This window comes from Triticum urartu, chromosome 5A (genome assembly GCF_056163025.1).
Source record: "Triticum urartu cultivar PI428250 chromosome 5A, HENAU_Tu73, whole genome shotgun sequence".
NCBI lineage: Eukaryota > Viridiplantae > Streptophyta > Magnoliopsida > Poales > Poaceae > Triticum > Triticum urartu.
This window is the reverse complement of record NC_141877.1, coordinates 550,445,379-550,517,467: the sequence shown is the minus strand read 5'-3', so window position 1 is coordinate 550,517,467 and position 72,089 is coordinate 550,445,379. Positions and strand designations below refer to the sequence as shown.

General features: G+C 44.3%; 2 protein-coding genes across 3 annotated transcripts; one reads left to right on the top strand and one right to left on the bottom strand.

Annotated features, from left to right (window-relative positions):
- Positions 1-39,282: 39,282 nt before the first annotated feature.
- On the top strand, positions 39,283-43,731 carry LOC125510467 (paramyosin). The gene is made up of 5 exons (XM_048675654.2): positions 39,283-40,545; positions 40,650-40,726; positions 41,045-41,156; positions 41,264-41,380; positions 43,121-43,731. The coding sequence occupies exons 1-5, from the start codon at positions 39,364-39,366 to the stop codon at positions 43,466-43,468; spliced, it is 1,836 nt and encodes a 611-aa protein (XP_048531611.1). The 5' UTR covers positions 39,283-39,363; the 3' UTR covers positions 43,469-43,731.
- A 57-nt stretch (positions 43,732-43,788) lies between these two features.
- On the bottom strand, positions 43,789-45,979 carry LOC125510468 (E3 ubiquitin-protein ligase RGLG1). 2 transcript variants are annotated; one of them, XM_048675655.2, is made up of 9 exons: positions 45,751-45,979; positions 45,518-45,602; positions 45,255-45,395; positions 45,042-45,155; positions 44,849-44,946; positions 44,651-44,751; positions 44,444-44,546; positions 44,206-44,330; positions 43,789-44,116 (listed from the first exon to the last, which is right to left on the bottom strand). In XM_048675655.2, exons 1-9 carry the CDS (start codon positions 45,880-45,882, stop codon positions 43,966-43,968), a joined length of 1,050 nt encoding a protein of 349 aa, XP_048531612.1. In that variant the 5' UTR covers positions 45,883-45,979; the 3' UTR covers positions 43,789-43,965. The 2 variants fall into 2 exon arrangements, with proteins under 2 accessions (XP_048531612.1, XP_048531613.1); XM_048675656.2 differs by having other exon boundaries at positions 43,789-44,105; positions 45,751-45,975.
- Positions 45,980-72,089: the final 26,110 nt, after the last annotated feature.

Here is a 72,089-nt window from a genome sequence, read left to right as displayed (position 1 = left end):
ATTCTTTTTAAGCCGGAAATTTTCTGACGGCCTTTAAATATTCGCCAATAAGGCAGTAGCCTCCAGGGCCGAGTTATTTTTCCCTCCAATGATCCGGAGTTCTTGAATCAGATTTAAATTGGCAATCATTTATTGAGTCATGTCATCGTAGCCCCCGAGTCTCAAGGCGACTCGAGGAGTTGTCTTGAGATTCTCCATATTTGACCGTGATATAAATCGGTACGAGTCATCCATCAGCTTAGTGATAGAACCTGTCCTGCATTGGAGAACTTGCAAGCCAGAGTAATTGCTCTTTTAAAGAAAAGCAATATATAATATAAAAATATACTGTACGGATTTCACCTGATATGTTAAACCAGAATTATCCACTGCGGAGTCGATGATCACCATGGTGAACCTGAAATCAATCACGAGTGAGTCGGCCGCAGGAAACAGACAGATGAGTTGGCCACAGCGTTGTAAGCCGGTGCAGACAAGCAAGTTGTCCTCCTCGTTGTAAGCTGGCATGGACGCGTGAACCGACCGCGAGAGCGGACGGGCGAGTCGGCCATGGGCACGAACAATGAGTCAGTCTGATACGTCTCCGTCGTATCTACTTTTCCAAACACTTTTGCCCTTGGTTTGGACTCTAACTTGTATGATTTGAATGGAACTAACCCGGACTGACGCTGTTTTCAGCAGAATTGCCATGGTGTTGTTTTATGTGCAGAAAAAATATTCTCAAAATGACCTGAAACTCCACGGAACATCTTAGAAAAAACAATAAAAAATCCTCGCCAAAGATGAAGACCAGGGGGCCCACACCCTTCTCACGAGGGTGGGGGGCGCCCCCCCCTAGGGCGTGCCCCCTACCTCGTGGGCCCCCTGGAAACCCTCCGACGCCAACTCCAACTCTATATATTTGCTTTTGGAGAGAAAAAAAATCAGAGAGAAGAAATCATCCCGTTTTACGATACGGAGCCACCGCCAAGCCCCAAAACCTCTCGGGAGGACTGATCTGGAGTCCGTTCGGGGCTCCGGAGAGGGGGATTCGTCGCCGTCGTCATCATCAACCATCCTCCATCACCAATTTCAGGATGCTCACCGTCGTGCGTGAGTAATTCCATCATAGGCTTGCTGGACGGTGATGGGTTGGATGAGATTTATCATGTAATCGAGTTAGTTTGTTTAGGTTTGATCCCTAGTATCCATTATGTTCTGAGATTGATGTTGCTATGACTTTGCTATGCTTAATGCTTATCACTAGGGCCCGAGTGCCATGATTTCAGATCTGAACCTATTATGTTTTCATGAATATATGTGAGTTCTTGATCCTATCTTGCAAGTCTATAGTCACCTACTATGTGTTATGATCCGGCAACCCCGAAGTGACAATAATCGGGACCACTCCCGGTGATGACCATAGTTTGAGGAGTTCATGTATTCACTATGTGCTAATGCTTTGTTCCGGTTCTCTATTAAAAGGAGGCCTTAATATCCCTTAGTTTCCATTAGGACCCTGCTGCCACGGGAGGGTAGGACAAAAGATGTCATGCAAGTTCTTTTCCATAAGCACGTATGACTATATACGGAATACATGCCTACATTACATTGATGAATTGGAGCTAGTTCGGTGTCACCCTGTGTTATGACTGTTACATGATGAACCACATCCGGCATAATTATCCATCACTGATCCGGTGCCTACGAGTTTTCCATATACTGGTTCTCGCTTATTTACTTTGCCGCTGCTACTGTTACAATCACTACAAAATACTAAAAAACATTACTTTTGCTGTCTTTACTTTGCCGCTACCGCCACTATCATATTACTTTGCTACTAAACACTTTGCTGCAGATACTAAGTTTTCACGTGTGGTTGAATTGACAACTTAGCTGCTAATGCTTGAGAATATTCTTTGGCTCCCCTTGTGTCGAATCAATAAATTTGGGTTGAATACCCTACCCTCGAAAGCTGTTGTGACCCCCTATACTTGTGGGTTATCAAGACTAATTTCTGGCGCCGTTGCCGGGGAGCATAGCTCTATTCTTTGAGTCACTTGGGATTTATATCTGCTGGACACTATGAAGAACTTGAGAGATCCAAAAACCAAGATCTATCCCTCAACTACGAGGGGAGGTAAGGAACTGCCATCTAGCTCTGCACTTGATTCACCTTCTATTATGAGTAAGTTTGTGACACCTACACCTGCTTCTGCTATTCGTTTTGATATGCCGCGTGTTATTGATGATGCCACTTCTGCTATGCATGATACTTATGATGAAACTGCTTCTATTTCTGATACTATTGTGCCCCTTAGTGAATTTCTTGATGAACAAATTGCTAGGGCTAGAGAAAAAGAAATTATTGAATCTGAATACGATGATGATAGTGATGATGAAAATATGCCTGTTATTCCTGAGGGTTATCTTTTTGATATAGAATCTTCTGCCGCTATTTTAGCTTGTAAAGATAGATATGAGCTTAAGAGGTTATTAATTAAATGGAACAAAGAATCACTTAGAGATAAAATGAGACCCGACCCTGCTTTTGCTACTTCACCTATATGTGTTCCTGATAAGGATTATGAATTCTCTGTTGATCCTGATATAATTACTTTGGTTGAATCTGATCCGTTTTATGGCTATGAATCTGAAACTGTTGTGGCACATCTTACTAAGTTAAATGATATAGCTGCCCTGTTCACTAATGATGAGAGATCGCGTTACTTTTATATACTCAAAATATTTTCGTTCTCATTAAAGGGTGATGCTAAGATATGGTTTAATTCTCTTGATCCTGGTTGTGTGTGTAGTCCCCAGGATATGATTTATTACTTCTCTGCTAAATATTTCCCTGCTCATAAGAAACAAGCTGCTTTGAGGGAAATATACAACTTCGTGCAAATTAAAGAAGAGAGTCTCCCACAAGCTTGGGGGAGGCTTCTCAAGTTACTTAATGCTTTGCCTGATCATCCTCTTAAGAAACCTGAAATACTTGATATATTTTATAATGGACTAACCGATGCATCCAGAGATTACCTGGATAGTTGTGTTGGTTCTCTTTCCAGGGAAAGAACACCGGATGAAGCTGAAATTCTATTTAATAATATGTTGACAAATGAAAATAATTGGGCACCTCCTGAGCCAGCTCCTGAGCCAGCTCCTGCTCCAATTACTGAGCCTATTCCTAAACCAACTCCGAAGAAGAGAGGTGTTCTATTTCTCAGTCTCGAAGATATGCAAGAGGCAAAGAAATCTATGAAAGAAAAAGGTATGAAAGCTGAAGACGTTAAGAATTTACCTCCTATTGAAGAAATACATGGTCTTAATTCATCGCCTGTTGAGGAAACTTATGATCTTAATTCTTTATTTACTGAAGAACCTCTTGATCCCGATATCCCGACACAGGTAGTAAAGGTAAATTCTCTCTATAGATATGATAAAGCTGAAGTCCCTCCTACTAAAATTGCTAGTCAGTGCTTGGATGAGTTTGATAACTTTATGTTTAAGCAAGACGACTTCAATGCTTATTTTGGTAGACAATTAAAATAAAATGCGTATACGATTAGATGCTTGGGTGATTATATGGCTAATATTAAAGGTGAACTTAAACTTGTTAGCAAACATGCTTCTATGGTTACCACTCAAGTAGAACAAGTACTTAAGGCTCAAAAAGAAGTGCTTGATGAAATGAATAGTAAGAAAAATGATTATGCTGTTAGAGTGGCTACTAGAACTGGTAGAATGACTCAGGAACCTTTGTATCCTGAAGGCCACCCTAAGAGAATCGAGCAGGATTCTCAAAGAAATAATATTGATGTTCCTAGTTCTTCTAAAAAGAAGAAGAAGAAAAATGATAGAACTGTGCAAACTTCTAGTGAACCTATTGCTGAACCACCTGATAATCCAAATGATATATCTATGTCTCATGCTGAAACACAATATGGTAATGAACATGAACCTAGTAAAAATATTAATGATGATGTTCATGATGATGCTCAACCTAGTAATGACAATGATGTAGAAATTGAACCTGTTGTTGATCTTGATAACCCACAATCAAAGAATCAACATTATGATAAAAGAGACTTTGTTGCTAGGAAACATGGTAAAGAAAGGGAACCTTGGGTTCAGAAACCCATGCCTTTTCCTCCGAAACCATCCAAGAAAAAGGATGATGAGGATTTTGAGCAATTTGCTAAAATGATTAGGCCTATGTTTTTGCGTATGAGATTAACTGATGTGCTCAAAACAAATCCTTATGCTAAATATATGAAGGATATCATTACTAATAAAAGAAAGATACCGGAAGCTGAAATTTCCACCATGCTTGCTAATTATACTTTTAAGGGTGGAATACCAAAGAAACTTGGAGACCCGGAGTACCTACTATACCTTGCTCCATTAAAAGAAATTATATTAAAAACTACTTTATGTGATCTTGGAGCCGGTGTTAGTGTTATGCCTCTCTCTTTATATCGTAGACTTGACTTGAATAAGCTGACACCTACTGAAATATCTTTGCAAATGGCTGATAAATCAACTGCTATACCTGTCGGTATTTGTGAGGATGTGCCTGTTGTGGTTGCAAACGTTACTATTTTAACAGACTTTGTTATTCTTGATATTCCCGAGGATGATAGTATGTCTATTATTCTTGGAAGACCTTTTCTTAATACTGCAGGGGCTGTTATTGATTGCAACAAAGGCAATGTCACTTTTCATGTTAATGGTAATGAGCATACGGTACACTTTCTGAGGAAACAACCTCAAGTTCATAGTATCAACTCTATTGGAAAAATTCCATCGATTATATTTGGAGATTTTGAATTTCCTCTTCCTACTATCAAGAAGAAATATGATATTCTTATTATTGGGGATGTGCATATCCCCGTTGAGGTAACTTAGTGTTATTCGAAATTTCTCTGGTTTCATGATTATCGGAATGAGTTTGTTAACAAGACTTGATCAACCTTATTAGTGGATTCTTTTTGATGAGCATGAGATGGATGAAACTAGAAGCACCACCTTCTGTACCCCACTTTTACTTTCTGTTAATTAGTAGAAATAAAGTAAAAATAGTATTTTTCTGTCTGTTTCCTGACTTATCCGTGCAATATAAAAATATCCCGAAAATAAAAGTCCTCAGAATGACATGCCAATTTAATATGATTTTTTCGGGAATATTTGAGGATTTACTGTGCAAAAATTACCGCGGGAGGAGCTGCCACCTGGCCACGAGGGTGGTGGGCGCCCCCCCTAGGGCGCGCCTCCTGCCTTGTGGGCCCACGGTGGCCCTCCTCCACTTATCCCAGCACCCATCTTCTTCCTCTGTCTCACACAAACCCGAAAAACCAACTCAAGCACGAGTTCCAGCCACTTTTGTTGTGATTTTCGATCTCCTTGCTCAAAGCACCTCTCGCAAAACTGCTTGGGGAGATTGTTCCTTGGTATGTGACTCCTCCATGGGTCCAATTAGTTTTTGTTCTAGTGCTTTATTCTTTGAAAATTTGTGCTGCATAGGTGACCATGTTCTTGAGCTTGCATGTCAAATTTATATGGTTCTAAGTAGTTCTAATGCTTGATATAGGCTCTAGGCACTTGTAGGAGTAGTTGCTATCAGTTTTATTGAAGTTGGTTTACTTTTGTTTTGAAGTTACTAAGAATTTCAGATTATTTTAGAAAAATAATGAGGAGATTTTTGAGGGGCTCATCAAGCCAAAGCTCGAAGGAAAAGGCACTGAAGCCTAAGTATAATTTGCCGCGCACCGCGGAGATTCGGGCGTGTGAATGGCCTTCTGAAGATTTCTTGAGAGCAGCCGGTATCTATGAAGGTTTTCATGAATTGGCTCACAATGCAGGCCTCACCGCTTTCCTCCACGACCAATGCGATCAGTATCTCTTACTCACAAATACTTTTATGCAAAACTTTCATTTTCATTCTAGGAACTCACCACCTACGGTGGAGTTTCATTTATATGATGAGCATAAGGAGATGTCACTTTATGATTTCTGTCGGATTTGTTTAATCCCTTTTGAGGGCAAGACAGAAGAACCACATCATGATGATGTGGCTGGGTTTATTGATACTACCACTGTAGGAGAAACTAGAAAGGTTTCCGATGCACGAATCACTAGCATACATTTTCCTGTTTTACGCTACTTTGCATTATTTTCTAGTCATCGTTTAGTTGGACACGGAAACAGTGGAAACCTTAGTATCCCTGATATAATTATTCTGCACCATGGTTTATACAGTGATAACACTTTTAGTATGGGCGGTATTATTGCTAGACGGTTGAGTATGAACCGTACTAAGGGTCCCATCTTTGGAGGCGTCTATGCCACACGCCTAGCTGCACATTTTAACATACCTATTAGGCATGCTGAGAAGGAAGAAAAGGTGCTGCCCCGTGTTTATCTAGATCATAAAAGTATGGTGGCACATGATTTTATTGTTAAGAATAGGGCAGGAGAGCTTAAATATCAATTGTTCTTTAACAAACATCATCCTGAAACTATTACGTTGCCTGCTCCTTCTTTGTTTAATTTCATAGTACCCTACCTCATTACGTGGGTTGCTGTCCAAGCTTACAAGAATCCTGCACCAGCCCTGGAACAGGAGCCACAAGATGAGCCTCCACGACAATCTGTTTATTCTTGGGATCCAGAGATGACTGTCAGCCAGTGGCAGTCAAAGTCTTCTTCTTCATCACAGTATGATCCCAACTATTCCTCCTCATCACAGTACGACCCCAACAAGTATTATTATGGATATCCGTCAGGCCAGCCATGGACATAGACCAACTTAGGCCAAAAGCCTAAGCTTGGGGGAGTACGTATTTCTCACCGACATTACATTTATGTTCACACACACTCATTGCTAAATGTCGGTGCTCATACTTTTTCACTGTAATATCCATGCTAGTTTAGTTTCATTTTCCTGCTTTCTTCTTGTGTGTTTGTTAAACCTTAAGAAAAACCAAAAAAATTAGTAGTAGTTTATTTTTCTGCTGTAGTAGTAATAATTAAAAAGAAAACCCAAAAATATTTCCCGTTCTTCTTTTGCTTGTTGGGAGCTTTCCCGTGTAAATAGTTTTATTTCTTTTCTTTTCTTTGGGGGTCGGTAGGAGAAGACCATAATTAAATTGTTGAAGTGGCTCTTATATGCATTATTGTTGATTTAACCCAGAGCCCATATTGCCTTGTCTTCTCCTGTTTATTGAATGCTCGCAGATTCCAGCTTAGTCCAATGCACGTGCACTCTTATTATTATTCACACCGTTCGGTCGTGCAAGTGAAAGGCAATTATGATGATATATGATGGACTGACTGAGATGAGAAAAGCTGGTATGAACTCGACCTCTTTTGTTTTTGTAAATATGATGGGTCCCTCGTTCTTGATTCAGCTTATTATGAATAAACATGTTTGCAATGACAATTAGAGATCATAGTTGCTTGTGCCATGCTTGATTAGCTATGAGTTATAATGATTTACCTTGTGTGCTAACATGCTATTGAGATGATTATGATGTGGTATGATGGGGTGGTATCCTCCTTTGAATGATTTAAGTGACTTGACTTGGCACATATTCACGCATGTAGTTGAAACAAAATCAACATAGCCTTCACGATATTTATGTTCATGGTGGATTATATCCTACTCATGCTTGCATCCAATGTTTATTAATTTTAATTCATGTACATGGTTGTTGTCGCTCTCTAGTTGGTCGCTTCCCAGTCTTTTGCTAGCCTTCACTTGTACTAAGCGGGAATACTGCTTGTGCATCCAATCCATTAAACCCCAAAGTTATTTCAAATGAGTCCACCATACCTTCCTATATGCGGTATCTATCTGCTGTTCCAAGTAAATTTGTATGTGCCAAACTCTAAACCTTCAAATAAACATTCTGTTTTGTATGCTCGAATAGCTCATGCATCAACAAAGGTTGTCCTTATCTTCCGTGTTAGGCGGGTTATTCTCAAGAGGAGTGGACTCCGCTCCTCACTCATGAGAAAATGGCTGGTCACCGGGATGCCCAGTCCCATGCTTTATGCAAACTAAATCAAAATTAATTGCAAATAAAACTCCCCCTGGGACCTGATGTATGTTGGAGGCACTCGTTGTTTCGAGCAAGCCATGGATTGATGCTTGTTGGTGGAGGGGGAGTATAAACTTTACCATTCTGTTTGGGAACCGCCTATAATGTGTTTAGCATGGAAGATATCGCCATCTGTTAGTTGTTACGTTGACAATGAAAGTATACCGCTCAAAATACAATTTATCTCTATTTCAAGACCGAGCTCTAGCACCTCTACAAATCCTTGCTTCCCTCTGCGAAGGGCCTATCCATTTACTTTTATGTTGAGTCATCACCCTCTTATTAAAAAGCACTAGCTGGAGAGCACAGCCGTCATTTGCATTCATCATTGTTAATTTATATTGGGTATGACTATGATTGGATCTCTTTTACCATGAATTACAATGTCTAGTCAGTCCTTGATCTTTAAAGGTGCTCTACATTTATGTTTTGCGGTCTCAGAAAGGGCTAGCGAGATATCATCTTGTTATATCATATTATGATTATTTTGAGAAAGTGTTGTCATCCGAGATTTATTATTATGACTTGCTAGTTGATTATGCTATTGATATGAGTAATTGTGAGACTTGAGAATTATTGCAAATGTGGTTAGTTATGATCTATGCTGAAAACTTGAATGCTGGCTTGACATAGTTACAACAAGAAGAGGAAACAGAGTTTGTAAAAGTTTTTCTTTCTTTCAGTTTGTCAACTGAATTGCTTGAGGACAAGTAAGGGTTTAAGCTTGGGGGAGTTGATACGTCTCCGCCATATCTACTTTTCCAAACACGTTTGCCCTTGTTTTGGACTCTAACTTGTATGATTTGAATGGAACTAACCTGCCATGGTGTTGTTTTATGTGCAGAAAACAAATATTCTCGGAATGACCTGAAACTCCACGGAACATCTTAGAAAAAACAATAAAAAATCCTCGCCAAAGATGAAGACCAGGGGGCCCACACCCTTCTCACGAGGGTGGGGGGCGCCCCCCCCTAGGGCGTGCCCCCTACCTCGTGGGCCCCCTGGAAACCCTCCGACGCCAACTCCAACTCTATATATTTGCTTTTGGAGAGAAAAAAAATCAGAGAGAAGAAATCATCCCGTTTTACGATACGGAGCCACCGCCAAGCCCCAAAACCTCTCGGGAGGACTGATCTGGAGTCCGTTCGGGGCTCCGGAGAGGGGGATTCGTCGCCGTCGTCATCATCAACCATCCTCCATCACCAATTTCAGGATGCTCACCGTCGTGCGTGAGTAATTTCATCATAGGCTTGCTGGACGGTGATGGGTTGGATGAGATTTATCATGTAATCGAGTTAGTTTTGTTAGGTTTGATCCCTAGTATCCATTATGTTCTGAGATTGATGTTGCTATGACTTTGCTATGCTTAATGCTTATCACTAGGGCCCGAGTGCCATGATTTCAGATCTGAACCTATTATGTTTTCATGAATATATGTGAGTTCTTGATCCTATCTTGCAAGTCTATAGTCACCTACTATGTGTTATGATCCGGCAACTCTGAAGTGACAATAATCGGGACCTCTCCCGGTGATGACCATAGTTTGAGGAGTTCATGTATTCACTATGTGCTAATGCTTTGTTCCGGTTCTCTATTAAAAGGAGGCCTTAATATCCCTTAGTTTCCATTAGGACCCCGCTGCCACGGGAGGGCAGGACAAAAGATGTCATGCAAGTTCTTTTCCATAAGCACGTATGACTATATACGGAATACATGCCTAGATTACATTGATGAATTGGAGTTAGTTCTGTGTCACCCTGTGTTATGACTGTTACATGATGAACCGCATCCGGCATAATTATCCATCACTGATCCAGTGCCTACGAGTTTTCCATATACTGGTTCTCGCTTATTTACTTTCCCGCTGCTACTGTTACAATCACTATAAAATACTAAAAAATATTACTTTTACTGTCTTTACTTTTGTTGCCGCTACCGCCACTATCATATTACTTTGCTACTAAACACTTTGCTGCAGATACTAAGTTTTCACGTGTGGTTGAATTGACAATTCAGCTGCTAATACTTGAGAATATTCTTTGACTCCCCTTGTGTCGAATCAATAAATTTGGGTTGAATACTCTACCCTCGAAAGTTATTGCGACCCCCTATACTTATGGGTTATCACAGTCGCGTGTGTTGATGTAGCAGGGGTGACAATTTGCACAGGACGAGCGCTAGTGCAAAAATAATGTTTTCTCATGCCTCTTTTGCGACACCTTTTTGTAAGGGATAATGATCCTGCGAAAAAATATCATAGACCAAGTAATTGTTCTTTGATGAAAATCATATGTGTTAATAAAATAAATTTAGATAGATTTCACCTGATTTGTTCGGATGACAGATAATCTGTTCAACGCGACAAAAACGACTCAGGCAGACCGGCGACTCAATATAATTTCGGCGGCTTAACACGGCAGAGGCGGCTCAACACAGCAGAAGCGGCTCTACGCAGGTAGCAGCAAAGGTGAACCGGACGGCTGTGCACATATACGCGCATGCAGGGTAGGAGCAGAGGCGAATCCGGCTCAAGGCGAACTGCGGCGGCTCAGTAAGCGCGGACGGTGGGTTATGGCAATATGGAGTGGCGAGGCCGTAAGTCATAACCGTAACGACGGCAGAAAATGCAGCGGCGGCCTGAGCATGCAGCGGCGACTTGAGGCTGCCGAAGCGGCTTGGAATGAGGGCGGCGGCTTGCACGTCTCCGTTGTACAGGGTCACTTGGCACGGATGTAAACATGGCCTGCAACGCGCAAGGACCGGATCATATTTCGGCCCTGAGTTAATCAACCTGCGTACATAATAGCACACCTCCAATAAATCATTTTAATGATATACAATTATACCAAACAAGAGCTAGAAAAATAGCATGTGATTGTTTTTTGCTCGGCGAGTCTACAGAGCTTTTCTTTGCCTCTGTTCCGGTTGCAAATGCTTTGACGTGCAGTGTTTATATGCATATTTGCCCGTTCATCAATTGGTACTAGCTTCTGCTAGCACCTTGCACTCACTTGGATCTTCACGCTTGGAAAAAATTGACTCATCCTCGAAGCCGCTTGTCCTTTATTTTTGAAAAACCTGGCAGATCACCGGGTAGAAAGTAGTGGAAACATGTTGATCAAGTGATCAGGTGGGTGAATTTAGAAAAGTACAGCTATCTCCCCTCTCTTGAGGCTAATTTTTACTAATTGTGTCCCCGAAGGAAGGCTCTATGCATTTGGCTCCGGCCAATCTCCTGTAGACTCAGTGTCCTTTATAGAAATATACGAAAAATACTGCCCTGAGCCGTCCATACTCCAGTGTCGTTTTGAGGCCGGGTCGCGGGGCGGCCGGGGACGAGCTGAGGCGACTTGAGGGCGGAGACGATGCTGCGGAGCCGGGGCGACTTGAGCATGGAGGTGGCTCGACGCGAGGGCGGCGCCAAGCAGCTTCTTGGCAACGCAGGGCCGGTTTGAAAGACGATGTGAGGGCGGCTCGGAGGCCGGTGAAAACAGCGGTTTAGAAAACGGAGCAATGAGCAAAGGTGGCTCGGCTACGGAAGCGTGCTGGTGGAGGCTGGCGACTCAACGCGAGGCCCGAGTGAGGGCGGCTCGGAACGAGGCCACAACAGCTGTCTCTGAATCCAACCCATATCCATGTTCCGGTTGTAACCGGTTTGACCCTCCGTCCGACCATGTAAAATCCATCTGTTGGTCCCGCTTGATCTGATCTTAGTAGAATTTGTAGCCGTATTGATGGCGTTACCTATGTCATTTTTCCGGTGGCTGTCGGCCCATATATGAACTCCCACTGTAGACTTTGGGCGTTTGAGATTTTGACCGTATTGATCTTGTAGCAATGATCTATACTGCCCGTGAATCGTTCCAATATGGATTTTGTAGTCTCATTTGTTTATTCCAGCTTTTTCATGGAAGCTGACTTGATTTCGGTAGTTAATGTACAAGTCCGTCTCGGGACTTGATTTTGCTAGCTGCAATTTGATGGTAGTGGCTCGCAGTTCGACAGCAACCACCTCGACAAACAAACGACTGCTGCCTTGGCAATCTTCACGTGATGGAGAATCCAGTCGGTCCGTACTTCTAGCAGCGCCCCTGAAATCGATCTGGTTTCGGATTAGACTGCCTGCCGGTCTTGTCAACTCGGCGAATTCGCTAGTTTCCTCATTGGGACTTGGTCCTCCCTGGTCCCGGCGTCGTCTCTGCAACTCGATAAATCGGCGGCTCGACAGATCATGGAACAGCTGCTGTAGACGCACATAAATATCACAACTCAAGCTCTTCTTGAATTCCAACTTCATACTGCTAGCTCACGGACGAAGATGCAATTTCCGCTCTGCCAAAGGTTGTCATACGACGGGTTATCCATTGTGCCGGCTTTTTTCAACCAAAACGCGATCTTCTCGATCTATGAAGAATTCTCTTTAAAAACTTAATACCACCGTGCGCAGGGCTCACGGTATATTCTCGACAGGCACCGAGTTCAAGAACTACACTTTGGATGAGTTTCTTATTGATGAGGGGATCAAGCATCAATATTCCGCACCTTACACCCCTCAACAAAATGGTGTAGCGGAGAGGAAGAACCGGACATTGATGGACGCGGCAAGGACCATGATGGCGGAGTTCAAGTCACCGTACAACTTTTGGGCCGAAGCCTGCTACCTCTTGAGCATGTGTTGGTTTCCCCTTAAAGAGTAAAGGGTGATGTAGCAAAGCAGTGTAAGTATTTCCCTCAGTTTTTGAGAACCAAGGTATCAATCCAGTAGGAGACCACACGCGAGTCACCTCGTACCTACACAAACAAATAAGAATCTCGCAACCAACGCGATAAAGGGGTTGTCAATCCCTTCACGGCCACTTGCAAGAGTGAGATCTGATAGAGATAATAATAATAAGATAAATATTTTTGGTATTTTTATGATATAAATTGAAAGTAAAGATTGCAAAATAAAATAGATTGAAAACTTGTATGATGGAAAATAGATCCGGGGGCCATAGGTTTCACTAGTGGCTTCTCTCAAGATAGCATAAGTATTACGGTGGGTGAACAAATTACTGTCGAGCAATTGATAGAATTGAGTATAGTTATGAGAATATCTAGATATGATCATGTATATAGGCATCACGTCCGTGACAATTAGACCGACTCCTACATGCATCTACTACTATTACTCCACACATCGACCGCTATCCAGCATGCATCTAGAGTATTAAGTTCATAAGAACGGAGTAACGTTTTAAGCAAGATGACATGATGTAGAGGGATAAACTCATACAATATGATATAAACTCCATTTTTTATCCTCGATGGCAACAATACAATACGTGTTGTTTCCCCTACTGTCACTGGGATCGAGCACCGCAAGATTGAACGCAAAGCTAAGCACTTCTCCCATTGCAAGAAAGATCAATCTAGTAGGCCAAACCAAACTGATAATTCGAAGAGACTTGTAAAGATAACCAATCATACATAAAAGAATCAAGAGAAGATTCAAATATTGTTCATAGATAATCTTGATCACAAACCCACAATTCATTGGATCTCGACAAACACACCGCAAAAAGAGTTACATCGAATAGATCTCCAAGAAGATCGAGAAGAACTTTGAGATACAAAGAGAGAGAAGAAGCCATCTAGCTAATAACTATGGACCCGGAGGTCTGAGGTAAACTACTCACACATCATCGAAGAGGCTATGGTGTTGATGTAGAAGCCCTCCGTGATCAATGCCCCCTCCGACGGAGCACCGGAAAAGGCCCCAAGATGGGATCTCACGGGTACAGAAGGTTGTGGCAGTGGAATTAGGTTTTCGTGGTGCCCTCTGATGGTTTGGGGGTACGTAGGTATATATAGAAAGAAGAAGTAGGTCGGTGGAGCCACGAGGGGCCCAAGAGGGTGGAGGGCGCACCCAGGGGGTAGGCGTGCCCCCTGCCTCGTGGCTTTCTCGTTGGTTGCTTGACATCCACTTCAAGTCCTCTGAATCACGTTTGTTCCAAAAATCACGCTCCCGAAGGTTTCATTCCGTTTGGACTCCGTTTGATATTCTTTTTGTGTGAAACACTGAAATAGGCAAAAAAACAGCAATTTGGGCTGGGCCTCCGGTTAATAGGTTAATCCCACAAATAATATAAAAGTGTATAAATAAGCTCATTAAACATCCAAAACAGAATATATAATAACATGGAACAATCAAAATTATAGATACGTCGGAGACGTATCAAAGCCATCAACACCGCTTGTCATGCATCCAATCGGCTCTATCTCCGCAAAGGCTTGAACAAGACTCCATATGAGATACTTACCGGCAACAAGCCCAACCTGAAGTACTTTCGGGTGTTCGGTTGTAAGTGTTTAATTCTCAAGAAAGGTGTTCGTTTGTCTAAATTTGAGGCTAGAGCTCATGAGGGCATATTTGTTGGTTATGCAACAAACTCTCACGCTTACCGTGTCCTCAATAAGTCCACATGACTCATTGAGGAGACGTGTAACATGGATTTTGATGAGAATAACGACTCCCAAGTGGAGCAAAGTGGTACTTGTGATGTAGGTGATGAAATTCCTCCCCAAGCCATAAAAAGAATGGGTGTTAGATATATCCTACCCATTGAGGAACCCCTTGTGGCCGAAGGAGAAGGACAATGTTCCACTCAAGTGGAACCATCACCAACCCAAGACCCACACGCTTCCAAAGAACAAAGTGAAGGCCCTCAAACAAATGAACAAGATCAAGGGCAAGATCAACCTCAAGATGGTGGTGACCCACCAAGTGATGCCCAAGGTCAAGTTCTTGCCACCATGCATGTTCAAGATCAAGAGCAAGCTCAAGATCAAAAACAAGCTCATGACGACGCTCAAGATGATCAAGTTTCTGCTCCTCAACTCTCTTGAGGAGGAATTGGAGCGTCGTGCCGCCAAGATTGCGTCCAAGCTCACTACCAAAGATCATCTCATGAAGAATGTGCTTGGAAGCTTAAGAAAGGGGTAAGCACTCGTAGACAATTAGCAAACTATTATGAACATCATGCGTTTGTCTCTTGTGTTGAACCCCAAAAGGTCTATGAGGCGCTTGAGGATCCGGATTGGCTTAATGCCATGCATGAAGAACTCAACAACTTCGAGCACAAGAAGGTGTGGAGATTGGTGCCAATGCCAAAGGAGAACCATAATGTTATTGGAACCAAATGGATATTCAAGAACAAGCAAGATGCTCACGAGATTATCGTTCGCAACAAGACTCGTTTGGTGGCACAAGGCTACTCCCATGTTGAGGGTATCGACTACGGTGAAACCTTTGCTCCCGTTGCTCGCCTTGAATCTATTCATTTGTTGATTGCTTATGCTTGTCATCATAACTTCAAGTTGCAACAAATGGGTGTGAAGAGTGCTTTTGTTAATGGTCCTATTAATGAGTTGGTGTATGTCAAACAACCCCGGGGTTTGAGGATCCCGAGTTCCCCAATCATGTGTACCAACTCGATAAGGCACTCTACGGCCTTGAACAAGCCCCACGTGCATGGTATGACCACCTTACCGAGTTGTTACAAGATCGTGGGTTTGAAATTGGGAAATCAACCCCACTCTTTTTACTAAGAAGGTCGAAGGGGAGTTCTTTGTATGCAAACTATATGTTGATGATATTATCTTTGGTTCTCCTAACAAAGCTTTTAATGAGGATTTTGCCGCACTCATGACCTTGAAGTTCAAGATGTCCATGATGGGAGAGTTGAAGTTCTTTCTCGGGTTCGAAATCAAACAAAGAAGAGAAGGAACCTTCATCAACCAAGCCAAATACACTGTGACGCCCCCGATTTAATCGTACACTAATAATACACGCAAACGTGTACGATTAAGATCAGGGACTCACAGGAAGATATCACAACACAACTCTACAAATAAAATAAGTCATACAAGCATCATATTACAAGCCAGGGGCCTCGAGGGCTCGAATACAAGAGTTCAATCATAGACGAGTCAGTGGAAGCAACAATATCTGAGTACAGACATAAGTTAAACAAGTATGCCTTAAGAAGGCTAGCACAAACGGGGATACAGATCGAAAGAGGCGCAGGCCTCCTGCCTGGGATCCTCCTAAACTACTCCTGGTCGTCGTCAGCGGGCAGCACGTAGTAGTAGGCACCTCCGGTGTAGTAGGAGTCGTCGTCGAAGGTGGCGTCTGGCTCCTGGGCTCCAACATCTGGTTGCGACAACCAGGTAGAAGGGATAGGGGGAAAAGAGGGAGAAAGCAACCGTGAGTACTCATCCAAAGTACTCGCAAGCAAGGAGCTATACTACATATGTATGCATTGGTATCAATTGGAATAAGGCTATTATACGTGGACTGAACTGCAAAAAGCCGGGATAAGGGGGATAGCTAGTCCTTTCGAAGACTACGCTTCTGGCAGCCTCCGTCTTGCAGCATGTAGAAGAGAGTAGACTGAAGTACTCCAAGTATCATCACATAGCATAATCCTAACCGACGATCCTCCCCTCGTTGCCCTGTGAGAGAGCGATCACCGGTTGTATCTGGCACTTGGGAGGGTGTGTTTTATTAAGTATCCGGTTCTAGTTGTCATAAGGTCAAGGTACAACTCCAAGTCGTCCTGTTACCGAAGATCACGGCTATTCGAATAGATTAACTTCCCTGCAGGGGTGCACCACATAACCCAACACGCTCGATCCCATTTGGCCGGACACACTTTCCTGGGTCATGCCCGGCCTCGGAAGATCAACACGTCGCAGCCCTACCTAGGCACAACAGAGAGGTCAGCACGCCGGTCTAAATCCTATGGCGCAGGGGTCTGGGCCCATCGCCCATTGCACACCTGCATGTTGCGTACGCGGCCGGTGAGCAGACCTAGCAACCTCCATTACAAAGGAAGTTGCGTTATGCGATCCAACCCAGCGCGCGCCGCTCAGTCGCTGACGTCACGAAGGCTTCGGCTGATACCACGACGTCGAGTGCCCATAACTGTCCCCGCGTAGATGGTTGGTGCGTATAGGCCAGTAGCCAGACTTAGATCAAATACCAAGATCTCGTTAAGCATGTTAAGTATCCGCGAATGCCGACCAGGGCCAAGCCCACCTCTCTCCTAAGTGGTCTCAACCTGCCCTGCCGCTCCGCCTCAAAGTAACAGTCGGGGGCTGTCGGGAACTCAGGCCCACCACTACCTGGATGGAGCCACCTGCCCCTTCAGCCCCCATCTCCAAACAGTATCACCGGTAATGTAACAGTGTAAAGTATATAGTATATGCCCATGATCACCTCCCGAGGTGATCACGGCCTAGTAGTATAGCATGGCAGGCAGACAAGAGTGTAGGGCCACTGATGATAATCTAGCATCCTATACTAAGCATTTAGGATTGCGGGTAAGGTATCAATAGTTGTAGCAATAATGACAGGCTATGCATCAGGATAGGATTAACGGAAGGCGGTAACATGCTACACTACTCTAATGCAAGCAGTATAGAGAAGAGTAGGCGATATCTGGTGATCAAAGGGGGGGCTTGCCTGGTTGCTCTGGCAAGAGAGAGGGGTCGTCAACACCGTAGTCGTACTGGGTAGCAGCGACGTCGGTCTCGGTGTCTAGCAAGAGAAGAGGGGGAAGAAACAATAAATATAATGCAAACAAATGCATGACGATGCATGACATGACAAAGCGTGATGCTAGGTGTGCCCTAACGCGGTACGAGGTGGTACCGGTGAAGGAGGAAAACATCCGGGAAAGTATTCCCGGTGTTTTGCGTTTTCGGACAGATGAACCGGAGGGGGAAAGTTGCGTGTTTGCTATGCTAGGGATGCATGGCGGACGAACAGGCTGCGTATCCGGATTCGTCTCGTCGTTCTGAGCAACTTTCATGTTAAAAATAATTTAATCCGAGTTACGGATTAAAAGATATGATTTTCTAAAGATTTTATTAATTTCTGTATTTTAATTAACTATTTAATTTAATTCGAAAATGGATTTATGACCTCAGCATGAGGTCATGCTGACGTCAGCAGTCAACAGGGTTGACTGGTCAACCTGACCAGTGGGTCCCACTAGTCAGTGACACATTTTAATTAAACAAATTAATTAACCTAATTAGTATTAATTAGGGGGGTGGGCCCCACTGTCATACCCTGTTAACTAATTAACAACAGTCAATTAGGTTAATTAGTCATTAGGTTAATTAATCTTAATTAGCTAATTTAACCAGAATTAATTAAGTTAATTAATTAAATTAAATTAAATTAATTAATTAATTATTTTTATTATTTATTATTTTTTGAACCTTTTTTTAACGTTCTGGGGCGTGGGCCCCTGTGTCATTGGCAGGGGGCTGATGCGGGTTAGCGGGCATTGGGCGTTGGGCGTTGCGGGCGCTCGACCCAGGAGAGGGCCGAGCGGGCGCAGAGGGGCGCCGGCGCAGGGGATGGCAGCGGCGAGGCCACGACGAGGCGGTGCCGGGACCGGCCTAGCGCGATCGCGGTCGAGCGGAGCCTGTGCGGCCAGGGCAGGAAGCGGGCGAGGGAATGGGGCGATGCGAGGGCCGACGGGTGCGGCAAGGCGCCGTGGGGGGACCGGTGGCCAGGGACGGTCGGAGCGGCGGGGCTGCAAGGGCGGGGCGAGCGGGGGCGCACAGCAGCAGAAGCCAGGGACGGTGGCGAGCGAGGAGAAGCTGAAGGCGGTGGCACGGGGAGCAGCGAGCAACGCCGGGCACGGCCAGGATGCGGCCGGCAAGCGCAACGCGCGGGGAGGCGAGGCCATGGCCTGAGCGGGACGGCGCGGGGCGCGGCTGTGCTAGCAGGGAGGCGCGGGCGCGCGTCTGGGCGCAACGCGACGTCGACCGCGGTGCGGGCGCGGCGAGCACGGACGCGCGCGTGCGGGCGTCTGGACAGGGAGAGAGGAGAGGGCTCACGTAGGGGACGTAGGGCACGGGTAGCGGGGGGTCGTGGAGGGGGACAGTGACGACGGCGTTGTGGAGGAGGCAGGCCGGTGGGGAGGCGGCACGCGTCGGGGTTGCTCCGGCGACAGGAATCGACGGCGACCGCGTCGTTGGGAGGAGACGAGGTCGAGGTGGCTTTGGGCGACGGCGGAGCAGTGGCGGCCCGGTGACGAGGGGGCGACAGAGAGAAGAAGGGGATGCAGCGGTCTGGTGGGGAGGCAGCGCTGGCGAGGTGGCTTCGGGCTGCGGCGGCGGGGTTCCGCGGCGACGCAGGCCTCCTCCCTCGATCCCGATCCAGTCGGGAGAGAGGGGGAGATATTTTTGGGGAGAGGGGGGAAGTGTCGGTGGCGGGATGATTACGGTAGTGGGGGTGGTTATAGGCGCGGTGGGCCGGCCTGGTTGGCCCGATGGCCAACTGGGCCGAGGCCTAGTGGGGGGTCCTTCTTTTGTTTTCTTCTTTTTTTATATTCTTTTCTGTTTTTATTTTATTTTACTTTTCTGTTTTCTATTATAGTTTTAAATAGTTTTTTAGTTTTGTAAAATTATAGGACTAGTACCTAAATGGAGGTTGTAACTTAGCCCACTTCCATAATATATTTTGGTAATTTTAAAATATTTAGTTCGCATTTTTATAAGTTTCAAAAGTGCATTTATAATAGGTTTAGCTGCTGTTTTATTTATTTTAGTGCATTTGAATAATTTACAGAGGTGTGGTTTCTTCAGAATAGTTACCTACGCATTATTTGGCACAACCCGAACATTTTAGTTTTAATATTTGAAAAGTTTTATTGTTTGCTTGATTTTGAATTTGAATTTGAATCGGTTTCGAACCATCGCGAGATCGACAATAGTAACCGTGGTGACGTGGCATCATTAGCAGGGAATTACTGTAGCTTAATTATCCGGGCGTCACATACACTCAAGACATGCTCAAGAGATTCAAGCTAAGTGATGTCAAGCCGACTTCTACTCCAATGCCTGTCAAATGCCAACTTGGCATTGATCCCAATGGTAAAGCGGTGGATCAAAAGGTATATCGTTCTATGATTGGCTCCTTGCTTTACCTTTGTGCATCTAGATCGGATATCATGTTTAGTGTGGGAATTTGTGCATGGTTTCAAGCCTCACCTAAGGAAAGCCACTATGTGGCGGTGAAGTGAATCTTTCGATATTTGGCTCATACCCCAAACTTTGGCTTATGGTACCCTAGAGGAGAAAACTTCAACTTCGTGGGCTTTTCGGACTCGGATTGGGCGGGAGGCAAAGTGGATAGGAAGTCAACTTCCGGAGGGTTCCAATTTCTTGGTTGCTCTTTGGTGAGTTTGTCTTCTAAGAAGCAAAGTTGTGTGTCTCTCTCCTCCACCGAAGCCGAGTATGTGGCCACCGGTAGTTGTTGTGCTCAACTTCTATGGATGAGGCAAACATTAAAGGATTACGGTGACATTTGTGACAAAGTGCCTCTTTGGCGTGACAATGAAAGTGCCATCAAGATTACTCTCAACCCGGTGCAACACCTCAAGACGAAGCATATTGAGATTCGGTACCACTTCATCCGGGATCACATTAGGCGAGGGGACATTGAGCTCAACTATGTCAACACTCATGATAACCTTACAGATATTTTCATGAAGCCTTTGGATGAAGCAAGATTTCTCGAGTTAAGGCATGAGCTAAATATCATTGATTTGAGAAATGTGGCTTGAACCTTTGCACACCCCACCATACTCATCTTGATGTCTTGTTTAGGTGTAGGCATGGACATAGGGGGTGTTTTTCTCTCAATGAACTCTCCCTCCCCCATTACGCATAAATTGATCAACTCTTTCACATTAGCCATTGTTGATGGTACTTGTGCTTTAAAGACGAGTTTTGGTCATGGGCCCAGGGATAATTCACTACAAAAAAGGACACTTCCGTGATGATACGTGTTTGTCACAGTAGGTCACGTTTTCTGTCATGCATGTACATCCATGACGATTTTATGACAGAATCAAGATAGTCATACATGTGCTGTTGTAGAAGTGTTCCATGGCATTACCAAAATTATCATCATGGAAATGTCCACTTCCATGAAATCGCGCGTCACAGAAGTGCTTTCGTCAAGGGTGACCGACACGTGGCATCCACCGTAACGGGTCGCCGTTAAGCTATCGGGTCCAGTTTTGGATCCGATAACCCGTTAACAACTGATACGTCTCCAACGTATCTATAATTTTTGATTGTTCCATGCTATTATTATCAATCTTGGATGTTTTATATGCATTTATATGCTATTTTATATGATTTTTGGGACTAACCTATTAACCTAGAGCCCAGTGCCAGTTTCTGTTTTTTCTTCCTGTTTTTGAGTATCGCAGAAAAGAAAAATCAAACGGAGTCCAATTGACCTGAAAATTCATGGAGATTATTTTTGGACCAGAAGAAGCCCCAGAGTATCGGAGATGGGCGAGAAGAGTCCCAAGGAAGCCACGAGGGTGGGGGCGCGCCCTACCCCTCTGGGCGCGCCCCCTACCTCGTGGTCGCCTTGGAGACCCCCCTGACTTGTCCCCGACGCCAACACCTCTTATATATACCCGAACTTCCAGAACATAACCTAGATCGGGAGTTCCGCCGCTGCAAGCCTCTGTAGCCACCGAAAACCAATCTAGACCCTGTTCCGGCACCCTGCCGGAGGGGGGATCCCTCATCGATGGCCATCTTCATCATCCCGGCACTCTCCATGACGAGGAGGGAGTAGTTCACTCTTGGGGCTGAGGGTATGTACCAGTAGCTATGTGTTTGATCTCTCTCTCTCTCTCTCTCTTTCGTGTTCTTGATTCGGCACGATCTTGATGTATCGCGAGCTTTGCTATTATAGTTGGATCTTATGATGTTTCTCCCCCTCTACTCTCTTGTAATGGATTGAGTTTTCCCTTTGAAGTTATCTTATCGGATTGAGTCTTTAAGGGTTTGAGAACACTTGATGTATGTCTTGCATGTGCTTATCTGTGGTGACAATGGGATATTCACGTGATCCACTTGATGTATGTTTTGGTGATCAACTTGCGAGTTCCGTGACCTCGTGAACTTATGCATAGGGGTTGGCCCACGTTTTCGTCTTGACTCTCCGTTAGAAACTTTGGGGCACTCTTTGAAGTTCTTTGTGTTGGTTGAATAGATGAATCTGAGATTGTGTGATGCATATCGTATAATCATATCCATGGATACTTGAGGTGACATTGGAGTATCTAGGTGACATTAGGGTTTTGGTTGATTTGTGTCTTAAGGTGTTATTCTAGTACTAACTCTAGGATAGATTGAACGGAAATAATAGCTTCGTGTTATTTTACTACAGACTCTTGAATAGATCGATCAGAAAGGATAACTTTGAGGTGGTCTCGTACCCTACAATAATCTCTTTGTTTGTTCTCCGCTATTAGTGACTTTGGAGTGACTCTTTGTTGCATGTTGAGGGATTGTTATATGATCTAATTATGTTATTATTGTTGAGAGAACTTGCACTAGTGAAAGTATGAACCCTAGGCCTTGTTTCAACGCATTGCAATACCGTTTGTGCTCACTTTTATCATTAGTTACCTTGCTATTTTTATATTTTCAGATTACAAAAACCTATATCTACCATCCATGTTGCACTTGTATTGGGTGTGTTGGGGACACAAGAGACTCTTTGCTATTTTGTTGCAGGGTTGTTTGAGAAAGACCATCTTCATCCTACGCCTCCCACGGATTGATAAACCTTAGGTCATCCACTTGAGGGAAATTTGCTACTGTCCTACAAACCTCTGCACTTGGAGGCCCAACAACGTCTACAAGAAGAAGGTTTTGTAGTAGACATCAAGCTCTTTTCTAGCATCGTTGTCGGGGAGGTTAGTGCTTGAAGGTATATCTTTAGATCTTGTAATCGAATCTTTTTGTTTCTTGTTTTATCACTAGTTTAGTCTATAAAATAAAACTACAAAAAATGGAATTGAAGGTGCCTCATATGCTTCATCTTTTTAATATCTTTCGTGAAAATAAGGATTCCGATAATTGTGCCAAAATGCTAGAAGAAGAATGCATTAAAATGTTTGGCACCAAATCTTTGAATGATGAGCATGATTGCAATGTTGTTAGTACGAACTCTTTGAATATCCATAGTACTAATAATGATTGCACTAGTCATGATGAAAATGTCTCTTATAAGCAAGTCAATTTTTGTGGAGTGCATAGGGTCTGCAAGTACACACCAAATAGGGAAGATAGATTTTACAAGAGGCATAAGTATTTAGAAACTAAATGGTTGCAAGAAAGGCTAGATGTTTGTGCTGAAAATTTAAATTTTCTTAGCCATCCTTGTGAACTTTGCAATGAACGTGGTCATTTAAATATCCAATGAAAATTGTTTCATGATCGAATCGTGTCCAAAAATTGTGATGACTTGATTTCCCTTGCACATCATAATGAACTTAGTTTGCTTCTGGGTTATGAAGAAATGAAACGTATAACTAAGGATATTCCAGAATTTGCCCTTGATAAAGTTCTTGATTTTGATCTAGAGGAAATTTATATGTATTGTGCGGTGAATTGCATTGAAAATCCTTATATTGCCAATTGCAGAAAGTCAAGAAAACAATTAGAAGATGAAGAGAATATTAATGAAAAGGAAGAGATTTCCCAATATCCTCCTATTTTTTCTTATGATGAATCAGGTAACGAGGAGGAGCCTTCTATCCAACCAATCTCATTAATAAGGAGCTCCAAAAGGAGGGTTAAACCCACACATGATGCGAAGAAGAAAAAGAAAAGACATAGAAGCAAAGGTAAAAAGGTATCTCTCCCAAATGACGTTGCTCCTATTACTCATTGTGATGATGATAATTGCTACACTATTGGTGCTATCCATACTATTAATGGTGAGAGTGATTATGCTTATGATATGAAAAGGCTCAAGCTTGGGGATGCTATGTTGGATGAGAATGACATGTTTGAGAATTTATTTGCTACAATTAATGTTTGTCCCAAGCTTGGGGATGCTATGTTTAATGGAGATGATATTTTTAGTCTCCCAAGTTTTGATGAGCAAATTTATTATGATGATAGCATGCCTCCTATTTATGATGACTATTGTGATGACACGTATGCTATAAAAAATAGTGATGATTATATTTATAAAACTTGTCATGATTATGATTACCCTTTTTCTGAACATTACTCTTTTAATGTGGAAACAATTTATAGTATTCGAGTTTCTTATGATACTCCCGCTATTCCGAATGAGAATTTTTTTTGCTTATGTGGAGAGTAATAAAAATTCTATGCTTGTGGTTCATGAAAAGAATGCTTTATGTGATGATTATATTGTGGAATTCATTCATGATGCTACTGAAAATTATTATGAGGGAGGAATATATGCTTGTAGGAATTGCAATAATATCAAGTTTCCTCTCTATGTTCTTAAAATCTTGAAGTTATCCTTGTTTTACTTTCCTATCCAAGTTGATTCTTGTTCCCACAAGTTGTTTGCTCACAAAATCCCTATGCATAGGAAATGGGTTAGTCTTAAATGTGCTAGTTATATTCTTCATGATGGTCTCTTTATGTTTCAATTCCTATCTTTTATGTGAGCATCATTGTCATTATCATGCCTAGCTAGGGGCGTTAAACGATAGCGCTTGTTGGGAGGTAACCCAATTTTATTTTTGTTCCGTACTTTTTGTTCCTGATTAGTAATAAATAATTTATCTAGCCTCTGTTATGATTGTCTTTTTTATGTTTTAGTTAGTGTTTGTTCCAAGTAAAGCCTTTAGGATCTTCTTGGGTGATTGTTGTTTGATCTTGCTGGTAAAAGCAGAAAGTATGCGCTCACGAAAATAATTTTCATTTTTTTACCAGAGAGCGATAAAATACCAATTCCAACTGCGGTAGACAACATAAAAATTTCCTAGGACTTCCTAATTTCTCAGGATTTTTTGAGTTACATAAGTATTCGAAACCTCCATATTACTACAGACTGTTCTGTTTTTGACAGATTCTGTTTTCTATGTGTTGTTTGCTTATTTTGATGAATCTATGAGTAGTATCGGAGGGTATGAACCATAGATAAGTTGGAATACAGTATATATTACACCAATATAAATAAATAATGGGTTCACAACAGTACCAAAAGTGGTGGTTTATTTTCTTATACTAACGGAGCTTATGAGTTTTCTGTTGAGTTTTGTGTTGTGAAGTTTTCAAGTTTTGGGTAAAGATTCGATGGACTATGGAATAAGGAGTGGCAAGAGCCTAAGCTTGGGGATGCCCAAGGCACCCCAAGGTAACATTCAAGGACAACCAAGAGCCTAAGCTTGGGGATGCCCCGGATGGCATCCCCTCTTTCATCTTCGTTCATCGGTAACTTTACTTGGAGCTATATTTTTATTGACCACATGATATGTGTTTTGCTCGGAGCGTCATTTTATTTTATTTTGTTTTGCTTGCTGTTTGAATAAAATACCAAGATCTGAAATTCTTAAATGTTAGAGAGTCTTCACATAGTTGCATAATTATTCGACTACTCATTGATCTTCACTTATATCTTTCAGAGTAGTTTGTCTTTTGCTCTAGTGCTTCATTTATATCTTTTCAGAGCACGGCGCTGGTTTTATTTTGAAGAAATAGATGAACTCTCATGCTTCACTTATATTATTTTGAGAGTCCTAAACAACATGGTAATTTGCTTTGGTTATGAAATTAGTCCTAATATGATAGGCATCCAAGATGGGTATAATAAAAACTTTCATATAAAGTGCATTGAATACTATGAGAAGTTTGATACTTGATGATTGTTTTGAGATATGAAGATGGTGAATTAGAGTCATGCTAGTGAGTAGTTATGAATTGGAGAAGTACTTGTGTTGAAGTTTGTGATTCCCGTAGCATGCACGTATGGTGAACCGTTATGTGATGAAGTCGGAGCATGATTTATTTATTGATTGTCTTCCTTATGAGTGGCGGTTGGGGACGAGCAATGGTCTTTTCCTACCAATCTATCCCCCTAGGAGCATGCGCATAGTACTTTGTTTCGATAACTAATAGATTTTTGCAATAAGTATGTGAGTTCTTTATGACTAATGCCGAGTCCATGGATTATACGCACTCTCACCCTTCCACCATTGCTAGCCTCTCTAGTACCGGGCAGCTTTCGCCGGTACCATAAACCCACCATTTACCTTCCTCAAAACAGCCACCATACCTACCTATTATGGCACTTCCATAGCCATTCCGAGATATATTGCCATGCAAATTTCCACCGTTCCATTTATTATGACACGCTTAATCATTGTCATATTGCTTTGCATGATCATGTAGTTGATATCGTATTTGTGGCAAAGCCACCATTCATAATTTTATACATGTCACTCTTGAATCATTGCACATCCCGGTACACCGCTGGAGGCATTCACATAGAGTCATATTTTGTTCTAAGTATCGAGTTGTAATTTTTGAGTTGTAAGTAGATAAAAGTGTGATGATCATCATTATTAGAGCATTGTCCCGTGTGAGGAAAGGATGATGGAGACTATGATTCCCCCACAAGTCGGGATGAGACTCCGGACGAAAAAAGAAGAAGAAAAAAGAGGCCATAAAAAAGGGAGAAAGGCCCAAATAAAAAATAAAAAAATGAGAGAAAAAGAGAGAAGGGACAATGTTACTATCGTTTTTCCACACTTGTGCTTCAAAGTAGCACCATGATCTTCATGATAGATAGTCTCCTATGTTGTCACTTTCATATACTAGTGGGAATTTTTCATTATAGAACTTGGCTTGTATATTCCAACGATGGGCTTCCTCAAATGCCCTAGTTCTTCATGAGCAAGCAAGTTGGATGCACACCCACTTAGTTTCTTTTTGAGCTTTCATACACTTATAGCTCTAGTGCATCCGTTGCATGGCAATCCCTACTCACTCACATTGATATCTATTGATGGGCATCTCCATAGCCCGTTGATATGCCTAGTTGATGTGAGACTGTCTTCTCCTTTTTTTCTTCTCCACAACCACCATTCTATTCCATCTATAGTGCTATATCCATGGCTCACGCTCATGTATTGCGTGAAGATTGAAAAGGTTTGAGAACATCAAAAGTATGAAACAATTGCTTGGCTTGTCATCGGGGTTGTGCATGATTTAAATATTTTGTGTGATGAAGATAGAGCATAGCCAGACTATATGATTTTGTAGGGATATCTTTCTTTAGCCATGTTATTTTGAGAAGACATGATTACTTTGTTAGTATGCTTGAAGTATTATTATTTTTATGTCAATACTAAACTTGTGCTTTTGATCTCCATCTCCAAAGCATCCTCATGATCTCCATCGTCACTGGCTTGACACCTTGATCTCCATCATAGTGTCGTGGTCGTCTCGCCAACTATTGCTTCTACAACTATCGCTAACGCATAGTGATAAAGTAAAGCAATTACATGGTGTTTGCATTTCATACAATAAAGAGACAACCATAAGGCTCCCGCCGGTTGCCAGTAACTTTTACAAAACATGATCATCTCATACAATAATGTATATCACATCATGTCTTTACCATATCACATCACAACATGCCCTGCAAAAACAAGTTAGACGTCCTCTACTTTGTTGTTGCAAGTTTTACATGGCTGCTACGGGCTTCTAGCAAGAACCTTTCTTACCTACGCATCAAAACCACAACGGTGGTTTATCAAGTTTGCTATTTTAACCATCAACAAGGACCGGCCGCAGTCAAATTAGATTCAACTAAAGTTGGAGAAACAGACACCCGCCAGCCACCTTTATGCAAAACTAGTTGCATGTCTATCGGTGGAACCAGTCTCATGAACGTGGTCATGTAAGGTTGGTCTGAGCCGCTTCATCCAACAATACCGCTGAATCAAAATAAGACTTTGTGGTAAGCAGCATGATGATCATCGCCCACAACTCTTTGTGTTCTACCCGTGCATATCATCTACGCATAAACGTGGCTCGGATGCCACTATTGGGAAACGTAGCATGCAATTTCAAAAAAATCCCTACGCTCACGCAAGATCTATCTAGGAGATTCATAGCAATGAGAGGGGGAGAGTGTGTCCATGTACCCTCGTAGACCGAAAGTGGAAGCATTTGACAACACGGTTGATGTAGTTGAACTTCTTCTCGTTCCGACCGATCAAGCATCGAACGTACAACACCTCCGAGTTCTGCACACGTTCAGCTCGATGATGTCCCTCGAACTCTTGATCCAGCAAAGTGTCGAGGGAGAGTTCCGTCAGCACGATGGCATGGTGACAGTGATGGTGAAGTGATCTGCGCAGGGCTTCGCCTAAGCACTACGTGAATATGACCAGAGGCGTAAACTATGGAGGGGGGCACCGCACACGGCTAGGAATCAATGTTGTGTGTTCTAGCGGTGCCCCCCACATATATATAGGTGGGAGGGGGAGGGGAGCAGCAAGGGGCGCCCCAAGTAGGAGGGATCATACTTGGGCACCTCCTCCAAGTCGGCCTCCCCCCTTCCATATGCATCGGAGGGGGGAGGGAAGGAAAGAGGGAGGCCGAATCCTCCCCTTTCCTTCTCCCTTCCCTTCCTTTCCTTATCCTCCTATTCGGCCTATATGGGGGCGCACTAGCCCTAAGGGGCTGGTCTGTCCCTCTCTTGGCCCATTAGGCCCATATAGTTTGTCGGGGGTGCCTGAAACCCCTTCTGGTGCCCCGATATGTACCCAGTACCCCCAGAGCACTTCCAGTGTCCGAATATCATTGTCCTGTATATGAATCTTTACCTCTAGACCATTTCGAGACTCCTAGTCATGTCCGTGATCTCATCCAGGACTTCGAACAACACTCGGACACCAAATCACATAACTCATATAATACAAAAATTGTCATCGAATGTTAAGCGTGCGGACCCTACGGGTTCGAGAACTATGTAGACATGACCGAGACACCTCTTCGGTAAATAACCAACAGCGGAACCTGGATGCTCATATTGGTTCCCACATATTCTACGAAGATCTTTATCGGCCGTACCGTAATGACAACATCGTCGGTATCTTCATACCTAGTTCAATCTCGTTACCAGCAAGTCTCTTTACTTTTTCTGTAATACATCATCCTGTAACTAACTCATTAGTTACTTTGCTTGCAAGGCTTCTTATGATGTGCATTACCGAGAGGGCCCAGAGATACCTCTCTGATAGTCAGAGTGACAAATCCTAATCTCAATCTATGCCAACCCAACAAACACCTTCGGAGATACCTGTAGAGCATCTTTATAATCACCTAGTTACGTTGTGACGTTTGATAGCACACAAGGTATTCCTCCGGTATCCGGGAGTTGCATAATCTCATAGTTGAAGGAATATGTATTTGACATGAAGAAAGCAATAGCAATAAAACTGAACGATCATTATGCTAAGCTAACGGATGGGTCTTGTGCATCACATCATTCTCCTAATGATCTCCTAATGATGTGATCTCGTTCATCAAATGACGACACATGTCTATGGTTAGGAAACTTAACCATCTTTGATTAACGAGCTAGTCTAGTACAGCCTTACTAGGGACACGGTGTTTTGTCTATGTATCCACACATGTATCAAGTTTCCGGTTAATACAATTCTAGCATGAATAATTAAAATTTATCATGAATAAGGAAATATAAAATAATAACTTTATTATTGCCTCTAGGGCATATTTCCTTCACGTCGCGCATGCACACTCTGCCGTACCCCATCGACAACACCCCGAAGGAGCAGTGAAGGGCGCTCGGAGGAGCGAGATGGAGGAGAAGCGAGGTGGAGAAGGCGACGGCTAGGGTTGAGAACCCTCTATTTTTTCTTCTTTTTTTGAATCTATGTTATGTTATTAAGTTATAAGTGAACTATATGATCGTGCTCTGGGCTTGTTGGCCCTATCTTTGTTATGTTATTAAGTTCTATTATTAAGTTTTCTATCCATCCTATTATTAAGTTCTTGCTAGTTTGTACTTTTTTGAATTATTGATTGTTTTTTGAGAGAGCTCGTTTTGTTCGTAAGAACCTAGTGCATGCATAGCTACACAAGCCAACACCACGTTGAGGAAGCTTCCTCGGTGACGAGGGTTTCGAGTTCCTTAATGGCGATGGTGTGCTTACTGTTGGAAATATGCCCTAGAGGCAATAATAAATTGATTATTATTATATTTCCTTGTTCATGATAATCGTTTATTATCCATGCTAGAATTGTATTGATAGGAAACTCAGATACATGTGTGGATACATAGACAACACCATGTCCCTAGTAAGCCTCTAGTTGACTAGCTCGTTGATCAATAGATGGTTACGGTTTCCTGACCATGGACATTGGATGTCGTTGATAACGGGATCACATCATTAGGAGAATGATGTGATGGACAAGACCCAATCCTAAGCATAGCACTAGATCGTGTAGTTCGTATGCTAAAGCTTTTCTAATGTCAAGTATCATTTCCTTAGACCATGAGATTGTGCAACTCCTGGATACCGTAGGAGTGCTTTGGGTGTGCCAAACGTCACAACGTAACTGGGTGGCTATAAAGGTACACTACGGGTATCTCCGAAAGTGTCTGTTGGGTTGGCACGAATCGAGACTGGGATTTGTCACTCCGTGTAAACGGAGAGGTATCTCTGGGCCCACTCGGTAGGACATCATCATAATGTGCACAATGTGATCAAGGAGTTGATCACGGGATGATGTGTTACGGAACGAGTAAAGAGACTTGCCGGTAACGAGATTGAACAAGGTATCGGGATACCGACGATCGAATCTCGGGCAAGTATTGTACCGATAGACAAAGGGAATTGTATACGGGATTGATTAAGCCCTTGACATCGTGGTTCATCCGATGAGATCATCGTGGAACATGTGGGAGCCAACATGGGTATCCAGATCCCGCTGTTGGTTATTGACCGGAGAGTCATCTCGGTCATGTTTGCATGTCTCCCGAACCCGTAGGGTCTACACACTTAAGGTTCGGTGACTCTAGGGTTATAGAGATATTAGTATGCGGTAACCCGAAAGTTGTTCGGAGTCCCGGATGAGATCCCGGACGTCACGAGGAGTTCCGGAATGGTCCGGAGATAAAGAATTATATATAGGAAGTGCTATTTCGGCCATCGGGACAAGTTTCGGGGTCACCGGTATTGTACCGGGACCACCGGAAGGATCCCGGGGGTCCACCGGGTGGGGCCACCTGCCCCGGGGGGCCACATGGGCTGTAGGGGGTGCGCCTTGGCCTATATGGGCCAAGGGCACCAGCCCCAAGAGGCCCATGCGCCAAGAGAAGAGGGAAAGGAAGAGTCCTAAAGGGGGAAGGCACCTCCGAGGTGCCTTGGGGAGGAGGGACTCCTCCCTTGGCCGCACCCTTCCTTGGAGGAAGGGCCAAGGCTGCCCCCCCTCTCCCTTGGCCCTATATATAGTGGGGGAAAGGGAGGGCAGCAACAACTAAGCCCTGGCGCCTCCCTCTCCCTCCCATGACACATCTCCCTCCTCCCGCAGCGCTTGGCGAAGCCCTGTTGGAATCCCGCTACTTCCACCACCACGCCGTCGTGCTGCTGGATCTCCATCAACCTCTCCTTCCCCCTTGCTGGATCAAGAAGGAGGAGACGTCGCTGCTCCGTACGTGTGTTGAACGCGGAGGTGCCGTCCGTTCGGCGCTAGGATCATCGGTGATTTGGATCACGACGAGTACGACTCCATCAACCCCGTTCTCTTGAACGCTTCCGCGCGCGATCTACAAGGGTATGTAGATCCACTCCTCCCTCGTTGCTAGATGACTCCATAGATAGATCTTGGTGACACGTAGGAAAATTTTGAATTTATGCTACGTTCCCCTTCACTTACTCACCATCTCCACAAGCAAATGAAACATAGTGAGCTTCTTTCCTTTGAGGGAGCACATGAACTTATTTAGTTTAGCAAGCATAGGATCATCTATATCATCATCATCATCATAATTATCCTCCGCATCAAGATACTCATCACAAGGAGTAGAAGGAGTGAAAAGAGGAGGGTTTGACCATGGGGTTACCTTGACCTTGTCAGGAGAGTTTTGGTCCTCTCCATCTTCTACCACGGCCTTTGACTGGCCTCAAAGTGTTTTCAGAATCTTGAGCTATGTAGCCACCTAGTGCGTGCAACCAAAAACAATAAAAAAATATTGTTCAATTTATTTGTCATAGCAAAACGGGTCCAGATGCGAGTGGATCGAAAAAGGATCAAACGATGTTCTAAATCAAGGAAACAAGCATCGACGCATGCATGCAGCGACCGTCGTTGCGTCCGTGGCGGCTGGCGTGCACGAAAGCGGCTCGGTCGGCACGCAACGGCGCATGCATGTAGTCTAGCTGCGTGCATGCATAGCAGGCTAGTTGGATACGTCGTGCATGCATTGCAGGTTTCTGTCGTGGCAGCGCGCGCAAGCGTTTCATGCAATTTCCCAACAGGCTAACGAAACCATGACCCAACAGTCGAACAGCGCCACCATCCAAGGCCGCCCCACTTGTCAGGTCCAACGGGCGACACAATCTAGCGCGGCCCCACTCATTAGAGTTAACAGTAAAAGCACTGACCCGACGGCATCCACCGTTTGTGACCATTTCTGAGGGTTTCAGACAAGAGAGTGGAGAAAAGTGAGCAAAAGTTAAGAGCGTGGGGATGGATGAGTATGACTAAGGAACCAGGGGCACAGATGTAAAATTCCCTTTTTTGAATGTCATAGTAATGGAAATGCCTTGAATTTTTTAACTCTTGTTGTAACTAGTTTGTGGATGTATGGTAGCCACTTGTGCCCAAGTAAATTGGTGAATCTTCAAATGCACTAGGGGGTGGCATTTTCTTAGTTTTTAAGTTGCTATAGGCACTTGATATTTTTACAAAAAAATGTGCATGGCAAATTTGAGATGCCTTGTACTGATGTTTACAACATGGCGATCTACGTACTATTTGTAGCCACTGTGTGCACTCAATCTACTAAGTGTTCAGGGGTGGCATTTTTGTGTGTTCAGTGGATGGCATTTTGTGTGTTCATGGGGTGACATTTTTTATCTAATTATTTTCAACAAATACATGGGAAAATACATGAATGTGAATCTGCGAGGTCATGCCAGCTATTTTTTTTGCACTTGTTGCCATGTTAAAACTAGTTGTCATGGTTTCTCTAAATTTGCAATGGCATTTTAATAGCTAGCTAAATGAAAAGCACATGGCAACTATGAACCATGTTTTCCTAGATGTCTAGTTTCACCAATCCATAAGCATGAAAATATGTGTTGAAAATCTTATGAACTAGATGGTTTCCTCGTGCGTTGCGGCTGACATGGCATGTTTGGTGATGTGGAAAGATGCATGTTGAGAAGCTGACGTGGCACATTTGGTGATGTGGAAGGTTGCATGTTGAGAGAACTAGAGGTAGTGGGGATCAACTATTTAGGTATATAGGATGTGAATCTGCCATGTCATGCTTTCTAGAAAACTAGTTCCATGGCATTTTTTAGAAAAACAACTAACTGGGAACATGTAATCTGCCATGGCAATAATCTACATTTTTTGCCATGACATCTTTTATTACACTTGTGCACATCATTTTACTTTTTTCATCTATAATATTTTTGCAAATTGTGGAAATGCTTTGTAATCGGGTTCATGACAATTTGAAGTATAAAAACACTCCATAACATGGGCATTTTGCTGTTGTAATATGGTTGCATCACATAAGTGTTCGGAAATTTTTAGATTAAATCATGGCAATTTTACAAACCAAACCATTAACTCATGATCCATGGCAAACTTTTTTGAGATGTTTTTTTTGCTTTGGGCTATTGGGCAACTATTGTAAGTTAGTACAACATTTCAATAAGTGCTTCCGATAGATTATTTTTTTGTATTTTGACCATGGAATTTTCACTTATAGTACCATGGTGTCGGGGGGGTGACCCCGGGTAGGCTCAAGGAGACAAGACATCATTTCAAAACTTTACCATGGGAGCAGCCCTTGGCCGGTTGGAGGCTGGAACCTGGCCGGGTGAAGCCGTCCGGATGGAGGCTGGAACCTGGCCATCCGGGTGGAGCCGTCCGGGTGAAGGCCAGAACCTGCTCGTCCGGTGGAACCGTCCGGGTGGAGCCCGTCTGGCTCGAGGCCTTCCGGCTGCAGCTTGGCAAAGTCAAACTCAGACGTCCCATCAGACCTACGCAGATGAGATGGCCATTCTCTACAGTGGAGCATTGTAGATGAGCAGCATACACTGTTCATACCTCATGTGACACCTCAAGTGGTGTAGTTAGGCCATGTGGGCCAGCTCGTGTCCCCTAGGCACGTCTTTATAAGGTGACCCAGGGAGCTCTCTCATGCTCATGCTCACACACGATCACTCACATCTCCTCTCACTCTCACTCCCACACATTCACACACATGAGGCAAGGAAGAGAGCACACATGTCTCTTCTTCCTTCTCTAGACAGCTCAAGGAGCAACCCTGTACCACCATATACACTCCATATTATACATCCAACATGCATGATTAGGGGTCTTACCTCCATGCGAGGGCCCCGAACCTAGGTAAACCACCGCGTGTTGTTGCCCAATCCCATCCCGGATCTCCACCGTAGCCTTGCAGTCCCCCACTTTTAGCCATCTTATGGCATCTGCCATGAGAATACCACGACACATGGTAGTTTTACTGAGAACACAAGGACATTTCTTTCTCAGTGGTTTTGAGTAACAACAGCCTTACATATGTGTTGCATCTAGTGGAATTTAAGGCTTTAAGCATTTGCACCGAGGGTGTTTCTCAAGCTTGACCTGGCAAAGGCCTTTGACACACCATCTCATGGTCCTTCTTGTTTGAGGTGTTGTGCCAATACAGTTTCGGCATCCAGTTCCTGTATTGGTTGGTCGTGTTGCTCTCCACTGCGAGCACGAAGGTCTCGATGAATGGTGAACCTGGACTCCATCTTCTTTAGACTTTTGCATATCACAAAGTTCATCGAAATTATTAAGATGAGTAGCAACATCTTCATTGTAATTTCCAAAAAATTGTTCTGTCATAACAAGATTTAGCAAAGTAGGTTTAATTTCATAAGACTCTGCACTAGTGGTGGAAGGAGCAATATGAGTACTAATAAAATCATTATTAATGGTACTAGTAAAATCACGTAGCTTAGTATTTTCAGCCGTACACATGATTGCAGCTAGAACAGAAGACGACAAGTAAAGATAGTTTTTTTTTAGTATTTTGAGTTTTTAAGCAAGCAAGGAGAACATAAAGTTTAACAAGGCAAGATAGATAACAAGTAGGTAATGAGGTAGTGTGAAGAACCTGTTTGTTTGAAAACAAACTCCCCGACAATGGCGCCATAAATCTTGCTTGCTCTCTTATAAGAGTGGTTGGGTAACCCCCAAATATAAGAGTGAAGTAACCTAGCGGTAAGTATTTCCCTCGGTTAAAGAACCAAGGTTTATCGTATGATAAGGAGTTTTCCTAGCAAACAAAGTGAACGGTGCCTGCACACAAAACACAAAAAGCTTGTCCCAAACACGACAAGAGGGCTGTCAATCCCCTTATCTGGCTAGTTACAAGATTAAACTGCAAGTGATAGAGATAGTAGGTAACAAAGTAAAAGTAAAAGCAACAAGACGACAAAGAAAATATTTGTCAGTAAAGGAGAATAGACTCAGGGGCATAGGTTCACCGGTGTCATCTCTCTTAAGCAAGCAAGTGGTGTGGTGAAAAAATACAGTTGGCCAGCGATCAAATTGTACTCCCTCTGTCCCAAAATAAGTGTCTCAACTTTAGTACAAATTTGTATTAAAGTTAGTAAAATATTGAGACACTTATTTTCAGACGAAGGGAGTAGTATTTATATTTATGACTATGGTCATTAATGGTATAATCTCATATAGGAATTGTGTCAGTGATATGTAGATCATTGCAACTGCATATATAAATAATACTCCACTCTGAGACTACTATCCAGTATGCATCTCAAAGTATTATGTTTACAAGAAACATAGCATTGTAATAAGTATGATGACATAATGTAGATAGTAAAACATCAAGCGACATGAATAGAAACCGTCGTTTTATTCTTAATGGCTACAATACAATATAATACAATACGTCACTTGTCCTTTTTGACACTGAGATATAGATCATCGCAAGATTGAACCCACTATAGTGCACAACTCCCTCTAAAGAAATACCCATCAAACTTGGCCAAAGTAGACAAATAGATCGAAGAGAATACCAAGCTATTCAATTATACAACAAATAAACCTCAAAAGATTCAATTGAATTCAATGAACAATCTGATCATAAAGTGACAATTCATCATATCATGACAAACACACCATCGATTACATCGACTGAGCATGGTCATGTGAGGCAGCTCAGGGGAACTTGGTATTGAAGATCAAAGAGAGAGAGAGAGAGAGAGAGAGATCTAGCTACTGCTATGGACCCTAAGGCCCTAAGGAAACTACTCCCACATGATCATGGCGGCAGCAAGGTTGATGCAGAAGCCTCTCATGGTGAATTTCCCCTCCAGCAGAGTACCAGAACAAGCCTCTAGACTGGATCTCCGTGGAACAGGAACTTGCGGCGGTGGAAAAAAAATTAATACTAAGGGTTTCAGAAATTATGGAATTTATAGGCAGAGGAATGGCGGTAAGGCGGTGCCTATGGGCCCCATGCAGCCATGGGGCATGCCCTAGGGCCTGGGCGCGCCACCAGGGTGCGTGAGACCCTATGGGTCTCCTTGCCTCCCCTCAGTGCTTTCCGGAACCTTCCTTGACAGAAAAAAAATTCGTATTAAATCCTCAGTGTTTTTACCACGATAGATATCATTTTTTTGAAAAAACAAAAATATGCAGAAAACAACAATTGGCACTGGGCACAGAATGAATAGGTTAGACCATAAAAATAATATAAAACGCTATAAAAAGTATTCCAAAGTGATAATATAATATCATAAAATAATAAAAAAAAGTATAGATACGTTTAAGACGTATCACACATGCACCTAAAATCGCCCGAAATACAAGAAATAAATCATGGAAATCATTAAGCAACCTATGTGTCCTGAGCCAAAATGAAACACCGGAGAAGAAATCATCAACAAGGAGCACGTGACACAATCAGTAATCGCCATGGAAATCAAAGAAGACATCACACATCCCTGCTATCTCCCTGTAGCTCTGTGTGTGAATCTTTCTAACCTTGGGCTCTGTGTGCGGGTTGGAAATGGGTTAACGGGAGGAGAAAATAAAATAAAACCATCAGAACGAGCAATCTGTCTGAAGAAAGTATAAGACGAGGGAGTTGCGGCATGAATCTCAACGCATAATGGGACAAAACAGAAATTTGAATGAAGACGAATTGTTTTCAGTCGACTATAAAATAGCAAAACTATTTTTTTATACTAAACTATTTTACCTATTTTATAGATTATTGCATCACCAAGTAGTTTTCCATGATACAATCGTTATCATACATTTACCGAGTAATATTAACCACATATAATAGTAAGACTCTGGCTTGGCTATTATACAATTCATGTGTGCGTCATTATCAATGCAAAAGTGCTAATAGAACTATATTCGTCATAAAAAATAGTTAGGAACATTTAATGGTGGTAACTTCACCTAATATAAATAATGTATAAAAGTATGAACAAATCACACTAATCTAAAATATTGTTTGACACTTAGATATACTATTGTGTGTTTATAACCTTTTGCGAGGAAATATCATGTTCATATCTGTTTGTTTGCATTAGTTGGTTATAACTAACATAAACTTGTAGTGTTCGTAAGGGTCAACAAGGAGCCCATCATTGAATTGCACGGCATCCAAGGGGCGGAGCTGGAGCTAAAATCACCCTGATGCACCTCTTTAACAAATTTGTCTCCAAGGGGCGGAGCTGGAGCTAAAATCACCCCGATGCACCTCTTTAACAAATTTACGAGCACCCATGTACTAAATATTACTGATAAAAGTGTGTTTCATAACCTCTAGTTAGATTGTCGAACATATTAAAGTTAATGTACATATATGTATGAGCAAGCAGTGATAAAAACACATTTGATAAATAGAAACACACCCTTATAGAAAATACACATAGGAAAATATAAAGAATATTAAAAAATTAGGAAGGCTAGAAGAATAATTTTCGCACAAATCATAGAATTGAGATTTAGGGTATCCAAATTCATAGGTATCTACGCACCATAGTTGGATGATAATGACTGATCAAGTAGACAGTGAAGGTTGATCGAGAGGCTAGGGCACAACGTTCTCGTGTAGGACCTAGGTTGTCCGTCCTAATTGGCTGTTGACGGTCAAATCATGTTGTTTGTACGCCACCTACCTTAGCGATAGAATGCAACTTTTTTCTAGCTCACCTGGCCCTTTCACATTTCCTCGCTCGCACAACAATTAACATATACACCCTACTGCCCAAAAGACCTACATGCTATGGTCTGTCTGCCGAACAACTGTCGAACCAAAGCTATCGCTGGAACGTTGGCTCGCTGCGGCAAATATCCGCACCTTGGTGCGGAACAGTTAGCGTAACTCGATGCACAAGCACATTATAAATTCTAATCGTTACTGAAAAACTCGACCCCGATGCCAGTGCAGCTCTGCCCTTGCCTCACCCTCTCTAGTCTGCATTGCTTGTTTCTTTTATAAAAATCATGTTTAGATCTATTTATAACCGTCAGTGTGTACAGGGTACTTCGTCTATAGTTGTTTCAGGTTTCACTCGATGATATTCTTTATATGCATAAGAACGTGTCTCTGAATAACTTCAACAAAGATCAAAACATATTTATAGTTTTCATTGATTCTAGATGCGAGCATAAGCTTAGAGGTTGTACTTCTGTGATTCAATGGCAAGAAAATATCAAGGGAATCTTGCACGGCAAACAACCATGCCTCCTTTTCATCGCGGTCTCTCTAATTCGTATGATTCAAAAACTATGAATATATATGACAACGTGTCACTCGAGAATGCATGTACAGAGATTGAATAACATGCCTATTTGAAATTCATGCTCATATTTTTCCTCAACTATTTTTCTAGGAATCAAAATCAAGTGTTGATAAAAAAGAATCGAAATCAAGTGACCCATCTTTTATCTTTTAAAAACGAAAAGAGAGTTTTCGAGGAAAAAAAAAACTCAAGAGCGTCCAGACTCCAGAATTCTGAACTCCTACCGAACAGTCACGAGTCCTCCCTAATCACGTCACCCACCCCCACCCCACCCTACCGGCCTACCCCCCTCCTCCCGACCCGGCCGGCCACGCCACGCCACGCCAATTCTCCCAATCCTCGCAACCCCCGCCATGGCCGACGACGAGGACGCCGGCGCCCTCTCCGACGTCGACGAGGACCCCCTCCCCCCGCCTCTCCCCTCCACCTCCTCCGCCTCAATCAAACCCCCGCCCGCATCACAGCCCCACCACGCCGATGCGGCGGCGGCGGCCGCCCAGCAGCAGCGCCTGCTCGACCTCGCCGCGGAGCTGGAGGAGGAGCGCCGCCTGCGCCGCGCGGCGGAGGAGTCCCTCGCGAGCTCCGAGACCCGCCTCGGCCGCCTCAAGGCGTTCGCGCAGGACGCGCTGCGGAAGCGCGACGACCTCAAGGCCGAGTCCGCCGCGTCGTCCCGGGCGCTGCAGGCGCTCCAGGCCGAGGCGGCCACCGCCTCCTCCATGCTCTCCTCCGGCCTCGAGCGGATCTCCGCCAAGGCGTCCCCGTCCACCCCGCCCGCCCCGCTCCCCACCTCCGGCAAGTACTCCGCCGGCCTCCCCGCCCTCGCCTACGGGGTCCTCAAGCGCGCCAACGACATCGTCGACGACCTGCTCGCGCAGATCGACGCCGCGGGCCGCGACCGCGACCGCGCGCGCCAGGACATGGACCAGCGCAACTACCAGATCGCCATCGAGGTGTCCGAGCTCGAGGCGGCCGTGGCCTCCCGCGCCGCCGAGTCCGAGTCCCTCTCCAGGTCCCTATCGGATCGGGAGGCGGAGATCTCCGCGCTCCAGGATAAGGTCCGATCCCTCGAGGCGAAGATGGACGCGCAGAGGCCCGTCCTCGCCGAGCAGATCGGCTGCGCCTCCAGGCTCTACGATGAGCTTCGCGAGGTAGTTATGCTGGTGGACGACGCCGCTGCCACAGCGCTGCCCGACTCCGTCTTCGTCTGGAAGGAGACAGACGTGGAGGAGAGCCTCAAGGTTTCGCTGGAAGGGACCAGGATGGCCTACGACATCGCCGCAATGGCGCTGCAGAAGGTCGGGGTGTGGCGGGATAAGGGGAAGAGCAAGGTGACGGAGCTTGAGGAGAGGGTGGAGGAGCTGACCCGGGAGAAGGAGCACATTGGGGTGCTGCTCCGGAGCGCGCTGCAGGCTAACACGACCGAGGTTTTGAAGGTGGCTGAGGATGGGCTGAGGGAGGCCGGAATCGAGATAGGACTCAACGGCCACAGGGATCACAGGCCAGGGAGCACGGAGAAGGATGAAGTCTATACATTGGTAGGTGCACTGTGAATGATGTCATGCTGTTGCAAGTTCATCGACTTCCCATGTATCTAGCCATACTGAATTGTTTCTTCTGTAACAATCTACCAATATTGCAGGCAGGGGCATTGGAGAACAGCATGAAGGAGTCCCAGATTAAGATCATTGAGCTGCAACATCTTGTTGAAGCACAAAGGTAGCTAACTTGATTCATTTTTGTTTACGTGTCATTTTATTTTTTTGCCGCACTGCCAGTTGAACTTGAGCAACATTAATAAAATTACTATCCATTGGATTTAATGTGGAATGGCCATGTGGTTTAAAGCAAACGACAATAAGCTATTCAAAATTATAACTATCCTTCAGTCTGCCACTCTTGGTATCTTGATATAAACAAAAGCTGCAATTCATTACTAAAGCCAAAGTCAGTAGGAGTACTACTACAAAAAGATTCAGACCTCGGGCTGGAAATTGCCATTTCCTACTTCCCATCTTCTGAAATTGTGGATTTCAGGGCAGAGTCTAGTCTACTAAGGACGAGGATGGAAGGGCAAGAAAAGGAGATTGGTCAGCTACGGAAGCAGATAAAACATCTTGAAGAGAAGGAAAAGATGGCCAATGAAAGCGTAATATTTTCTCCTCATGTCTAATCGGATGTTTTGAGTATATGCATATCACTCTTATGGTCAGAGTCAGTGAGACAACACATAACCGTGTTTGTTGCATTCTTCAGGTTGAGGATCTGATGGTGGACATAACAGCTGCTGAAGAGGAGATTCAAAGGTGGAAGACGGCAGCAGAGGAGGAAGCTAATGCTGGTAGATCAATTGAGCAAGAGTTCCAGACTCAGGTGCGTTTGTACTTTATACAGACATGCACCATTACTCTGCATGTCCTTTATGTTTTTGGTGTCTTGTTTGTGTTTTCATGAGTTACATTAGACAACCAATGGCTCGACTCAATTGATCACTTAGTATTGCAGTTGTCTTATATTAGATTTTTTTTTTGGAGCATTCAAGACAGCAGGAAAGGTTCCTACTGACATATATTTCTCATAGTCACCAGATTACAAGGGGTATTACAACCATGTAGTGTTGCTACTTAGCCAATCCCTCTAGCCTAGATATTTCTTTTGGTGAACCGAGTAAATATTAAGCATGGTGAGCATGTTAGCAAACTAGGACTCCATGAATTATTTAGACAAGCAAATGCTAGACTGAATTAATCACTTAGCATTGCAGTTATCTGATACTCCCTCTGTCCCAAATTACTTGTTTTAGATTTGTCTAGACAATGTATCTAGACAATTCTATGACAAGTAATTTGGGACGGAGGTAATATTAAATATTTCTTTTCGAGAACAGAGTAATATTAAGCACAGTAAACATGTTAGCAAACGACCATGACTCCATGAGTTAACTAGACAGGCAAATACTTGACTGAATTAATCACTTAGAATTGCAGTCGTCTGATATTAAATATTTCTTGGGGAGAACAGAGTAATATTAAGAATTAAACACAGTGAACATGCTGGCATACTACCATGTGCACTTTTGATACATATGTTTGGTGTTTTGACAGCAAGGCACTACAGAAAGTGTAAGAAAGTACAAGATCGTAGTAGGCATGCTTAAACATTTACGTAGCATTCTTGGTTAGTGTTATCATAATATCATTTGACAGAAGTCACACAATGACTTGTTCTTTGCAGTTTAGCTGAAACATCATTATGTATCGACCATATGTTATGCTATACTGATACAGACACATGGTGTTGAGGGTAGCAGGAGTTTTATTCCTATTTAGCATAGTGAGACAAACATATTACTTCTGTTATTGTATGGTGTAGCTTGTGGTTCAATATCAGCTTTATTATGGTTCCATTGTTGTATTCAGTTTCGCCATAATGAATTGTTTCCATGTGGTCTTTGTTGTTACATCTTGGAAGTTAGTTATAACAATGTTAGAGTATCCTTCAGTTGTTACTGCCAGTTTTAGATATTGCATTGCCACATTGTCCATAGAAAAATTCTTCGGTTGAGAAACAATAATTTTGAAGCCTTAAGCAACTATGCCCGCCAGTATAGATAGGTTGTGTCTAAGTGATGCGCAATAAAGTGCAAGGAAGGGCTTTGCAATCAGTAGTGGCTGGCAGCAGATGTAGCTGAGTCCCACAACTTGGTACTGTGGCTGTATGAAGGATACTTTATTGTGCAAGGTGGCATAAATTTTGATTTATTTTGTAAATGAAAAACTTCTGTAGATAACTTGTAATCAACAGTCTTGAGTGTTGATGATAACTGTAGATAACCAGTGCAAGGAAATGGCTTGTTTCCTATGTAGGGCGAAGTATCCTTTCTGGTTGTAATCAACAGGCTTGATGTTGGTAACTTGTAATGCCGCTGTGTGAAGAATATATGAATATACAAGGATGCATAGTGTCTTCGTGTTTTTTTATTTTCGAAAGAGCATAAGTTGTAAGGAAATGGCTTGTTCTCATATGGGGCGAAGCGTCCTTTCTGGTTGCAATCAACAGTCTTCTCGATCCATGAGAAGCTGAACTGAATTATTTTTTTATTTTATTGCACAGATATCGTCTCTCCACAAGGAACTAGAGGAAGCAAGAGAAACAATGGTGGAGCTGGAAAACAAGCTCAAGTTCAAGGAGGAGACAGCGGCCGCCGCAATGGCGGCCCGCGACGCCGCAGAGAAATCCTTAAAGCTCGCCGACACGAGATCCGCGAGGCTGCGCGAGCGGCTGGAAGAGCTCAATAGGCAGGCGGAGGAGTCCGACAATAGGGCGGACCCGAGCAGTCGCAGCGGCCACAGGTACGTGTGCTGGCCATGGCAGTGGCTGGGGCTGAACTACGTACGACTGCCGCCTGCGGAGGCAGAGGAGACCTCTAACGAGATGGAGCTCTCTGAACCCCTGATATAGCAGCGGCGTGGTGTTTATACAGATCGAAACACGGGCCGTCTGCTCCTTTGTTTCGATAAAAGAAAAGGCAAAGAGAACATTAGAAATTTTTTTTAGCTTGGGTTCTTCCTGTAGATGTTTGGGAAATTTGTCCGTGCTTGTTTGTAGTGTGCAGACTCACGAGGGTGTTCGACGGGCGGCGTGTAATTGTAGAGAAAGTTACCGGACTCGGGATATAGTGAAGATGTTTCATTCTTTTGGGAAAATCGTCTTGTTTCAACATATCACTTTACCCTGGGTTTCTTTGTATGACCACCACAGTTCATTTTTGCTGATTCAGGTGGACTACACAAGCAAAATATATGATTTTCTTCTGTAACATGTGAAGACTTGCCAAGTCTGTCAATAAAGATGTAGTTTTACCTAGAAGCTGTATAATCAAAAGAGTACAAATAAACAGGAGATGTGGGCTGGAAAATGAGTTGCTCTGAAGTGTACAAGCACACAGGGGATGGGAACTAAAATGGTAACTTCATCCTCCAACAATGTGACTGTGACCATATCATGAACCTGACTGTGCAGCAAAACCGTCGGCGAACCGGTTGCTCAGGATGGAGGAGGAAGAGGCCTCCTTGCAGGCGCCCTCGCAGCCAGATCACTGAAAATGGACTATATATGATTGAGAAAAGAGAGTAAACTTCTAGACCAATAAATCAACCTTCAGTGCTACAACATTTCTCTGACTTGCTGATTAGTACCTGATACGCTGGCTGACGATCGCAGCATACTGGCTCGGGATCTTCTCCAGCGCCTCAAGCGCGAACCTCTCCTCCTTCTCGGCGCGGGACATCTCCGTGGACATGATCTTGGTGAAATCCACAAACTGCAGTTGGTGTAGGCAACATGAGTGAGGTGAGGACTGAGTTAGCTTAGGACATGACATGAATGAGCATGCCCTCTTGCAGAAACAAAGTGATAAATGGTTCTACCACATACCTGGAAGTTGTCGAATCGGCGTCGGCCGTCGTGGAACGGCATCTGATCGTCGTCCCATGGCCCGTCCCCGACCCCGACGAGGACGATGGAGAGAGGGAAATGGCTGCAAGCAAACACATACCATGTGATAATGTCACCAGAACATATGCAAACCAGTCAAGTTTTGGAGACAGATACTTGGCATTCAGCTGTATCAACTACTAGTACCTAGCATGAATGAGGGCCTGAAGAGTCCTCTCCTCCATGTCGTTCTCTGATCTTGATTCGTCCAGGGAGCTCGCGCGATGAGCACCGCAACCTCTCGGAACCTGGTGTTGATCACGTCAGAAACACAGCCACACAAAAATTCAGACAATGTCTGAATTTTCTCAAAAGAGAAGACACACAAAACTGGCGGTTGATCACCTGCCCATCAGCGATTATCAGCAGGATGTGGTACTGATGCCCGGAGCGTTGGACTACCCCCATTGCAGCCTCGATGATCGGCGCCAGAGATGTCGGCCCTGAATCAGAAACCATTTATTTACTATCATGAGACATACAGTAACTCACAAGACCAGTCTTTCTCTTGCAGAATTCAGTGGCAAGATGATGGTACCGGAGAGCTGAACGGTGGCGGTGATCTCCCGGTAACGCAGCAGGGCCTCCGGGATGCCGGCGCACGGCCGCACGTCCCCGTAGAAGCTGAACACGCCCTGGTCGTGCGTGGACACTGGCGGCAGGGCAGGCAGATGAATGAGATCACCACCAATAAGGCGATCATAAGCCATTTTAGTTCACCACCGGACACCACCATTCCAGAGTGACTTACTGTCCCCGAAGCCGAAGCAGGGGATGTCGTTGTCCTCGTCGTAGGCCGACAGCGTCTCGCCGACGATGCTGATGGCCTCCTCGTACGGGTTCGGGACGGCGCCGAGGTGGTGCAGGCTCCTCCCGCCGAAGCAGCGCTTCCCTGTTCATTCGCCCATCCATGAAAAATTCAGAACTACTACTACTATATGGTAATAATAACTGAAGAGAGAGAGAGAGAGAGAGAGAGAGAGAGAGAGAGAGAGAGAGAGAGAGAGAGAGCACCTGTCCATTCGTTGCTCCTGGTGAAATCCACCCCGATGATGAGGTTGGACGACTCGAGCCCCACCCGCTGAAGATCCGCCTTCACCTGCCAAGATACGATCGATCGACGCGGCGCGGCACCGACCAAAATGCAATCAGATTTCTGACTGAATGTATGTAGAATAGAAACTTGTAGCAGAGTAAAACCAAGTTGCGACTGAGCAAGACACGGTTACGGACGCCATCTTCGTTACCTGGTCCAAGGTACCGTACGCTAGATGATCTTCAGATGACGGGCTTTCGATTTGGCTTTGGCGTCCCTTGGCCGGGGACACCGTCCAGGTGGCGACGGCGCAGCAGAGCAGCAGGAAGGCCGAGAGGATCATCGGCGACGACGGTGATGGAATTGGATGTGATTTTTTGGCGAGAGAAGGTAGCAAGAAGCAGCAGAGTTGCTATGCTACCACAATGGCGCCCCGGCCTTTTATGCTGAGAGCGAGCGGGGAGGAGAAGCGGCCCAAGTTATCAGTGAGAAGTTTCCGGCGAATTTACACAGGGAAATAATATTAGTAGAAAAATGGTTTGGTTTGGCTTGGCTTGGCTTGGCTGTGGACGCGGAGAGGGTGTCGAGGGAGACGCTGAAACGAGTGAAGCTATAGAGAGCACCGTCGTCGAGCAGAGCAAAGTGTGCAGGAGGAGTTGGGGAGGGGAGGGAGTCCGCGTGGTGTGGTGTGAGACGGGACGGGACGGGAACACGACTTGACTTGACTCGACTCACGGCGCTCAGGTACGTGCGCACATACGTGTGTGTGACACTTGGCGGCAGCTTAATTCGCATCAAAGGTCTCACGTAAAAAAAGAGGTTCTCTCACATTCCAAGAACACCATTTTTTTCGGCCCATAAGAGCATCTCTACTCCTTCCCCTCGAAGGAAGGCATTAATCGGGAGCAACTAGTTAACGAGCGCTTCTTCGGGAGCCTTGCAACGATCAGCGTCACTTGGCGCTCTTAGCCATTCGCCACATGTCGCGCTCTGGATGCTCCTTTCCGAATTTTTTTTATTTTTTCGCACGTGTTTTTGGCTTTTTAAATGGTTTTTTCGGGGTTTTTCGACGTTTTGGTTTTCCCACGGTCTTCCTAGCTTTTCGATCAAAAAAATTGAAAAAAAAAATTTGCACGAAAAAAACGCGTTTTCTTTTTTTTCGTGAAAGTCACGGTTTTTTTCGCGAGAGTCACGACCGTGCCTTTCGGAAACAAAAAAAATGCGTTTTATATTTTTTTTCTTTTGCGAGAGCCACGGTTTTGCTTCCGCGAGAGGCACGGTTGTGCTTTCGCGAGAGTCACGGTCATGCCTCTTGGAAAGGGAAAAATAAAACGCGATTTCTGTTTTTTTTTCGCGAGAGTCACGGTTTTGCTTCCGCGAGAGGCACGGTTGTGCTTTCGCGAGAGTCACGGTTTTGCTTCTGCGAGAGGCACAGTTGTGCTTTCGCGAGAGTCACGGCCGTGCCTCTCAGAAAGGAAAAAAATACGCGTTTTCTGTTTTTTTCTTTTTCGAGAGGCACGGTTGTGCTTTCGCGAGAGTCACGGCCGTGCCTCTCGGAAACGAAAAAAATGCGTTTTTTGTTTGTTTTTTCCTTCCACGAGAGTCACGGTTTTGCTTCCATGAGAGGCACGGGCGTGCCTCTTTCGGAAAGGGAGAAAACCGTGCTCCCGGTTCGGTTTTTTCGCCCGATTTTTTTGTAAAAAAAGTTCGTCAAAATCTATCAACATGGGATCTAGTTTTGAAGATCTCGACCCGAGGAATCCAATGATGAAAACGGTTTGAGATTTGGACGCACGGTTTAAAAGATAAAACATTTTAAATAAACGGATCTACAAAAAAGGGAAAACTCTCAGATTGCGACAAGTGGCGCGCTGCATGTGTGCCACTTGTCGCGACCTGGAAAAATGAAGTGTTCTTTGCAACAAGTACTCTTTAATTAGTGATTTCAGTATTAATCGCCCAAAATATATTTGGTTCCAGGGATTAACACCCACCTAGCTAGACCTCATTCCACTAAAAAAACCTACCTAGACCTGGGTTTGGACAGCCTGGCCCGGCGACCCGGGCCAGAGCGCCGTTTGGGTCGAGCTTTGCGCTTGCATTCAGGCGGGGCTCGGCTTTCAAAAGGACTAATTTTTGTTGCAAAAAAAGACAAATTTTAGGGCTTCATGACGGGCTCGGTCTTGATGTTTGAAGGTCGGGCTTATGCAAGCCCAGCCAAAAATCTGGCCTGGCCCGACTAATGATCAGATTTATACCTAGCCCTTTCATAGAACCATTACTCTTGAGAAACTAGTTTTTTCTTCATTAATTTTTTTGTCGTTTAGACTAAATTTGCTATGGGATAGGCAACTCTTGTTAAAAATAAAGCGACGCGAACGATCCGATTGGGCACAGTCACTGTTGTCCGCCTCGCCATCGACCCACCCCGCCATTTGTGGCGCCACCCTCCCCTCTCTTCTCCGGCGAGATTCTGATGATTTTTTCTTCCTTTTTTGGTCTTCCCCATTTTCTGCGTCGAATGCTACAGTTCTCCTCGCTGCCCCGGTCCAATGACACTCCTTCCCGTCAACCCTGGCCATGAGCAAAGCAAAACCACATGCAAAGGAGAACCTATAGAGGAAACAGCATGTAAAGGACAAAACGTAATGACAAACATGACCGCTGACCACCATTGCCAATTTCGATGAATCATTGTGTTTCGGTGCACGTCATCGTGCCATTAGGAGAAGAAAGATGAGAAGAACCTGTTCAAACGAAGAAGTGCCCAAACAACGACCTGTGAAGGACGAATTTCTCCTACTTTCTTGACTCCTTTATCGCACGCGTACGTCGTGCATAGTGAGCATGTATCAAATTACTTTTACAGTTCATCTACCCTAGGCCCTACTTAGTTCACGAATATCATCTAGTAGCGAGAAATCGCCGTTGACCACATGAAACGAAGAAGAAGATGAAGAGAGGCTTTCATATGAGATCAAAATCGTTTGAGGGATTAAGTTTAGAGAAAAGTAGGTCCATAAAAGTTTAATTCCTCAAATTTTACCTTGGTCTTCAGCAGAGGCTTTTTCTCCTCTTTGATGAAACTGGCCTCAGAAACAACCTTCTTGCCCTTACCATGCGGAACCGAGCAGTGAAGGAACACACACGAGTGTAGGTGGCGCGCTCATTGGGCCTCAGATTGTGCCCCATCTTAGGAGCCACATAAGGAGCAGGAGCGGCAATAGTCCAGTTTATATTGCGTTTCAGAATGTGTCGTAGTTTTGTCACGGCAGATGTCCTCATGAAAGGACTTAGTCGTGGAGCCATCGCTACGGGTTAGCTTAAAGGGGTTAAACCGGACAAGGGACACGAGAGTTTATACTAGTTCGGCCCCTTACGATGAAGGTAAAAGCCTACGTCTAGTTGTGATGAGATTGCTGGGGTTTCGATGACCAGGGAGCGAATCCGCTTTGCCTGGCTCTTGAGTTGTTGTTCTCTATCCCTAAACCGATGCCGGGTCGTCCCTTTATATACATAGGTTGACGCCCGCCGGTTTACAGAGTCCCGAGGCCGGATCATAAACGTGTCCAGCTCGGTCTCTAATCCTTCTAACTTACAATACAAGTTACATATTCATGCCGGTTTATGTCTACATGCCTTAACCCGCCTTTGGGCCTTATGCCTTCCTGAAGCGCCACCATCCTTGTCTTCATGGGCCTTTGAATAAAGCAATCATCATGGGGATAATCCGGCCTCTCCTAGCCGGTTTCCGCCCGATGGTAATATCCCCAACATTAGGCCCCAGATTGATTTGAACTTGTTCATGTCAATCTTCAACACTTAGAAAAATTCCTCCTTTGCATCTTCACCTTGATCTTGTAAATCGCCGTGACGTCATCCTCCAGGATCATGATAAATCGCCATGACGTCACTTGTTATTTAAAAATTATACATCTCACCTTCAGTTAATGATACTTCGACAATCGAGGCGACCGCTCCGTTATATATCCAATTTTCAGGCTCCTTGATTCTCGCTCCTATCACCTCTCCATTTACCTTATAAATAGGGCCAAGGGTCATTTTCTTTTCCCCCTTCACCTCCTCGCTTCTTCTTCTTCCTTGCGACGCCCCTACACCTGAGCGCCACCGCTGTCGTCGAGCTTCGCCTCTGCATCACCGTCGGCCGCTGCATCGACCTGGTCATATCAGAGAGACGCGGCGCACCTCCGCTACCTCAACAGCTGTTGTAAGCCTTTCCTTCTTTCCTCTATAGATCCATTAGGGTTCATACGGGTTCATGTCACTCTCCTCGTGATCTTCATCAGTCCACTGATAGCAGAGCTCGATCTTGACGTGTTCCGCACAGTAGCTATGGCACTCCTTATCTCGGCCATTTAAACCAAACCTTAAATACAAATAACTTGATCTGGACCTTTTGTGAACTGCTTCGGGACCAAACTTTTTAAGTCTCAATATTTTTTTTCTTTTCCTGACTTACGGTAGATCCAAAATTTCAATGCAATCTTGTGAAACCTATTTTACCTTACTTAGTCATTCTTGCCTTAGATCTGTATCTTCCTTATCCGCATAGGCGGTTTGTCCTCGTAGAAAATAATCTATCATATACCATTAGTCCCCTTGTAAACCGCCAATCCCTTTATCTCCGTTGTCATATTCCGGTTTAATAATATGTGTATACCTCTGTTTCTGTTTATCGCTTTATCATTGATAATTGCATCAGCCTCCGGTTTACCAATTTCACATACTTGGATTCCTTTTCCCTGTTGTACCATATGCATCACCATGGATGAATAGTAAACCGGAATTATTTTCTTCCCAGCTTTTCACTTGCAATGGCCAAGCAGTTTTATTCCTGCAACTGGGTCCCCTCCCGGGTTACAGAGGAGCAACTGAACGGAATGTTCAAGATTGGTACTTTACTGAAGAAAAATGAAATCCGGTGGCGAGTTCCTGGGCCGGAAAATCCTCCTACCCCCAAGCAGGGTGAAGTAGCGGTGTTTGTTGATCACATAGGCCGTGGCTTTAAACTGCCCGGATTGAAGTTTTTTCGAGATGTACTTGCTAGCTTTCAGCTCCACCCTCAATATATTGGACCCAACTCGGTATCCAATATATGCAACTTTCAAGTTTTTTTGTGAAGCGTACCTACAAGAAGAACCAACTGTCGAGCTGTTCCAGAATTTCTTCCATTTAAACCGGCACACTGAATTCGTAGACGGACCCAATACTGAACTTGGCGGCGTCTCTATTCAGAAAAGGAAAGAAGTTGAGTTTCCTCATGCCAAACTTCATAGTCACCCAAAGGAGTGGAACCAAACTTGGTTCTATTGTAGAGACACCTCTCCCGAAGATGAGAACCCTCTGCCGGGTTATCGTGCACACCGGTTCGCTAATACTCATCCACTTACGCAATGACTAAGTGCCCAGGAACGGGCCACGTACGCACCTCAACTCGCCAAGCTTAGAGCCTTCCTGGCCAACTGTTTAACAGGCGTGGATTTCGTCCGTTGCTGGATATCCTGGAGCATTTTTCCGTTAAGTCGCCGCTCCGGCTTAATGTGTGAGTATACTGGTGACGTTCAAGACTCTCAACGTCATATCAATATTCAGCTAACAGATGAAGAAGTCACTGAGTCTGTGAAGAAAATGTTGAACGAAACGGAAGCTGTCTGCAGCAAGACCGGGTTAAGTCCCTTTTAGACGCAAAACAAACCGCCCGCTGTAAGTATTGTCTGTGCTTCCGCTTTACACCTGATATTTTTGGACTGTGCAATCTTTGAATTCCCTCTGCCCATTCTTAAACAGGGTGATGATCCATTTTGGAAAAAGAAACCTCAAGAGAAAGTGGTGAAGCCTTCTCGTCCTAAAACAAAAGTCGTCAAGAAAACCACAAAGAGGAAGGCACCTGAACCCATCGGTTTAGAGCTTGATGACGACCCGGATGAACTGGAAGCAGAGGTAGAACTTGATTCACTTGGTTCACTTTTCATGCATCTCATTGACAATGATATTTATCAGGAGGACGTTGAAGGCAGCCAAGCTGACGATGCAGACGTAATTATCCTTTCCTCCGGTTCAGATCCTCTGCCAACACAAAAAATTCGTCAAGCAGCACGGAAAAGTAAGCTTTTCTCACCCTCTTTCTCACTTGGATCCAACATTTATTTTGAAGAAGCAGTAGCACGAGGCTCGCCGCACAACCCGACACAGCGGCCAAACGGTCACTTCGACCTGTTTACCGAATACCCCGGTCCGGAAACGCCGATCTGAGGTCTCACCCACTTCTGACACTTCTTATCCCAAGGCCGGCTATTTCCGACAACCTCTTAATCCATCCGATTCGAATTATCAGGTGACACCTCCTTCATCCTTTGGCGAGTCAACAGCGACACAACTCCCTCCCCTTAAGACTGTTGCTGGGTAAGTTTTAACTGAATCTGTTGACGCTTTGTATTTGCATGCTGTTTTCATCCTTGCATCTTTTCCTTTTTAGAGCCAAGGCTAGACCCAGCAAGAAAACTCGGGTGAATAAACAGTCTGAAGAATTGGTTGTTGAACCGGAGCAAACCACTGAACCGGAAGGTCCTCATGTAGACACTATTGTTCATGAACCACCCCCTCCGGATCATGATTTGAATGAGCAAACAGAAGCTGAAGTAGCAGACCTTGCCAACAAACCGACAAGCCCGATCCATAATGACGATGGACCGCCCAGTCCGGTGAAGGCTACTGATATCCCAACAACTCCAACACAGACTACTGGTAACAAGGAAGATGATATTGTCATCACTGGTGTTGGTCATACCTCTCCTGGCCATCCTGTTGCATTGGCGAAACATAGTGCCAAAGAAGAACGTGCTGCCATGGAGAAAGGCAAGTGGAGCACCGATCTATCAAGCTATGCCCACTTCAGTGCTGAAGAACTCCATTCTGGCTTTCTGAATCGTCTGCACACAAACCGTGATTATGAACCGGTTTGGTGAATCTGATGAAGGAGCGCTATGAGGTAATGACATAACTTTTCCTTTCTTAAGTCCAATTGCAAATACCAACTCTAGTAGCCCCCAAGGGCCGGTTTATGATAGCAATCATAAATCAGGACTTTGTAATATCTCAACCCTTGCATACTTATCATCCATATGTCAGGTGATCCTTTGAAATAAACCAGTACTTTATCGTTGTATTCCTGTAGTTTTCATCTGTGTAGTCCCCAAGGGCCGGTTTATCTTTCCAAGGTAAATTGGGTCTTTAATCAATGCTTCAACTTTGAATAGATGTACATTAGCCCCCAAGTGTCAAGGATAATGCATGCATTGTACTTGGGACTTTGGAAAATTTTCTGATAATAGAGCAAATAGGCATTAGCCCCCAAGTACAAAGTGCATAACTTGTTATCTGCTTGGTACTTCAAATATATACACCCCACTGATGATATGTCATTCCTTTATAGGCTGAGCTGAGCAAAAAGGACTCCCAAACCGCTGATCTTCAAGAAAACATCAAGTCTCAACAAGCGGAGGCTTCCAAAGCCAAGGAGGAACTGACTAAAGCCTTAGCAGCCATGGAGAAGTTGAAGGAAAATTTTAATAAAGAGCATGCAGACTGTGAGACAGAGAAGGCCGGTTTAACAAAGAAGGCCGAAGACGCAGAAGCAGCCTTGTCATGGGTTTGTCACGTCAGATGTCCTTGTGAAAGGACTTAGTCGTGGAACCATCGCAACGGGTTAGCTTAAAGGGGTTAAACCGGACAAGGGGACACGGGGAGTTTTATACTAGTTCGGCCCCTTCGAGGAAGGTAAAAGCCTACGTCTAGTTGTGATTGGTATTGCTAGGGTTTCGAAGGCCAGGGAGCGAATCCGCTTTGTCTGGCTCTCGAGTTGTTGTCTGTCCCCTGAACCGCTGCCGGGTCGTCCCCTTATATACATGGGTGGCGCCCGTCGGTTTACAGAGTCCTGAAGCCGGATTATAAACGTTTCCGGTTCGGTCTCTACACTTCCTATCTTACAAAGCAAGTTACATGATTAAGTCGGTTTACATCTACAGGCCTTAACTCACTTCTGGGCCTTGGGCCTTCGTAAAGCGTCATCATCTTCACATCTTCATAAAGTTAATCCGGCTACTCCTGGCCGGTTTACGTCTAGTAGTAATATCCCCAACATTAGGCCCCAGATTGATTTGAACAGGTTTCATGTCAATCCTCAGTAAAAACTTCGTCTTCTACATCTTCTCATACTTTGGTAAACCACCATGACGTCATCTTCTCGGATCATGGTAAACTGTCGTGACGTCATCTGTAAAACTGCGCATGACACATCTTCATTAATGGTCCTCCAACAATCGAGGCGAACAGCTCCGCCTCACTTCTATGTTTTGGCTCCTCGATTTTCGCGCCTGACACCTATCCCTTGCCTTTATAAATAAGACCGAGGGGTCATTTTCACCTTTTCCCCCTCGTGCATCTTCGCGTCGTATTCCTTGCGTTGCTCATCCTCCAGAGCTCCGCCGCAACCATCGACAGTCGCCTCTGCTCCGACCTCAGCCGCTGCATCACCCTGAACGCACCAAAATACTGCGGCATCTCTCCGCCGTTCCTATGATACTGGTAACCCTTTTTCCTTCCACCCTAGATCTTGTTTTTAGGGCTTCACTGCTCATCGGAGTTCATCGAAAAACTCAGTGCTGTTCTTCTCTTTTCTTCTCTGTAGCATCCCAGGCTAGGTTGGATCTATTATCCTTGCGCGACCGTAGCCATAATCATATTCTCCTCATTAGACTCTCTCTTTATATGAAGAACAACTTATCTGAATCTGCTGAACTGTCTAAATATCTGAAGCTTGAACCTGAATATATTCCAGTTTCTGTCATACCTTAGATCCAAAATTTTCATATAACTCTGTGAAATCTGTTTCCCCTTACTTAGGTATTTTTGGATCTGTACTCCTCACACCAATATAGGCGTTTTAACTTTGTATAAACAATCTATACCATCAGCCCTCTGATAAACCGGAGGAGCCTTTTACCTCCATAGTTATACTCCAGTTTAACAGTATTTGGGTACCCCTGTTCTGGTATTGCCTTGTTATCCATTATTGCATTGGTCTCTGGTTTATGCAATTTCACATATCAGTATATCTTTTACTCCATTGCATCTTGTATATCATCATGAGTGATTTATAAACCGGCCTTTCATTTCCATCTTGTTTGTTTCGCAATGGCCAAACAATTTACCGCTTGCAACTGGGCTCGTTCCCGGGTCACCGAGGAACAATTGAACGATATGGTCAGCATCGACTCCTTGCCTAAGAAAACTGAAATTAAATGGTGAGTTCCAGGAGCAGAAAATCCTCCGACCCCAAGGCAGGGTGAGGTGGTGATCTTTGTTGACCACATAAGCTGTGGCTTCAAACCGCCAGGGTCAAAGTTTTACCGAGATGTGCTTGCCAATTTCCAACTCCATCCTCAAGACATCGGGACCAACTCAGTATCCAATCTATGCAACTTCCAGGTCTTCTGTGAAGTGTATCTACAGGAAGAACCAACTGCGGAACTATTCCGGGACTTTTTTCACTTAAACCAGCGCACAGAATTTGTAAATGGCCCCAACACTGAACTTGGTGGTGTCTCAATTCAGAAGCAGAAAGAAGTTGAATTCCCTCATGCCAAACTGCACAACCACCCAAAGGAATGGAACCAGACTTGGTTTTACTGCAGAGACACTTCTCCTGAAGATGAGAATCCCCTCCCAGGCTTTCGTGATCACCGGCTTTCCAACACCCATCCGATGCTGCAACGCTTAAGTTCCGCAGAAAGGGCGAAATATGCCCCTCAACTCGCCAAACTCCGGGCTTTTATGGCCAATGGTTTAATAGGTGTTGATTTCGTGCACTGTTGGATATCGTCCCGGTTTAATGTGTGAGTACACCGGTGAGGTTGAAGACCCTCAACGCCATTGCAACATTCAAGTGACTGATGAAGAAGTCAGTAAAGGTGTAAAGAAAATTTTGAATGAATCGGAACTAGTCTGTAGTCAAACTGGCATGAACCCCTTCTATACTAAGAACAGACCGCCTAGTGTAAGTACTATACTTCCCTTTCATCTTTGATATCTTTAATTTGTTCAACTTGTAATCCTTCTTCTGTGTATGTATGTATAGGGTGATGATCCCTTCTGGAAACGGAAATTCGTAGAAAAAGCAGTAAAGCCAACTGGGGATAAAGCGATCAAACCATCTCGCCCCAAAACCAAAGCCGTCAAACGGACGTCAAAACGGAAAACGGCTGACCGGATCAACATGGAACTTGATGATGATGCTGATGATCCGGAAGTTGAGGTAGAACTTGACTCACTTGGCTCCCTTTTCATGAATCTCATTAACAATGATCTTCCTCAGGAGGACGCAGAAGGCAGTCAAGCTGATGATGTAGAGGTAATTACCCTTTCCTCCGGTTCAGACTCTAAGACAACACAAAACCCGTCAAGCAGTCCGGAAAGTAAGCTTTTCTCATCCTCTTGCTCATTTGGATCCAACATTTATTTTGAAGACTCAGCAGCATGAAGCTCGCCGGACAACCCCGCACAGTGGCCAACAGGTTACTCCAACCGGTTTACCTGACACCCCGGTTCAGAAGCGCCGGTCTGAGGTCTCTCCTACTCCTGACAATTCTTACCCCAAGGCAGGTTATTTCAGACAACCTCTTAATCCGTCCGATTCAAATTATCAGGTGACACCTCCCTCATCCTAAAGCCGCCTCTGATGAACCGCCCCTTCAAGGCCAAAACACTGATGAACCAACAGACACTGAGCCTGCCGCACCTGATGCTGAACCGGCAGAACCAAATCGGGCTAGTCCGGTGAAAGACGCTGAGACTCCATTATCACCAGCCAAAAACATTGAAGGCCAAGGAGAGGACGTTATCATTACTGGAATGGGCCACAGCTCTCCTGGCCACCCCGTAGTCTTGGCTCAACATAGTGCCAAAGAAGAACGGGCTGCTAGGGAAAAAGGCAAATGGAGTAGCGATTTATCAAGTTATACTCATCTCAACGTTGAAGAGCTTCACTCTGGCTTCTTGAACCGTGTACACTCAAACCGGGACTATGAAGCCGGTTTGGTGAACTTGATGAAGGAGCGATATGAGGTATTTTCATCTCCCTTTGTTTGTTGATTCATAGCCGAAATACTAGCCCAAGTAGCCCCCAAGGGCCGTTTTATGATGTTAATCATAAACTGGGTCTTTGTAGCACTTTAAGTTTCTCTTCACTGATCCTCGAAATGTCCGGTTACTAATAAGAACCAAAACTCATCCTTTAATAATTAGACAGCTTTCCGCAGCGTAGCCCCCAGAGGCCGGTTTAACCTTACAAGTTAATCCGGGTTTTAATCCATGCATCTGTTTTTAAACAGACGTACATTAGCCCCCAAGTGTCAAGGATAATGCTTGCATTGTTCTGGAGACTTGTAGAAAATGTAACAATTTAAATCAAGTAGGCATTAGCCCCCAAGTACGAAGTGCATAACTTGTTATACGCTTTGTACTTAGAACATATATATATCCTATTGTTTGACATATCTTCAATGTTGCAGGCTGAACTGAGGAATAGAGATGCCCGAAACGCTGACTTGCAAGAGAATGTGAAGTCACAACAGGCAGAAGCTGCAAAAGCCAAAGAGGAGCTGACCCAAGCCCTGGCCGTAATGGAAAAACTGAAAGAATCTTTCAACAAAGATCGTGCTGACTGGGAAACTGAAAAATCCGGTTTAACCAAAAGAGCTGAAAACACCGAGGCAGCCCTGAAACCAATTGTAGATGAACTAGCTGGCTTGAAACGGCAAATCAACGCTATGACTTCTGCTATCTTTGGTAAGTATCTTCTTATGTGTGTTGCGCAATTCAATGAACCTTATCATTGACCAGAATATTGACCTAAACCCTTGGCAGGCACTCGGATTGCTCATCTTGGTACAGACATGCGGATGAAGCTCAAAGCGGCGTATACTTTGATTGAACAGTTATACTCTGGGTCTCAGCGGGCTATTTGCACAACGGCTTACAACAAACCGGCACCAACCCTGATAAAAGAAACACTTGAGAAGCTGGCCATGTTACCAGCCTGGACTGCCGAATTGAAGAAGGCAGCTGCAAGAGCAGGAGCTTTAACCGCACTTATTCGAGCCAAAGCCTGGATTCCAGACCTTGAAGCGGAGGATATCATTAAAGGATACCCAGGCGTGAAGGAGGACGGTTCAAACTTCGACAATGATGACCTTCGGCGGCTGACCAAAGAGATGCGTCCAATAGCCATCAAGCTGGCCGAAGACACATACTTGTCCCATTTTCAACCGGCTTATGACACTGAAGGAAAAAGATGGCCTGCCGAAATCCATGAAGTTGAAGAACGCGTGCCTCCAATTCGTAAGCATACTTACGCTCCTGATATTAATCCATCTAGTCTTATCCATGAAGAGGCAGTATTTCAAGCTTTAACGGGAATCGATTGGTCGACAGTTGATTTCCAGCGTCTGGGGAGGGATGAAGAGGTGCCCACACCAACTGACCCTCAACCATCAAACCGTCCAGACGAAGCGTCTTAAACCGGTCACCGGTTTACTGGCTATTATGTACCGATACTTTTAGAAACAATTATGAAATTGGAGCCGCTTTGAAAGCTTCTTGTAATAGGATAGCCAAAACTCCGTTATCTGTCATGCCGTCGAGCATGTTTTGTAATACCCCGTGACAACTTGTTCCACCTTTTGGGATATATTTATGCATAGTCCATGATGAATTATGTTCCTAGGTACAACAACTTAAAAGTATCTAGCGGTTTATCGCTAGACGGGTCATGATGCCCAACAAGTATACAATACTTAGATGAATAATTGAAGTGTTTGTATAAAAAGAAATATGTACATCATACCTCATTGGTTGACCAATGGCGTATACGGCAAAGGTGTTAATACCAATCCGGAACGTTGATAACCCCTGTCCGTATTGTGCCGGATTATGATAATAAACCGCACTAGGATATAATAACCACCGGGTTTCCTTTATAGTACTGGTGATTTAGTCAAACCAGACCGGAGCAACAAAATGCCGGTTTATAACTGATCATGGATGAACAACCTGTAGTTGAAAACCAAGCCGGGTCAAGGACACCGGATTATCAGAACATAGGATGAACCGCAATAAGGGCGAAAGAGTTAACAAAGAAAATTCAAAAAAAGAAATATTCAAGGCTTTTTACGAGCTGCCAGGCTCCAAATCGAGGCTTTTCATGGGCTGCCAGGCCTCTGAGTTAAACCATTTAGCAAAGCCTTTTAAGATGTGCCTCCAATTAACCAATCATCATTTTAACTTTGACAATTTCAGGGTCTGTAGAAGATTGACTTGTCAAACGTTTGGCGGGTCATACCAGGATTACCTGGACATGAGTGGCTTACTTGATGAAGGCAGGTTAACCCAGGGTTTTAGGTGAATACACCAGACTTCCAAGCCGTGGCTTGATAGCCAATTACAAGGGTCCTTTCAAACTCTTTGTTGCTTTGCAAAAAGAGCCCCCAAGTAACTTTGTGAGCTGTGCTCAGTGTGTGCCCATATTTGAGTTTGTGCTTTGTGAAACACTCTCTTTGGCTCCACATATTTTTCTTTTGTGGCTTAAACGCCTATCGAGAGGTGTAGCTATGGTGTGACAACAACCAAGCCCCCTAGTGATATCCCTTCGTGGTTTCAAACCGATCAAGAGGTGTAGCTATGGTTCAGATATGACCAAGCCCCCTAGTGATTTTCTTTATATCCGTGCGTCTGCTGAGACCGGATTAACAAAAAACTCCCCTTTGTCAGTAAACTCTTGTAAGCACACACATGATGTAAAAAGAATAGATACCCCGCTGTAACGGAGGCTCCGGTTTATTATATAATATATACATCGTCATAAATATGTACATATGAAGAGCCTATGGCTTCAAGTATAGTAAGGCCGAAGAAGAGCTATGTTCCATGGCCGCTTGGTCTCCTCCTCCGATTTACGTGAGTCTTTGTGCTCTCGAACATCAATGAGGTAGTAAGACCCGTTGTGCAGATTCTTGCTGACCACAAAGGGTCCTTCCCAAGGTGGGGATAACTTGTGCATATCAGTCTGATCCTGGATGAGCCGGAGCACCAAATCACCTTCTTGAAAGGTTCTGGTCTTAACCCGGCGGCTGTGATAACGTCGGAGATCTTGTTGATAAATCGCCGAATGTGCTGCTGCAAGATCATGCTCTTCATCCAACAGGTCCAGGGAATCTTGACGTGCCTTCTCATTATCAGCTTCAACGTAGGCTGTCACACGGGGCGAGTCGTGACGGATGTCACTAGGAAGAACTGCCTCCGCTCCATAAACCATGAAGAAAGGTGTGTAATCCGTAGACCTATTGGGTGCGGTGTTGATGCTCCATAACATAGAAGGTAGCTCCTCAACCCAACAACCCGGTGTCCACTTTAAAGGAACCATAAGCCTGGGTTTGATACGTCGTAGAATTTCTTGATTTGCCCTCTCCGCTTGACCATTAGACTGGGGGTGAGCCACTGATGCTATATCGAGCCGGATGTGCTCACGTTGGCAAAATTCCTCCATCTCCCCTTTTGATAGGTTAGTACAATTATCATTTATAATACTATGTGGAAAGCCAAACCAGAATATCACCTTTTTGATGAACTTAACCGCCGTGGCCGCATCACACTTACTGACTGGCTCTGCCTCCAGCCATTTGGTAAATTTATCAACTGCTACTAACAGGTGGGTCTTTTTGTCCCTGGATCGCTTGAAGGGTCCAACCATATCAAGCCCCCAAGTCGCAAACGGCCAAGTTATTGGAATCATCCTCAACTCTTGAGCTGGAATGTGTGCACGACGGGCAAATTTTTGACAACCGTCACATCTCTTGACTAAATCCTCCGCATCAGCATGCGCTGTTAACCAGTAAAAACCATGGCGAAAAGCTTTAGTAACCAAAGATTTTGAACCGGCGTGGTGACCGCAATCTCCTTCATGGATTTCTCGCAAAATCTCACAACCTTCTTGAGGAGAAACACAAGCTGAATTGCTCCTGAAACGTTGTAATGATGTAACTCCCCGTTGAGTATGGTCATGGACTTGGAACGCCGGATTATCTGTCGAGCCAACGTTTCATCGTCTGGTAACTCGCCCTGGTTCATGTAAGCCAGATATGGGATTGTCCAATCCGGTATGACGTGCAGAGCTGCCACCAATTGAGCCTACGGATCCGGAATAGCCAACTCTTCTTCGGTTGGTACCTTGACTGACGGATTATGCAATACGTCAAGAAAGACATTTGGCGGAACCGGTTTACGCTGAGAACCAAGACGACTTAAAGCGTCCGCCGCTTCATTCTTTCGCCGGTCTATATGGTCCACCTGATAACCCTTGAAGTGACCAGCCACTGTGTCCACCTCTCGTCGATATGCAGCCATGAGTGGGTCTTTAGAATCCCAAGTGCCAGACACCTGTTGAGCCACCAGATCTGAATCCCGGAAGCACTTAACCCGGCTTAAGTTCATCTCCTTAGCCATCCGAAGACCGTGGAGCAAAGCCTCATATTCAGCTGCATTGTTAGTACAAGGGAACATTAAACGGAGGACATAACAAAACTTGTCACCTCGTGGGGAAGTTAGTATGACTCCAGCCCCCGAGCCCTCCAACTGTCTGGACCCATCAAAATGAATAGTCCAATATGTATTATCTGGTTTCTCTTCAGGTGCCTGTAACTCCGTCAAATCATTGATGAAGTCCATGAGTGCCTGGGATTTGATTGCTGTGCGGGGTATATATTTGAGCCCATGAGGTCCAAGCTCAATGGCCCACTTGGCAATCCGGCCAGTTGCTTCTCTGTTTTGAATGATATCTCCCAGAGGGGCTGAACTGACCATTGTGATGGGATGGCCCTGAAAATAGTGTTTAAGCTTCCGGCTTGCCATAAACACTCCATACACCAGCTTCTGCCAATGTGGATATCTCTGCTTTGACTCAATGAGCACCTCACTGATATAATAAACCGACCGTTGAATCGGACATTCCTTGCCGGTTTCTTTGCGCTCTACCACAATAGCCACGCTAACAGCTCGTGCATTAGCAGCCACATATAGCAATAACGTCTCTTTATCGATCGGCGCTGCAAGCACATGCAGTTTAGCTAACTGCCTCTTCAGATCCTCAAACGCTTTATCAACTGCCTCGCTCCAGACAAAATTATCTGTTTTCTTAAGCATCTGATATAAATGGATGGCCTTCTCTCCAAGGCGACTGATAAACCGGCTTAAAGCTGTAATCCGACTGGCCAGGCGTTGAACGTCATTGATACACGCCGGTTTAGCCAAAGATGTAATTGCTGAATTTTTTCCGGATTAGCTTCAATGCCTCTGTTTGACACCAGAAAACCCAAGAGCTTGCCTGCCGGAACACCAAAGACACACTTCTCCGGATTGAGCATCATCTTGTAAACCCGGAGGTTGTCAAAGGTTTCTCTCAAATCATCTATCAATGTTTCCTCCTTTCTGGACTTGATCACAATATCATCCACATATGCATGAACATTACGCCCAATCTGTGTATGAAGGCAATTCTGAGCACATCGCTGATAAGTTGCCTAGGCGCTCTTCAGTCCAAAGGGCATGGAGACATAACAGAAGGCTCCAAAAGGAGTGATGAAGGCTGTCTTCTCCTGGTCCTTAACTGCCATTTTGATTTGATGATAACCAGAGTAAGCATCCAGAAAACATAAACGGTCACAACCTGCCGTAGCATCAATGATCTGATCAATACGAGGGAGGGCAACGGGATCTACAGGGCAAGCTTTGTTCAAATCTGTGTAATCCACACACATCCGCCAAGTGCCGTTTTTCTTAAGAACCAGCACTGGATTAGCCAACCACTCTGGATGAAAGACCTCCATGATAAACCCTGCGGCCAACAACCGAGCTACCTCTTCACCGATAGCCTTACGCCTTTATTCATTGAAGCGGCGGAGGAACCGCCGGACCGGTTTAAACTTAGGATCAATGTTGAGTGTGTGCTCAGCGAGTTCCCTCGGTACACCTGGCATGTCAGAAGGTCTCCATGCAAAGATGTCCCGGTTCTCACGGATGAACTCGATGAGCGCGCTTTCCTATTTGGGATCCAGGTTAGCGCTGATGCTGAACTGTTTGGATGAATCGCCAGGAACAAAGTCAACCATCTTAGTATCTGTGCCGATTTAAACTTCAACGCTGGATCGTGTTCCGTAGTTGGCTTTTTCAAAGAAGTCATGTCTGCCGGATCAACTTGCTCCTTATAGAATTTCAACTCCTCCGTAGCACAAACTGACTCAGCATAAGCCGCATCACCTTCCTCACATTCCAAAGCGATCTTTCTGCTTCCATGTACTGTGATAGTCCCCTTATGACCTGGAATTTTAAGTTGTAGATAAACATAACACGACCTCGCCATGAATTTAGCATAAGCCGGCCGCCCAAACAAGGCGTGGTACGGACTTTTGATTTTTACCACCTCAAAAGCCAATGTTTCTGACCTTGAATCGTAATCATCTCCAAAAGCCACCTCTAAGGCTATCTTGCCCACAGGATATGCAGACTTACCAGGCACCACACCATGAAAAACGGTGTTTGACAGTTTAAGATTCTTATCTGTCAACCCTATACGGCGGAATGTGTCATAATATAGAATGTTGATACTGCTTCCCCCATCCATGAGCACTTTAGTAAACTTGTATCCCCCAACTTGAGGGGCCACCACCGATAAGTGACCCAGATTGTCAACCCGGGGTGGGTGATCCTCTCTACTCCACAAAATGGGTTGCTCAGACCAGCGCAAATACTGAGGCACTGCCGGTTCAACAGAGTTTACTGCCCTCTTATGAAGCTTCTGATCACGCTTACACAAACTAGTAGTGAAGACATGATATTGCCCGCTATTTAGCTACTTGGGATTGCTCTGGTAACCCGACTGCTGCTGCTGGTTCCCCTGATGGTTGTAACCTCCCTGGTGGCCTTGGTGCCCTTGATTGATATGTCCGGTTTGGTTGCCTTAAAACCCTAAACCGGAACCGCCACCTCCGTAACCCGGCCCGTGGTAATCACCTCCTGAACCGCCGGGCGGGCCATTATCATACTGGAACATATTGGAGTTCTTGAAATCCCGTATGATATAACAGTCCTTCCAAAGATGCGATGCTGGCTTCTCCTTTGATCCATGCTTTGGACAGGGTTGATTTAACATGCGCTCCAAATTGGGGCCTGAACCTCCGCCCCTCTGGGGCTGCTTGCCCTTGCGGAGCTGGCCATTCTCCTGAGCATTGGTGTTAGCTACAAAGTCCAAGCTGCTGTCGGCCTTGCGCTTACCACTGTTCCCATGGCCTGCCGGATTATGCTGCTGACCCTTGGCGTTGTCGTTCTTCTTCCCTTTCCCCGGTTTGTCCTCCCCTGAATCCGGGTCCTTGGTATTATCTGAATCGGCGTACTTAACCAAAGCGGCCATGAGCATTGACATATCATTGCAATGACGCTTGAGCCTTCGTAACTTCTGTTTGAGCGGCAGAAAACGGCAATTGCCCTCCAACGTTAGTACTGCGGTATCTGCATTGATACGATCCGATGAGTGCAAAATTGCTAAGACCCGCTTGACCCAATGGGTCGTGGACTCCCCTTCCTCTTGGACACAAGCGGCCAGATCCACAATTGACATCGGCTGCTTACAAGTATCCTTGAAGTTTTGGATAAACCGATGCTTCAAATCGGCCCATGATCCAACAGAATTAACTGGTAAACTCTTTAACCAAGTACAAGCTGTTCCCTCCAACATCATGGTGAAGTATTTGGCACATACAGCTTCATCCACATCCATCATCTCCATTGCCATCTCATAACTTTCAACCCACGCCTCTGGTTGCAAATCGGTGGTGTAATTGGGCACCTTACGAGGTCCTTTGAAATCCTTAGGCAGTCTCACATTACACAAAGCGGGGGTGAGACACGGCACCCCTAAGGAACTGAATACCATCCCTGGTTCTACTGAAGCGGTAGGGTGAACCGGAGTATGTTGACGCGCTCCGTGTCGAGCTGCTAACTCGGCCTCCCGACGCGCGCGGCCATGATCCACAACATCTTGCGCATTAGCACCTCCCCCTGCCGGGTTGTGCCCTCGCAGCGAATTACCGCGACGTGCGCTGCTTGACACAGCCGGTTCATCCTCCACGTGTCTGCTATAGCTCCGGCTCGGACGGGGAGTAGAATGAATCCTCTCACGACTGTGTGAGTATGCCTGCTGCTGGTTTAGCACCGTTTGAAGGAGGTCTCTAGCCCGACGTGCCTCAATCGCAACTGGTGATTCGCCGTCGGTTGGGAGGGCTGCCAGGCGTGAAGCGGCGGCTACGATATTGTCCAACGGGTTGGAATAATGCCCAGGAGGTGTTGGTACATACTGCGGCACAACATTGTTCCGGCGAGGCGGGTCCATCGTGCGCGGTTGAACCGACGCTCCTGTTCCTGGTGCCTCCGTCCGGTTCAGTACTGGATGGTTACTAGCTCCTGCTCCTGGTGTGTTGAAGAGGTTTCGTGGTTTATAACCCGACGGGAGATGCGATCGGTACCTTCTTCTCATGACTTCTTCGGAAGTGTTCTGATCCAGCCTAATCCGGTAGGCCTGTGCTTCCAACTCGGCTCGTTCTGTAGCCATCCTAGCATTCTCTGCCGTTAAGTCCGCTTTAGCCTGAGCTATTTGATCCTTCACCTTCGCAATCTCCGCATTGTGCTGATCCCGGGCTGCTGTATCCACCTCTGTGGCCATCAATGTTGCCAAAGCATCGAACAGGTCAGACAGGACTTGAGCCGGAGGCGGCGCAGAGCTTCCAGCTCCTGCCGGCGTAGCCGTTGCTGAACCGGAGAGTATTGCTGCAGCAGTTGATGAGTGAGGCGCCGACTATGTGCCGGCCATGAAGATAGCGGCCCGGTTTGGCAGATCATGGGGGTCCGGAATACTGTTGCCCTTGGATCCTCCACCAATCCGGCCATCCTGCAACTAATAGAGCGATTCGCTCCGGAAGACTCGGCGTTGGAACAGACAACGGTTTCTCCATCGGATGCCGGTCCGTCCTCGTATTCTGCTCCATGGATGACACCTACAAAAACACGCTTCGTCACGGGCGGAACCGGCGAAGAACTTGCATGCTGAGCCGGTTCGATGATGTCGGTGCAGGTGTCCGGCTCAGGGGCCGGTTCGCCAATCTTGCTGATGAAGACGTGAATCCCACCAAAGGGGACCCGGTACCCATATTCAATTGAATCGGCCTCGGGTCCCCATCCCGCGTTGTCGATGTAGAGCTTGTCGCGACGACTCTTCGTCATCCGGCTCACAGCGTATCCCTTGAGTCCATCAAAGCTGCCCTTCAAGAACTCGAAACCATCGTGCGATAGCCCCACGGTGGGCGCCAACTGTCGTGGGTTTGTCACGGTAGATGTCCTTGTGAAAGGACTTAGTCGTGGAGCCATCACAACGGGTTAGCTTAAAGGGGTTAAACCAGACAAGGGGACACGGGGAGTTTTATACTAGTTCGGCCCCTTCGAGGAAGGTAAAAGCCTACATCTAGTTGTGATTGGTATTGCTAGGGTTTCGAAGGCCAGGGAGCGAATCCGCTTTGTCTGGCTCTCGAGTTGTTGTCTGTCCCCTGAACTGCTGCCGGGTCGTCCCCTTATATACATGGGTGGCGCCCGTCGGTTTACAGAGTCCCGAAGCCGGATCATAAACGTTTCCGGTTCGGTCTCTACATTTCCTATCTTACAAAGCAAGTTACATGATTAAGTCGGTTTACATCTACATGCCTTAACTCACTTCTGGGCCTTGGGCCTTCGTAAAGTGTCATCATCTTCACATCTTCATAAAGTTAATCCGGCTACTCCTGGCCGGTTTACGTCCAGTAGTAATATCCCCAACAAGCCCTGAAGCCGGTGGTTGAAGAACTGACCGGCTTAAAACGGCAGATTAATGCCATGACCTCTGGCTGTATTTGGTGAGTATTCTCATATGAAGTTTTTCCAATTCATAATATCTTATCAATGGCCGGTTTACTCATGCTTTACCATGACAGGTGATACGTCTCCAAGTATCTATAATTTTTGATTGCTCCATGCTATATTATCTACTGTTTTGGACATTATTGGGCTTTATTATCCACTTTTATATTATTTTTGGAACTAACCTATTAACCAGAGGCCCAGCCCAGAATTGTTGTTTTTTGCCTGTTTTACGGTTTCGAAGAAAAGGAATATCAAACGGAGTCCAAACAGAATGAAACCTTCGGGAACGTCATTTTCTCAACGAACAAGACCCGGGAGACTTGGACCCTACGTCAAGAAAGGAAACAGGAGGCCACGAGGTAGGGGGCGCGCCTACCCCCCCAGGCGCGCCCTCCACCCTCGTGGGCCCCCTGTTGCTCCACCGACGTACTCCTTCCTCCTATATATACCTACGTACCCCCAAACGATCAGATACGGAGCCAAAACCCTAATTCCACCACCGCAACTTTCTGTATCCACGAGATCCCATCTTGGGGCCTGTTCCGGAGCTCTGTCGGAGGGGGCATCGATCACGGAGGGCTTCTACATCAACACCATAGCCCCTCCGATGAAGTGTGAGTAGTTCACCTCAGACCTACGGGTCCATAGTTAGTAGCTAGATGGCTTCTTCTCTCTTTTTGGATCTCAATACAATGTTCTCCCCCTCTCTCATGGAGATCTATTCCATGTAATCTTCTTTTTGTGGTGTGTTTGTTGAGACCGATGAATTGTGGGTTTATGATCGAGTCTATCTATGAATAATATTTGAATCTTCTCTGAATTATTTTATGTATGATTGGTTATCTTTGCAAGTCTCTTCGAATTATCAGTTTGGTTTGGCCTACTAGATTGATCTTTCTTGCAATGGGAGAAGTGCTTAGCTTTGGGTTCAATCTTGCGGTGTCCTTTCCCAGTGACAGTAGGGGCGGCAAGGCATGTATTGTATTGTTGCCATCGAGGATAACAAGATGGGGTTTTCTTCATATTGCATGAGTCTATCCCTCTACATCATGTCATCTTGCTTATGGCGTTACTCTGTTTTAACTTAATACTCTAGATGCATGCTGGATAGCGGTCGATGAGTGGAGTAATAGCAGTAGATGCAGGCAGGAGTCGGTCTACTTGTCTTGGACGTGATGCCTATATACATGATCATACCTAGATATTCTCATAACTATGCTCAATTATGTCAATTGCTCAACAGTAATTTGTTCACCCACCGTAGAATACTTATGTTCTCGAGAGAAGGCACTAGTGAAACCTATGGCCCCCGGGTCTATCTTCATCATATTAATCTCCTACTTAGTTATCTCCTTTGCTATTTACTTTGCCTTTATTTTACTTTGCATCTTTATCATAAAAATACCAAAAATATTATCTTATCATATCTATCAGATCTCACTCTCGTAAGTGGCCTTATAGGGATTAAAAACCCCTATTTGCGTTGGTTGCGAGGATTTATTTGTTTTGTGCAGGTACAAGGGACTCGCGCGTAGCCTCCTACTAGATTGATACCTTGGTTCTCAAAAACTGAGGGAAATACTTACGCTACTTTGCTGCATCATCCCTTCCTCTTCGGGGAAAACCAACGCAGTGCTCAAGAGGTAGCAAGAAGGATTTCTGGCGCCGTTTCCGGGGAGGTCTACGCAAAAGTCAACATACCAAGTACCCATCACATACCCTTATCTCCCGCATTACATTATTTTCCATTTGCCTCTCGTTTTCCTCTCCCCCACTTCACCCTTGCTGTTTTATTTACCCTCTCTCTCTATCCTCCCTCTATTTCTCTATTTGCCTCTTTTCGCCCGCTTGCTTTTTGTTTGCTTGAGTGTTAGTTTGCTTGGTCGTCACGATGGCTCAAGATAATACTAAATTGTGTGACTTCACCAATACCAACAACAATGATTTTATTAGCACTCCGATTGCTCCTCTTACCGATGCTGAATCTTGTGAAATTAATATTGCTTTGCTGAATCTTGTCATGAAAGATCCGTTTTCCGGCCTTCCTAGTGAATATGCCACTACCCATCTAAATAGCTTTGTTGATTTGTGTGTCATGCAAAAGAAGAAAGATGTGGATAATGATATTGTTAAATTGAAGCTATTTCCTTTTTCGCTTAGAGATCGTGCTAAAGCTTGGTTTTTTTCTTTGCCTAAAAATAGTATTGATTCATGGAATAAGTGCAAAGTTGTTTCTATCTCTAAGTATTTTCCTCCCGCTAAGATCATCTCTCTTATAAACGATATTATGAATTTTAAGCAACTTGATCATGAACATGTTGCACAAGCTTGGGAGAGAACGAAATTAATGATACGTAATTTCCCTACTCATGGTTTAAATTTGTGGATGATTGTTCAGAATTTTTATGCCGGATTGAATTTTGCTTCTAGAAATCTTTTAGATTCGGCCGCAGGAGGCACTTTTATGGAAATCACTTTAGGAGAAGCTACTAAACTCCTAGATAATATTATGGTTAATTATTTTCAATGGCATACTGAAAGATCTACTAATAAAAAGTGCATGCGATAGAAGAAATTAATGTTTTGAGTGGAAAGATGGATGAACTTATGAAATTATTTGCTAATGAGAGTGTTTCTTCTGATCCTAATGATATGCCCTTGTCTACTTTGATTGAGAATAATAATGAATCTATGGATGTGAATTTTGTTGGTAGGAACAATTTTGGTAACAACGCGTATAGAGGAAATTTCAACCCTAGGCCTTATCCTAGTAATCCCTCTAATAATTATGGTAATTCCTACAACAATTCTTATGGAAATTATAATAAGATGCCCTCTGATTTTGAATCTAATATTAAATAATTTATTACTTTGCAAAAGAATTTTAATGCTATGATTGAAGAAAAATTGCTTAAGATTGATGATTTGGCTAGGAACATTGATAGAATATCTCTTGATTCTTTGGAACTTAGATCTATTCCACCTAAGCATGATATCAATGAGTCTCTCAAATCCATGAGAATTTCCATTGATGAGTGTAAAGAAAGAACCGCTAGGATGCGTGCTAAGAAAGATGCCTTTATAAGAGCGTGTTCTTCTAGTTCCTATGAAAGTAAAGATGAAGATCTAAAAGTTATTGATGTGTCCCCTATTAAATCTTTGTTTTGCAATATGAATCTTGATAATGATGGGACTGAATATGATCCACCTTTACCTAGAAGGCGTTCCAAGAATTCAGAATTCGTTGATCTTGATGCTAAATTTGATAAAAGTGGGATTGAAGAAATTAAAACCCTAGATGTTGCTAAACCCACTATTATGGACTTCAAGGAATTTAACTATGAAAATTGCTCTTTGATTGATTGTATTTCCTTGTTTCAATCCATGCTAAATTCTCCTCACACTTATAGTCAAAATAAAGCGTTTACTAAACATATCGTTGATGCCTTGATGCAATCTTATGAAGAAAAACTTGAATTGGAAGTTTCTATCCCTAGAAAACTTTATGATGAGTGGGAACCAACTATTAAAATTAAAATTAAAGATCATGAATGCTATGCTTTATGTGATTTGGGTGCTAGTGTTTCCACGATTCCAAAGACTTTGCGTGATTTGTTAGGTTTCCGTGATTTTGATGATTGGTCTCTAAACTTGCACCTTGCGGATTCCACTATTAAGAAACCTATGGGAAGAATTAATGATGTTCTTATTTTTGCAAATAGGAATTATGTGCCCGTAGATTTTATTGTTCTTGACATAGATTGCAATCCTTCATGTCCTATTATTCTTGGTAGACCTTTCCTTATAACGATTGGTGCAATTATTGATATGAAGGAAGGAAATATTAGATTCCAATTTCCATTAAGGAAAGGCATGGAACACTTTCCTAGAAAGAAAATTAAATTACCTTATGAATCTATTATGAGAGCCACTATATGGATTGCCTACCAAAGATGGCAATACCTAGATCTATTCTTGCTTGTTATGCCTAGCTAGGGGCGTTAAACGATAGCGCTTGTTGGGAGGCAACCCAATTTTATTTTTATTCCTTGATTTTTTCTCCTGTTTAGTAATAAATAATTTATCTAGCCTCTGTTTTGGTTGTGTTTTTTGTGTTTAATTAGTGTTTGTGCCAAGTAGAACCGTTGGGAAGACTTGGGGAAAGTCTTGTTGAACTTGATGTAAAAAACAGAAACTTTAGCGCTCACGAGAACTGCTGTCATTTTTATTTGGAAAGTGCTATTTAGTTAATTATTTTTGCATATGATTAATAGATAAATTCCTTGCATCCATAAATTTATTTTACAATTTTTGGGGTTCCAGATCTTGCGCTAGCTACAGATTACTACAGTGTTATGTTTTTGACAGATTCTGTTTTTTCGTGTGTTGTTTGCTTATTTTGATGAATCTATGGCTAGTAAAATAGTTTATAAACCATAGAGAAGTTGGAATACAGTAGGTATAACACCAATATAAATAAATAATGAGTTCATTACAGTACCTTGAAGTGGTCTTTTATTTTCTTTCGCTAACGGAGCTCACGAGATTTTCTACTTTAAGTTTTGTGTTGTGAAGTTTTCAAGTTTTGAGTAAAGATTTGATGGATTATGGAACAAGGAGTGGCAAGAGCCTAAGCTTGGGGATGCCCATGGCACCCCCAAGATAATCTAAGGACACCTAAAAGCCAAAGCTTGGGGATGCCCCGGAAGGCATCCCCTCTTTCGTCTACTTCTATCGGTAACTTTACTTGGAGCTATATTTTTATTCGCCACATGATATGTGTTTTGCTTGGAGCGTCTTGTATGATTTGAGTCTTTGCTTGTTAGTTTACCACAATCATCCTTGCTGTACACACCTTTTGAGAGAGCCATACATGATTTGGAATTTGTTAGAATACTCTATGTGCTTCGCTTATATCTTTTGAGTTATATAGTTTTGCTCTAGTACTTCACCTATATCTTTTAGAGCACGGTGGTGGATTTGTTTTATAGAAACTATTGATCTCTCATGCTTCACTTAGATTATTTTGAGAGTCTTAATAGCATGGTAATTTGCTTAAAATCCTAATATGCTAGGTATTCAAAGTTAGTAAAATTTTCTTAAGAGTGTTTTGAATACTAAGAGAAGTTTTATGCTTGATGATTGTTTTGAGATATGGAGGTAATAATATCAAAGTCGTGCTAGTTGAGTAGTTGTGAAATTGAGAAATACTTGTGTTGAAGTTTGCAAGTCCCGCAGCATGCACGTATGGTAAACGTTATGCAACAAATTTGAAACATGAGGTGTTATTTGATTGTCTTCCTTATGAGTGGCGGTCGGGGACGAGCGATGGTCTTTTCCTACCAATCTATCCCCCTAGGAGCATGCGCGTAGTACCGAGGTTTTTGATGACTTGTAGATTTTCACAATAAGTATGTGAGTTCTTTATGACTAATGTTGAGTCCATGGATTATACGCACTCTCACCCTTCCATCCTTGCTA

Bases quoted from the DNA above. Each gene is read 5' to 3' on its own strand.
- LOC125510467 (XM_048675654.2), top strand. From the start codon at position 39,364: ATGGCCGACGACGAGGACGCCGGCGCCCTCTCCGACGTCGACGAGGAC. The intron at 40,546-40,649 runs GTAGGTGCACTG...CCAATATTGCAG, and splicing joins AGGATGAAGTCTATACATTG to GCAGGGGCATTGGAGAACAG. The intron at 41,157-41,263 runs GTAATATTTTCT...TGCATTCTTCAG, and splicing joins AAAAGATGGCCAATGAAAGC to GTTGAGGATCTGATGGTGGA.
- LOC125510468 (XM_048675655.2), bottom strand. From the start codon at position 45,882: ATGATCCTCTCGGCCTTCCTGCTGCTCTGCTGCGCCGTCGCCACCTGG. The intron at 44,547-44,650 runs GTACTAGTAGTT...GTTTGCTTGCAG, and splicing joins CAGGCCCTCATTCATGCTAG to CCATTTCCCTCTCTCCATCG. The intron at 44,117-44,205 runs GTACTAATCAGC...AATCATATATAG, and splicing joins ATCGTCAGCCAGCGTATCAG to TCCATTTTCAGTGATCTGGC.